At 33.7% G+C, this 72,089-nt stretch overlaps 3 protein-coding genes, 4 long non-coding RNA genes and 1 pseudogene across 9 annotated transcripts; 4 read left to right on the forward strand and 4 right to left on the reverse strand.

Annotated features, from left to right (window-relative positions):
- Nucleotides 1-10,821: 10,821 nt before the first annotated feature.
- On the forward strand, nucleotides 10,822-12,447 carry LOC122598148. The gene is made up of 2 exons (XR_006323544.1): nucleotides 10,822-10,946; nucleotides 11,988-12,447. It is a non-coding gene; the product is annotated as an uncharacterized LOC122598148 (long non-coding RNA).
- Nucleotides 12,448-12,662: 215 nt separating this feature from the next.
- On the reverse strand, nucleotides 12,663-15,901 carry LOC122598147 (glutamate receptor 2.7-like). Its single transcript, XM_043770747.1, has 4 exons — nucleotides 14,292-15,901; nucleotides 13,881-14,190; nucleotides 13,402-13,808; nucleotides 12,663-13,314 (listed from the first exon to the last, which is right to left on the reverse strand). The coding sequence occupies exons 1-4, from the start codon at nucleotides 15,846-15,848 to the stop codon at nucleotides 12,853-12,855; spliced, it is 2,736 nt and encodes a 911-aa protein (XP_043626682.1). The 5' UTR covers nucleotides 15,849-15,901; the 3' UTR covers nucleotides 12,663-12,852.
- Nucleotides 15,902-21,826: 5,925 nt separating this feature from the next.
- LOC122595965 lies at nucleotides 21,827-25,032 on the forward strand. Of its 2 annotated transcripts, none has more exons than XR_006323275.1 (4): nucleotides 21,827-22,268; nucleotides 23,074-23,229; nucleotides 23,816-24,108; nucleotides 24,749-25,032. It is a non-coding gene; the product is annotated as an uncharacterized LOC122595965 (long non-coding RNA). The 2 variants fall into 2 exon arrangements; XR_006323274.1 differs by having other exon boundaries at nucleotides 21,840-22,268; nucleotides 23,074-23,192.
- A 6,141-nt stretch (nucleotides 25,033-31,173) lies between these two features.
- Nucleotides 31,174-32,549, reverse strand: LOC122597663 (protein FAR1-RELATED SEQUENCE 5-like). The gene is made up of 2 exons (XM_043770236.1): nucleotides 31,287-32,549; nucleotides 31,174-31,218 (listed from the first exon to the last, which is right to left on the reverse strand). The coding sequence occupies exons 1-2, from the start codon at nucleotides 32,547-32,549 to the stop codon at nucleotides 31,174-31,176; spliced, it is 1,308 nt and encodes a 435-aa protein (XP_043626171.1).
- A 377-nt stretch (nucleotides 32,550-32,926) lies between these two features.
- Nucleotides 32,927-36,207, reverse strand: LOC122598279 (annotated as a pseudogene).
- A 5,986-nt stretch (nucleotides 36,208-42,193) lies between these two features.
- On the reverse strand, nucleotides 42,194-45,399 carry LOC122597743 (glutamate receptor 2.7-like). Its single transcript, XM_043770313.1, is given in 5 exon segments — nucleotides 42,194-42,810; nucleotides 42,889-43,295; nucleotides 43,367-43,435; nucleotides 43,438-43,675; nucleotides 43,770-45,399. Coding segments are annotated over 5 exon segments (2,790 nt in total). The 5' UTR covers nucleotides 45,330-45,399; the 3' UTR covers nucleotides 42,194-42,294.
- A 16,804-nt stretch (nucleotides 45,400-62,203) lies between these two features.
- LOC122598006 lies at nucleotides 62,204-64,343 on the forward strand. Of its 2 annotated transcripts, none has more exons than XR_006323509.1 (3): nucleotides 62,204-62,434; nucleotides 62,633-62,822; nucleotides 64,027-64,343. It is a non-coding gene; the product is annotated as an uncharacterized LOC122598006 (long non-coding RNA). The 2 variants fall into 2 exon arrangements; XR_006323510.1 differs by having other exon boundaries at nucleotides 62,204-62,375.
- Nucleotides 64,344-69,824: 5,481 nt separating this feature from the next.
- Nucleotides 69,825-70,814, forward strand: LOC122598661. Its single transcript, XR_006323682.1, has 3 exons — nucleotides 69,825-69,972; nucleotides 70,051-70,124; nucleotides 70,395-70,814. It is a non-coding gene; the product is annotated as an uncharacterized LOC122598661 (long non-coding RNA).
- The last annotated feature ends 1,275 nt before the right edge of the window (nucleotides 70,815-72,089 follow it).

Below are 72,089 nucleotides of genomic sequence, written 5' to 3' on the forward strand. Positions count from 1 at the left end.
CCGAATCGTCCCCCTTTGGCAGAAGAACACGTCCGTACAGCAGGCCAAACATATAACCATGATTATCATGCTTATAGTAATTCACCCCCACGCTACAATTATTACCAAAATGCAAACTCCCATCAGTACTTCACTCCGCAACCTATCAGAGGACCTCGAAATGCTAATGTGCATTACCATACTCCGCAACCTAGCAGAAGACCAGCGCAGAACGCAAGTTATCAACCTTTTACTCCTAGTACCATAAAGCACCCTTCGAACCCTCCGGGGTGGTTTCCAAGTGAGGAAGATATGATAATTCAAACGGAGCCGGGCCCTTTTGTGCAATGGATTGAAGATTACCCGCTACCAGAAGGTGGTTTACCAAAAGGAATAGAGATGTACAATGGTAAGGAGGATCCAGACAATCATCTAAAACATTTCAATGGAATGATTCGGATGCAAAGGTGGAATGTCCCCATTGCATGCCATATGTTCGCACTCACTCTGAAAGACCTAGCACGTGTCTGGCTGGATGCTCAACCAGAAGGAAGTATTACTAGTTTTGAGGACCTAAAAACTAAGTTTCGCTCTCATTTCAGCCAGCAGAGGAAATACAAAAAGATGCACTTGGAAGCTCATAACATTAAAAGAAGAGAAAATGAATACATCCGCCAGTTTATAACTCGGTACACGGACGAAACAACATTGATGAAGGGTCTCAGTGAAAATCAGAAAATATCAGGTTTTGTCCACGGACTACGCTTTCAACCCTTGGTGGAATTCCTCTCTACGGACCTTCCGCAGGAGTACACGGTCCTGATGGATAAAACCTATACTTTTCTTGTGGGAAAAGAAACAGCAGGCGGAGTTACCGGACCAGGTTATGGAAAGGACCTGGACAGAAATAGAAAGAGCCGTAACTTCAGAAATGAAAGATTCAGGACAGCCCCATTCAACAGAGCACAAGGAAGAGCCTCTGGGAGTAACCATAATCAACATCACACCCCAAAGAACACTCAGGATATACTAGCAGCAGAAAAGGCTCCGATCAGAGGCAACTTCCGGAGCAAAGATATGTCAAAATTCTGTGAATTTCATAATCGATACGGTCACGAGACAAATGAATGTAAGGTTTTCAAGCACAAGGTTGAAGAAGCCATGAAAACGGGAAAGTACTCAACATTATTAAAAGGCATCAAGGAGCCTGGACCAAAACAAAACAACGGAAAGAATTTACTGATAGAAGCTCCAGAAGCCAAAGCAGAACCGCTAGAAGAGATAATCGCAATGATCCGTCCGGAATGTCCGGGATCAGAAGCAATGAAAATCAGAAATGGAGCCTGGAAGAAAGCAGTTATAAGTTTTCCTCCGGTGGAAGATGAAGAAGCGTCGGATGCTCCAATCATAATTGAAGCCATTGTTGGGAACCACCCAATAAAAAGGATACATCTGGACACCGGAAGTGGGTGCGAGATAATGTATGAACACTGTTTCTTGAAGTTAAAAGATGCGCTGAGAAAAAAGAGAAAAGACAACATAAGCCCTTTGGTCGGTTTCTCAAATGAAAGAACGTGGTCATTGGGAGAGATTACTTTAAATGCAACTATGGGGAAGGCTCCGCAGACAAGAACTGAAACACTGACCTTTGTGATAGTTCGAGCGGAGTCGCCTTACAACATTATACTTGGTAGACCGACAATGGGAAAGCTAGGTATGGTTCCATCCCCTGTCCATGGGATGGTAAAATTTCCAACTCCGAAAGGAATAGGTTTTGTCAAAACTGAGCCTCGTCCGGAAGTTCAGTGTTCCCAGATAAGATCTCCGGAGGCTGCGGAGTGTTCAAAGAAAAGCGAAACTCTGGAGATAGAAACAGAAAAGTTGTTTGTCAACAACAAATATCCAGACCAATTCATCATGATTGGTAAACAACTACCAACAGAATACAAAAGAAAGTTGAAGGAAGTTTTGGAAAGAAATATGGACATTTTTGCATGGGTCCCCGCAGATATGACAGGAGTCCCAAGACAGTTAAAAATAAATGGTGAAAACTTTGACACCCAGCATCGTTTAAATACAAGACCACACCTGGAGCCTATCAAACAAAAACGTCGGAGCCTAGCTCCGGACCGAAGTAAAGCCGCAAAAGAGCAAGTGGAAGATTTGGTGAAGGCGGGTATCCTCAGAGAGGTTAAGTACCAAAGTTGGGTGGCGAACCCGGTAATGGTGAAGAAGCATGATGGGGGATGGAGGATGTGCGTTGACTTTACAGACATCAACAAAGCATGCCCAAAAGACTGTTATCCTCTCCCCGAAATAGATTGGAAAATTGAATCACTTGTTGGTTTCCAATTAAAATGTTTTTTGGAAAAGGCTAGCACCAAATACAAATGCACCCAGACGATGAAGACAAAACCGCTTTTTATACTTCTGAAGGAATTTTTTGCTACAAGAAGATGCCTTTTGGATTAAAGAATGCTGGTGCAATATATCAAAGATTGGTGGACAAAGCATTTGGTGGACAAATCGGAAGAAACTTGGAGGTCTATGTGGATGATATGGTGATAAAAAGTAGAAATGAAGAGGACACGTTATTGGATATCGAAGAAACCTTCCGAACCCTCCGGTTTATCAATATGAAGCTAAACCCCAAGAAGTGTTCTTTCGGGGTGGAAGAAGGCCAATTTTTGGGGCATGTAATTACAAAGGAAGGATTCAAAGCAGACCCAGAGAAAATCAAAGACATTCAAAACATGAAGGCTCCGCAGGCTCTTAAAGAAGTCCAAAGCCTCAATGGTAAGTTGGCAGCTCTTCATCGTTTCCTATCAAAATCAGCAGACCGGTCTCTTCCTTTCTTTCAAACACTAAAAGGCTGCCTAGAAAAACAACATTTCAAGTAGACAGAGGAGGCTCAAAAAGCATTTATAGAGTTAAAGGAATACCTTTGTCAATTACCAACAATGACAGCCCCTACACCGGGCAAAACCTTGCAGATGTATCTCGCAGCATCAAGTGAGACTATAAGTGCAGTATTGATAACCAGCAGAAAGGGAGTTCAACAGCCAATCTACTATGTCAGTAGAGTTTTGCAAGCACCAGAAACAAGATATCCAGAAATCGAGAAGTTGACTTTAGCTTTGATTCATGCCGCCCGAAGGCTATGCCGGTATTTCCAGGCGCATCCAATTCAAGTATTGACTGATAAACCAATAAAACAAGTTTTAACAAGGCCGGAGGTCTCAGGAAGATTAGCAAAATGGGCAGTGGAGTTAGGAGAGCATGAAATTGAATTCAAACCAAGGAATTCAATCAAAGGATAAATATTGGCAGATTTCCTTGCGGAGGTTCCGACGCTTGAGACTAAGAATAAAAGAAAAGCTGAAAGTTGGATGAAGAAACAGCCGGAGCTTCCGGAGGATGGCACAGTGTGGAAGCTCTTTACTGACGGAGCCTCCAGCGCAGACGGCTCCGGAGCAGGGCTCATTTTAACAAGCCCAGAAGGGCAAGAGTTTACCTACGCTCTGTGTTTTGAATTTAAAGCCTCCAATAATGTCACTGAATAAGAAGCATTATTAGCAGGATTGCGGATTGCAGTACAAATGAAGGTAGAGCACATTCATGCCTGCGTAGATTCTCAGATAGTAGCATTCCAAGTAGACGGAACGTACGAAGCAAAAGAGCCTGCGATGAAAAAATACTTGGAAAAGGTAAGGCAGATAAGGAAAAAATTCAAAACCTTTAGAATACAGAATGTAAGCAGGAGTCGGAACAAGATAGCAGATGCTCTGAGCAAGTTGGCCTCCACTTCTTTCGCCCATTTAACTAAAGAGGTCCTTGTGGAGACGCTAAAAAAGAGCTCTATTGAAGAGGAATTGTTTGTCGCACCCATTAAGGAAGAAAAGCAAAATTGGATGACTCCAATCATTGAATATTTGACAAGTGGGCTTTTACCAGCAGACAAGGAAGAGGCCAGAAAGATCAGAATCAAAGATCCACAGTACACCCTCCGGAAGGAAGGCCTCTACAGGAAATCATACATGGGACCATTGCTAAGATGTGTAGGCCCGAATCAAGCAAAAGCAATCATTCAAGAAATTCATCGGGGATGCTGCGGATCTCACGCCGGCCCAAGGATGGTAGTGGCTAAAATCACTAAAATGGGGTATTATTGGCCATTTATGCACAAGGACTCTGTAAATGAAATTCAGCCCTGCGAATCATGTTAAATCCATGCTACGGTTCCGAAAGCTCCGAAGAATGAATTGATCCCGGTAACATCTGCTTGGCCATTCTTAAAATGGGGTATTGATATTGTCGGACCTTTTCCGCAGGCTCCGGGGAAATTAAAGTTCTTGGTCGTAGCTGTTGACTACTTTACGAAATGGGTGGAGGCTAAACCCTTAGTCACAATCTCAGGAAAACAGATAGAAAAATTTGTATGGGAACAATTTGTAACAAGGTTCGGAATCCCACAAGTTATTGTAAGTGACAATGGAAAGCAATTCAGTCAAGGAATTTTCCCTCAATTTTGCAAAAACTTGGAGATCCAACAAAGCTTCACGTCCGTAGCCCATCCTCAAGCTAATGGACAAGTCGAAGCAATGAACAAACAATTGGTACATGGAATCAAAACAAGACTGGGAAGATGTCAAAATTGATGGTTGGATGAGCTTCATCAAGTTTTATGGGCATCAAGAACAACTCCAAAAACGAGCAATAGAGAGACTCCTTTCAGCCTGGTGTATGGTTCCGAAGCTATGATACCAGCAGAGGCATGTGTACCAACTTTCCGTAGATTTAATGATGAAAAAGAAAATGAAGACCAGCTCCGCCAAAATTTGAATCTATTGGAAGAAAGAAGGGAAGTCGCCTTCATCAAGGAAGCAGCCTACAAGGCACAAGTAAAAAAATACTATGATCAAAGGGTTAACAAAGAAACTTTCTTGCCTGGAAGTTATGTTTTTCGAAACAATGATGCAAGCAAAGCAGAAAAAATTGGAAAGCTTGGACCTCAGTGGGAAGGCCCGTATCAGATCATAGAAGCTTGCGGCAATGGATCCTACAAATTGGCCACACTCCAAGGAGAAAATCTCCCAAGAACATGGAATGGGTCGCAATTAAAAAAGTGCTATGTATAATTTCACGTATACCCTTAGAGAAAGCTACGGCTTTTATTGTAAAGACTTCTGTCAAGATGATTAATCTAATTACATCCTACGGCTACTGACAGCCTAGGCATTTTACTATTCTTTTCCCCTTAATACATCCAATACAAATATTAAATAAAACTTGGAAAATTCATCCAAGTATCATTATCAAATACACAACGCTACGGCCAATCGGAGCCTACGTAGTGTATATAAATTTTGAAAATTATATTAAATAAACCTTGGAAAGTTCATCCAAGTATCATTATCAAATACACAACGCTATGGCCAATCGGAGCCTACGCAGTGTATATAAATTTTGGAAATTATATTAAATAAACCTTGGAAAGTTCATCCAAGTATCATTATCAATAACACAACGCTACAGCGAATTGGAGCCTACGCAGTGTATATAAATCTTGGAAATTGTATCAAGTAAACCTTGGAAAGTTTATCCAAGCATTATTATAAAATATACAACGCTACGACTATGCGTAGCTTTCGCAGTATATGTGAATGGGGAAATTGTGAAAAATAAGCCTCGGAAAGCTCGCCCAAAAGTCAGTGATACGACTATTTGGGAGCCTACGCAATATATATAAAAAAAAAAAGAGAGGGGGGCTTTCCAAGTGCTACCATAAAATATCACACAAACACAATAGTACGCTAATAGAACACAAATGAGATTAGCAAAAACATGTCATAAAAATGCAAATAAAGATTGTTTTCGAAGTAACGACCTGCATATCGCAGCCTACAAAGAGGAAGTTAAATAGTGTGCAAAGCCAACAGAGGCTGGGTACAGACAATAAAAAATAAATTGTTCAATACAAATTAACCAAGTTCATGGATTTGGAACAACGTGACCGGAAGGAGCGGGAGATGAGGCAGCCTGGGTAGTGGCAGAGGCTACGGGAGCAGGGGTAAAGAGAATTTCCGCAACTGAAAGCTCCGCATCGGAAGCAAGCACGTTCAGATATTCGAAGCGCTTATCGGCGAACTTCCTAGCCGCATCCTTTAAGGCTGCGAAACTCCCCCTCTGGTACCCCTCGATCTGTGTAATGTCCAGATTCGGGACCTTAGTCTTGGCTGCCACAAGAGCCTTGTTAAAACCAACTGCCATGGCGCAACCTTGCACAACCCCCATTTCCCTAGCAAACTCTCCGCTCGACCGGAGCGTATCAAATATGCTAGGAATTCCTCTAATAAGCTCCGTCCTATCCGCTTTAAGCCTCTCAATTTCTCCATCCCTGTCCTGAACTCTATGATTAAGATCTCTTTCAACCCTTCGGTGGGCCTCAATTTCGAGACTTAAAGTTTCAACCCTTGCCCTCTCCTCGCACAAGCTTTCATCAGCTTTTCTCTTCTCTTCCAAAAGGGCATCATATCTATTTCTATACGCCATAACCTCCTGCTCCGCCATCTGTACTTGATTCTTCAAAACAACGTTATCAGCTTCCATGTCAACCCATTTTTGAGGTTGAAGATCCGGATCTTTAAGCTCTAAGTCACGAACCCTCCGACGCAGAGCCTTACGATCCTTCCTCATTTCATCATATTCAGCTTCCATCAAATCAATACGCCTCCAGAGATCACGCTGGAGAAGAAAAACACATAGCATTTTAATAAAGAAACACAAATATATATATATATATATATATATATATATAACATTTTGATGTGATAATAGTGATGACGAACAGTCATTTAACCAAGTACAAACCTGTTCCGAAATATGCCTGATGGAAGTCTCATTCGTTGCATCTCGAAGGTCACGCATAGAAAACGAAGCAACTTCCTGAAGGCGAGCGGGAACCATAATTCGCGTAAGATAGTCCTCCCTCTCCGACTCCTTTTCCAGACAACTATTCTTGGCAATAGTAGGAAAGACAACTTTAAAAGCTGCCTGAGGACCGACATACTCTCAAGCACATGGGGATCGAGCAGAAACACTCTTAGAATGATCTGATTCTTCGTCGCCACTTCCGGAGCCCTCTTCCCTAGAATCTTCCACCTCAAGAACGTCAGCAGTGGTTTCTTCTCGTAACCTCTGGACAGCAGCCGGACTCTTACCTGCCCCATGTGTCGGAGGATCTGCAACAAATTCTCCCCCCTCAGCTCTTTCCTCACTGTCATCTAAAGCCATCTCGATAGCCTCCCTTTTCTTCTTCCGAGGTTTTCCCCCCTTTTTACTAGACTTTCTTTTCTTGTCCACTTTTTTTTCCAGAAGCTCCGCCGGTATCCTCCTCTCCAACAGTTTTCTTGCTACGTTTGGAAAAATCCTCCTCGATAGCTTTCCGACGGGAAGTATTCTCCGGAGTGTCCTGCAAAACTGTAACATCTTGCTCGTGGGACACTTGTGCAACCTTGGTAGCAGTCTGCCCCTCCGGAAGATCCGGGATGCAATCGACATCCTCCAAATTGCTCCCCATATCAGCTAGGAAATCCATGACTAAAATACAAGAAAGAAACAATTAGTTATAAACTCGGACGCAAACAAAAAAAATATATATAGAAAACGATAATACAAGAGAATAAAATCAAGTATAGACTCAAAGGGTCGGAGAATCCGTACCCTTCCCTTCCTTGGAAACAAGCCTAGGAACAGTCGGATGATATAACCAGACTCTGCTAAGCTTCGCCAGATATAATACACCCTCCGGCAATGTACGACTCATCGTAGGCCTACAAAGTTTTTCCACTAGCTCTGGATTAAATTCTATTTCAGTCTTCTTGTCAGCAAGAGTGCCACGAGCGTGACCTTTCATATTTAGTACGGCAGCATATGTAGCGGGGATAACGGACTCATCAACATAAAAAAACCTTTTCTTCCATCCTTTAATAGATGCGGTCACCCCATAAATACATTCCGGAAGTTTCGAACCTGGTCTCTTTTGGATTGTAAACCAATCCCCATCATCTACCATAGGCTCCGCTCCATGTGCCCGACATATAGCCTCAAACATTGTTATCCTAAGGGCTCCGAAGGGTGTCATTTGAGAAATATGACATTTAAAATGTTGAAGAATCTCAAGGAAGAAAGTGGTAAACGGTAAACGAACATTCGATATTTCGAACATCGCCATGTATAGAGGTATTTTCCCCACCGGAGCCATTCTAGCATTGTCAGAAGGACGGGGAAGTGTATAATGAAAACCTAAGGGAAACCTATGTTGATCTAGAAATTACACCAACTCATCTCTCGTAACATTACAAAAATTAACACATAGATCTTTTCTATTACCCATAATAAAAACACAATGCGGAAACAAAAAACCCACCTGCGGAAGATCACAATAAGAAGAAGAAGAAATCTATAAACGCTGCGAAGGCTGCGGATCGAGAGTAAAAAGGCAAGAGATTCCAAAAAAGAAAGTGAGTGCGAAAAATGAAAAGAGGCGGCAGTATTTATAGACAGAAAGTGGACGCTACAGTAACTCGTATTGGAATGTCAGAAGCAAACGTAACGTCTGGTCGGAGCACGTGTCTTCCACTAACCAACATAAGAAACATTTATGACAATTTTTCCGGAAATTCTCAAACATTCATTGCCATTATGACTAAACAACAAAAACAATAATGATAAAATACCTTTTCAAATTCGCATTTTTGTCAAGTCTGACACCTCCTTTTCTTTTTAAGAGAGGGGGAAGAGTATATAGGCATACAAGACGATTCGACATCTCGTCATTCGAAAATGATAAAAAAATTTTAAATATGTCAAAATCCTACCCCACCATCATATCAAAGCATGATGCTAAGCTTGGGGGCTTGATGATGTATCATCACTAATGATCCGAACGCTCCGGCTTGCTAACATTAACAGCAAGGTACGAGCCTTGATTACTTGGCAAAGCCATAAATAGGCTCCGGACCCTGCGGCCATCTAGCAGACAACAGTACAATGTAGACACATGCAGTAGCACGTACAGTTCGTGCTTATGTCTCCTAACAAACAATCTTGATACACCTGTCTAACGGTAACGGTCGTATGTCGGAGACTACCGTTAAGTTAGCCGTCAGGCCCAACTTTTAGATTCCTCGGTCCATCTCGTGGACTCTAAATGGAGGGCTTATAAATACCTCCCCATAAGAGTCCTAGAAGGCATGATGTATTCTTTACACACACATTTACACTTGGTGGCGTGAGACATTGTTGATCTCACACTCAGAGGGAACCGCCAACAAGTCCGAAACCATCTATCATTATCCTCCGATCACTAAATACCATTTTCTCATACTAGATTATACCCTCATTAAATTAAGTGTAACTTTACACTTAAACAAAAATTGTTGAGGTTTCTACTGTAGCCAAACTTATCGAGGTCCTGAAGTGTGTAGTTTTATCTGAATTTTTTACATGCATGTTGCAACTTGCATATATAGGATCATGACTTCCTACATAAATGCAAATATGGTATTATATATTGTTTGGTCTTTGTGCAGGTGGCCAATTCAGAACTCACAATGGTCATTAGTGTATTTGAAGAAGTTATATTTGAGTAAGTTATTAAAAGTTAGAATGTTCTACTTGCACTAATATTTGTATTTGAAGTTTCTTAGTAGTATCTCAAAGTGGTTTGATTTTTCCTATAATTTGTTGTGCTTTTCTGTTGGTTCTTTGTGGTTGGAAATTTTAATCCATTTTTTGTATCTTCTGGATTCTTTTACACATGCTAAAGTTGGGTTCAAGAACTTAAAAGCATGGTGAGCAGATATGATAATATGTTGGCTTTTCACCATTAAAATTGATGCAATTATGCTCTACATTTTTAATGTGTTTATATAAAATTGTAGAATGTGCTGTAACAATTTTGTGGTGCTCCCTTTTCAACAAAGAAAATAGTTTGTAACAATGTTGTTAAATTTTTAAAAGTCACATATCTACATTTTAATCCGTTTTATTAATCTTATTTTATGCATTGCATGCCTAATTTTATTATATACAATCTGTGGGTTTTGTTCATATGTTGATGCAACAGAAAAAAGACACACCCATATCTAACAACCACTTTTGTCATAGTTACCGCTGCAACGCACGAGTACTCTTCTAGTAAAATCTTAAAATCTTAAAAAGATTTTTCGTGACGTGCTCATTTAATCTACTTTTTGATATTTATTTATTCAAAAGTGAATTGGATTTTAAATTTAGTAACGATATGTGTAATTTCATGACTTAGGCTTTGTGTGTCATTTGTTTGAATGAGTTTCAAGTAGAGTGAAAACTATTTTGTTAACTTTGACATTTTATATATGGGGAATGATAGTGACATGTGAAAATTTAAGGGGTAAGATTTAGAAAGAAATTAAATGGATTTCACTTGTGATTTATATAACTTTAGGAGTATTTTTAGGCTCATGTTTAGGATAATTAATTATTTTCCTTTATATATATGTCAAGTGGCTAGACGGATCGATCAACCTTAAAAGTACGCACATCGGTCTTAATGTAATTAGAGAAGTCTATCAAATTTTACATGTATCGCATACAATAAACAAAATCTTTCCAGGGTCGATTCTCGTGTGACATCTCTCGTAATTTCCATAGATAAATAATGACCGCAAATCAAGCCCAAATCAAGCCCGGTTATTTCTAGTTTAAGCCCAACACCAAAAGGCTTTGTGTCGGCCTGCCGCTACCCACAAATAAAAACTAGTTTCCCCCCAAAATTAAATAAAAATAAAAACCTAATTATCTTACTGGATATGGATTGAGGTTATCAGATTCCTTGAATCGATCTATTATTATCCGATCCTTCTTTAAGAGTTAGATAGAAGTGTATGCATAATCGCACAACGATTGAGGTCGTTATATCTCAAGTAAGTTCTCCTTTCAATCTCCCTGTTCATATTCACAAATTTGGTTATCAGCTATGTTTTTAACTTTTGACTTATATATATTTGGACTTTGAAGTTGACTTTTTTTTGTCTGTATACGGATATGTATGAATAAGGCATATTGAAAATGTTAAATGATATGTTACATTGTATGGTTGTGTTTTAACTTGGATGCGCACATTTTGGTTTTGATCAAGTGTTTTTGGTTGTATTCTTGCTGTGGTTTTGCTCCCTTCTGCTCATTTTACATTAATATTTCCTGGTTAGATATGCTACAGCCTACAGATTGCACGGTTGCGAAGTATGAACAATATATGACAATAAAAACAGTTGAAATGATGTCCCTTAAAAACACCCAGATAAATTCTTGAATAATTATTCGTGCAAGCATATGTTTGATAAAGTTACTTTTATGCAAAAATTAACCCCTTTTATATATATTACTAAAAGAACTAGGTATATATTACTAAAAGAACTAGGTTACTTGAAAATAAATTTATATTTAGGTAAGTTGAAACTAATGATCATTCACAATATTCATTAAAAGCTTATAATAGGAACTGGAAAATCTATTTATTATATTACTGTAATTGAAATACAATATTAGCCCATTCGAGATGGCAAATCTTCAGATACAAAGGTAAAAACCCGACTTTCAGAATTAATGCATAGACTGACTAAAAAATGATGCAAGAACAAGGTATTATAACCTTTGAGTGCCGGTTACTCTTCCTACATATTAGTACCACTTTCCTACAGAAACTTCCTGGCAACATAAGTTCCACAAACTGGGCTAAATGGGTCAAATAGTGGGTCTGATGTGGCGCAGGACCTGGGTTTGTATTTTAACATTGAAGTTTCCTTATGGTAGATTGACTAGTTTCTAGTAGTTCTATAGAGTCCCTGGTTCTGTTGTAGAAAATCCTTCATCATGAGAGAAAACCGATGCTTCTTGATGGTTTACATTTGCAAATGTATAGGATTGATGAGTGAAAGTGGTTTTCAACTTTGGAATTATTGTAGATAGATGATGAAGAAGATGGTGGTAGGCTATGGTTATCTACTTTATAGGATTTCTTAGATCTTTATAATAATAATCATAGCAATGCCCATCAGAGGCGATTCATGGAATAAGAAGAAGAAGAAGAAGAAGAAGAAGGATCTAGAAAGAAAGGTTGGCCGAGACACAAGCCCAACAAATGACATTGCTTGCAAATGCATCCTTGTTGGTTGATGACTTATTATTATTGAACAAGGACCAACAATCCTCTTGGACTTCAGCAGCAGGTATCTGTTATGATATTCGTTTATAGGGTATCTCATTTCTTGTTTTACCTTTGTTATACTCTTATTATCGTTGTGCTAGATATCGTGTAGTTTGGTTTTCACATCATCTCAGGACCTTAGGAATTCTTTGTTTTCTCCACTGAGGGATTACCTAAACTTGTTTCTTTTTTGATATTTCATCTCAGAACCTTGGGAATTATTTGTGTTCTACACTTACGGAATATCTAACCAGCTTCATATGTGTCTTTTTATATTTCATCCTTTAAGTGCAAATTTATGATTCAATATGATTCAGGCGGCAATTTGGTATTGTCCAGTGTATTTGTAAGATATATTAGAATGATTACGTCTAGTATCTGTGGCGGTAGCTTTGCTTTCTCTTTACATACACAAATTTCCAGAGTGTAGAAATTTGAGATATTAACATACTAGTTTCTTAAAGAATATATAAGTTTACAATCCCTATTGCAAAGGACTACAATATAAAGAGAAAAGCTTGTATTATAAAACTATTACTATGGAGGCGTGTATTTAACATTTGCATTCTATACATAACTGCCATGGCTCATGACAACTAGGTTTGTATGGCAGTTTCTACTAGTTATGTAGTTTCATGAGCCGGAGTCCCAGGATCGGATGTAGAAAATCCTTCATCATGAGAGAAAACCGCTGCTTCTTGATGGTGTACACTAACTAATTCATCTGGTGTTGCCTCTCGACTTGTGTCTTTGGATTTATCATCCTTAAACACATCGAAAGTTTTTACCATTCTAGCAAACCTTTGGCTAAACGAACCTTGTGACTTTAATGTTTCTCTGTTTTGATACAAAAACCTCAAGAAGAAAATGAATACAGCAGAAGTTGATGACAAGCCAGCAATGAGAAATAGGCCCTTAAAACTATCCAGTGTGAGCCTGTCGGATGACACTTTAGGGTCATTCTGCTGGTCACAACTGGCTGATTCTCCAAACCATTGTTTTGATATGTTTGTCATTTGATCCTCTGTCACTTGCAGGACGGCATGAGAAAAATCTGGGACTAGCGGAGACCCTTTTGGGAATGCCTGTATGCAAACCATCATATATATAGTTTTAACTTTCATGCTACTGTCAAACGATAGAACTTTCAAAAGATATGGAAAGAAACTTACAAATCCAAAGCCTGCAGTTTTGTAGGTTGGACCGGTCATGATATACTTGGTACAGTATCTAGCCAAGAAAACCCTGATGTAAGGGATCTCATCCATAATTGCAGAAACTCCTCCGTTTTGACTTCCTCTTTCGAGGGCATCGTCATACTGCTCAAAGGTGCTGTAGTTTTTCAGCTGACTATCATCGAAACCCATCTTTTTCAACATATCTACAACAAATGTGCCATCCTGGTACCCTACTGATTCTCCATTTCTCATGATCTCGTAGATATCAGTATATGCAGGCTGAAGCTGTTGTACAGTTAACATGGATGTCAAGCTTGCCGTGTAGCTGGAGGTCAAAACTAGAACTGCAAACACCCACACTATCACCACAAATCTGGATAAGTTGCTCATTAACTTTTCCCCTGTCCAAAGCCAAAAAAATTTAGCAACCGAATCGGGGTTCAAAGTTTGTATACAAGTAAATAGGTACGTACTATGGGCAAAAACAAGCGTAGAGAAGGAAAACCAGAAGATCATTCCGACTTGTTTACGAGGTGGGCCCCGGAATTCTTGGTTTACACGATGCTCCAAAATCCATACTACAAGCCCTGTATATATGAAAAAAGCTGCAATTGTTATCCAAAGCTCTTTTTCAAGGGGTCTCATGAAGATCCATGCACTCTTCCTCTCATCCTTGATCCGAACAATCATTGCAGTACCAGCCTCTGTGTACGGTAGTGTGAAGTCAACATAATCCGAACGATTTGCCAATATTGTAATGTCTCCGGCCACTGCGTTGTATGCCTGTTCCATTATTGAGGTCAAGCATTAGTAAACAACCTTTCCAAAACCTGTTTCTCAAGAAAGGGTAATTTAGTGAAGTGAAGTTATATATATCGGACTACCCCTTTGGAAAGACTGTGAAGAAGGTCATTATAGGTTCCTGCAGGTCTCATGCCCTCTGGAGTAACATTAACAAATGGTATGAATTCGTGTTTTACAGCGTAAGGCAAAGCACTAATGACTGCGTTGAAAACGTCCATGCAGAAACCTGTCACAACAATTTCATTGGTTCGAGGGTCGGTGTTGGCATCAACAAATTGAACAAACCCTGCCTTTGCTGGAACCCCAACACTTAACTTGCGTTCATTGCTGGTGGGGATCTCCCAGCCTCTAGGGATGGTGTGACTGTCACCGGGCCATGTAATAGCCTTAAGATCCTTGGTTTCATTGTTTAAGTTCTTTAATATGCCGTCTTTAGGAGTCCAAAACCCGATGGTGTTCTCCAGTTTTCCTATTATGTTCACTATCTGGTACTCCGACCATTGTAATTGTCCATTAACAACATGGAACTTGCCACTCAGCCCTTTGAAGCTTGTGTTTCGGATCCATGGAACAAGCCTCGGTCCCAATCTCGAGGTTCCGATGGCTTTTAAATCTGTCAAGGATCCCCTCTCTTGGCGGAAAGTAGTATTAGCTTCACTTGACACCTTCTCCAATGCCATTGCGAGTGCAAAAACAGTATCGTATGCCCATATCCCAAACATGTCTAATTCTCCTACTTCATCGTCTGGATTCAGGCTCAGGAATTCCCGTTTCCATCTTTTCTCGAATTTGACTAGGTTGTTAGACCTAGGGATATAGGACTTCACACCTAGTACTCCTTGCATCAACTCTATGTCTGTGGGATCCAAAGAATGCAAACGACTAGTGAGCACTTCCGTGATGATCCACGCATACTCCTTTTCCATCATTCCAGCTTCATGGGCTTTTTTGAAAAAACGTGAAGCCAAAGCTGGTAAGGAATGTACCACGAAAACCCTGGTCTGCATCGTTTTTAGTTTGTAAAGCGTTTTAAGGATCTGATCATCTGAAGCCGAAGGATATATCACTTCACGTGACATGATTTTGGTACCAATTTTGAACATGGCTTCTGCTAAGTAAGGAACAAGGCCTCTTCCGTATTCACCATGTTCATATATAAACACCACTTCCCTCCAACTAAAGTAGTCGATCAAATCAGCTATTGGTTTGAGTTGAGACGTGGCATCAGGTGCAGTACGGATGAAGTAATTGTTTTCATCCGGGGAAAGTGCAGGGCTTGTTGCTGGTGAGATGATGGGAACTTTTGTTTTCTCACCAATATCAATGATGAAATCTGCTTGTGAGGAATCCATGGGTCCAAGAATCGCCTTTACTTGAACGTTTTTCATGAGATCAATGGCTGCAGACGTGGCTTCAACGTTATCTTGTTTGGAATCACGGAAATGAGGCCGAAGCATGGTGCTATAGTTGTCGTGTTTCTCATAGAAATCGCGTAAGGCCATTGAGATGCAACTGCTGCTCATCTTACCAATGCTGGTTTCCATATTGAGAATCATACCAACTTCTACATTTGTTTTTGCATCCGCTCTCAATATCAAACTTATCATTACTACATAGAGCACCATATGAGTCTCCATTTATATTATGTAATTTGCTAAGGGGTGTATTTCTTTTCTTTTCTATTTTCTATTTTTATATATATATACTTTGAAGCAGGGCAGAATTTAAGACAAATATATCACTAGTGAATATAAAGCGTGTTACATATACATATTAAGCATGGCAGAATTAGCTTCCCTCACATGGTAGCTACCTACCTATGAAATGTTGATTGGGTCTACTTTTTGGATCACTTGTTTGTTTGATTTTGTATCCACATACAGGCATTCAAGCTACTTACGTAAACGGCCAATTTTCAACGTTCTATACACGCCATATATAATTTTGTGTTGTGTTAAGTTTTATTATTAAACAAAATGATAACATATCTTATTAGATTTTTAATGTAATTAGATTAACTTGATAGACTAATATTATCATGTATCATGTAGGTTAAGAGGTACGAGTGAATGTCCATTTGAATTCACTATGCTATATAGGCATTTATTGGGCCTTGTACACTCAAACACACATACACATGTTTCTGAATTATTTGAATTTCCTGAATGAATAGTCTGGTTGAACTACCTAATTAATTAATTTGATCTGTTGGCATAATTACGCGCCTTTCAAATTTATTTGTATGTTTGTTAATATTCCCGACATGTCTAATTATGAAAAGTGAGACATGAGGTAATATGAGTAAGGTATAAAAGAGACACTCTTGGTAAAAAAAATAAAATACTAATGTATTATTTTTCACTTGATATACTATTTTGCATTTGTAGCTTAGTGAGTTATTGTTACGTGATTATTTACTTTCTTTTACAGTATCGTAAATCGATTAGAAATAACGGGTAATGAAAATTATCTATTACTCGTAAAATACTTCCCTTTTATTTGTCCTTTTTGGGTACCAATTCTCTTCTTTAATTGTATTGAATCAAGTAAAAGTCAAAGTCAATGTCAAATAATTTGATTGAGATATAAACCACGAACTTTCCCGGAAAGTAGGAAGAGGGGCTCCTTATTCTTCAATTTGAAATTGACGCATCCATTCCTGTTTGTCCATATCGTTCAGAAAACCTTAAAGTCTTACGCCAAATCTTACCACTTATTCCAGTTCGCTTCCTATTTGACTATTGAGAGCATATAAGATTTAGTTAGTTAAAATTAACATTTATCAAGAGCTTACTTTTCAATTTCCTTTATGTTTATCTTTCATGGATCCGAATAGTGTTTGGTATTTGGTAACAACAAATATCTTTTGATAATAACTCCTATGAAAAAGATATATAAGTTACTATCATAACTTTCATAAGGATAATAATAATTAATTTTTACAGGTCAAAGGTTTCTCATGTTCCTTAAAATTAAACACTTGAAAATTCTTGAATATGGGTGCAAACATATGTTTGACAAAATTATACCTATTATGAAAAATTTAAGCCCTTTTATGCTTCCTCTATTATAAGGTAATTAAGTTATTGGACTTCAGCTCAAGTGATGTGCTATTTACCTTCTTTTGGGGGTAAATGTTGGTTCGAATCTCATAGTAAAACTTTGTGAATTTAGATATAAAAGGTCGTTGGGAATTTGCTATTCAATAAATGAAAAAACAAGATTAAATTGCGGATCTATTACTTGAGGGGATCACTAACGCAAACCAAATTAAAACAACCTATGCTAGGTTTTCCGTCATTCGTGAATAATTCATAATTAAAAAAACTCACCACCATTCACAATGACCATTGAAAGCTTATAAAAGCTTATAAATTAACTTTAAATTTTCTAAGTATATAATTAACCTATCAAAACATATCCTTTTATCATTGAACTTTTTTTTTTTTTAATACTAAATAGCTATTTAATTGGAGAAAATATTTTTTCCGTTAATTTAAAATTGTCTTTTGGTATTCAAATAAATTAATTTTTTATTATACATTTATAATACGATTATCATTTGACAATTACACAACTATTGTTTAGTATCATTTTAGATATAAAAATGATTATTTTCTGTCACAACACAAAGAATTTTGATTTATAGAAGTGAAATTCAAAGGTTTTTTCGTAAAACTATATTGAACCACGAAATGTTTCTAAAGATTGACGTGTTGGTTCTTTATCAATCAATGAATGACAAGAAAAAAGTGTAATTCAATTCCTTTCAAATCGGTTGGCCAATAATAAATATCCGTAGTAAAATTACTGTGAGAAATCCTCACCCATCAATTTGTGGCTCAAACTTTGAAATTGCAATCCTTTAAAAACTAAATAAAGGTTCTTTCATTTTCTTCCCAAAAAACTCATATATTTCAGAATAAAAAAACGGTTGAAAATTTTTTTTATAGAAAGAAGTTGTTGCATGTGATATTCTAAATTATGAAGAAGCTTATGTGTTGTATGATAAGACATGGTTTAAAATTTCCATAATCAAAATTTAAAAAATGTAAGTTGTAATATACTAAAGTTTCACTTAATAATACAAGTGTGAATTAAAGAGAACTCTTTTGTTTTGCGAAGAGCAAAGTATAATCTTAGACAAAGGTGCATTACATATATAAGAATGGAAAATCCAACACTACATATATAAGAATGGAAAATCCAACAAAGTACATGATAACAAGGTTGTCTCTTGAATTAATGCTGCTAAAACTTGATTTCTCATGTACATTGCTCTTTAAATAACTTGTGATCAAGTTACGATGTCATGTATAAATCCGTGGGATAAATATTTCTATCACGAATCCTACTCTTAAACTTGAAACCCGCATCCCCGATTTTAACAATCCACTTTCACAAATATAAGGAGTTTGACTCGAATTCATGTGGAATACCTCAAGGTTAAAAATTCTTACCGATTAGCGTCCATAAAACATTTAAGATAAGCATAGCTTATGAATTTATCATACACGTGTCATATAACTCATCCAAACAGTTTGATTCGGTTCAATTAGCTATAAATGTTGTAACATTTTTTTGGTACGACCATTCTCTTTTGTTATTCGAAAACGAACCGTATTAAATTAAACATCAATTATCTGCCAATAATCATCGGAGTTTATGATAAGCTAACTATTAGTTGGACATAGCATGCGAGTAATATGCATATCGGTTGGACATAGAATGTGAGTAATATGTACGGATATTACCTTTTTTTAACCTAAATGGTGTTTTAGTATTTTTGAATTTGTACATAACCTTGTTTTTGAATTTTAAAGTTGGTTGTGATTTCATTTACTAGCCCTTGACAATAATAAACAAAAAAAAAAAAAAAAAACCGGATACAACTACTCACATTTCATTATTTTCAACGGATACCGAGATTATTTATTGTTTTTTCTATCCAATATTGAGGCTCTAAACTAGTTGATATGATCCATTTGTTCATATTCACTCATATTCATAGCTTGACTTAACCATTAAATGACCGATTTTCTTAATGTTTGACGTAATTAGTTGAATTTTAAATTATATGACCGATTGTCTTTAGAATATATGACTGAATGCAAACTGTTGTAACTACGTACGGTTACAACTATGGATGTAAAATAGTCGAACAAACACAAACAAGATTTGTTTATATTCGTTCATTCAAATTAACCAAATAAACTAACGAATACAGCTATTTAAAAGGACCAAGTGTTGGTTTCACTTTACAGTTCTAGGAACTTTATGTTGGTTAATCTACACCCTATCTACAAAAGTCACCAACTATGCATTGAATTAAAAAAAAATGATGATTGTACAGAAGTAAGTTGAATTTAATTTCTCCCAGTATGTCACAACTACAAGAATGCATTAGTTAATATATAATAAAACAATGGGCGTCAAGGATTGTTGGTTACTTATAGTGTTTATTTACTTATTTTTCTTTTTTAAATGATTTATAATGATAATAAGGAAAAATTATGTTCTTTAAAAAATACTTCGTATGATTGATTTTTAGTTTTACAAATAGATAGAAAAAGAATAACAAATATTTATTTAAGAACTATTTCTTTTATAATAAAATAGTAAGTTATACCTGTTTATTTTTCTCCCAAATAAAGGTTGCTAGTTATTTAAGATCACAACCAGTAGTTTTCTCCTTTGGACTATCTAAACAACTTATTTTGAAAAGAATCCATACAAAAGCAAAAACAAAAACATCACAAAAGATCAATGTATTGTTCTAATGTAACTAGGTTGTTTAACAATTAACTATAACGCTCATGTAATATATTTGGCTTAGAAAGTGTGCAAACACCAAAATCCATGAAAACTCAAGTGCAATGGCTTGTACGTTGTGTCTCAAGTCCAGCTCCATGTTAAATACTTATGAGTTCTGACTTTTACCTTTAAGTTGTAATGTGTACGGAAGTATTGACCATAAAACGAATAGAAAGGTAATTTAAGAAAATGATTAATACTTCTAATAATACATCCTTAAAAAAATCCTAATTATAACAATTAATCATGACGCATGATACAGTTAAAGGATGAAATTAAGATGAAAAATTGGTGAACTGTATTTAACATGAAATTAAGACATTAAAAAGATAAAAAGATTTAGTAATAGGATATATCATTACTTTGATAAATTAATATGATCCATCCACATGTCTGAAATTAGTCAAAATAATGAAGCCCTAATGCATCAACATTACTCGTACGGTAACTAAAATTTGTATACGTATTTAGAAGTATAAAAACTCTTAGATGGTTTTCAACTTTTAATTGTAACTTTAGATTAAAAAGATAATGTTATCATTAAGTTTAAGTTTATTATTGGTTTCTTCAATTTTATATAACTTTATGTTTAATTATTATTCAAAATACATTTTATGTATTCTGAGTTTTGAGCCTAACACTTTCACTTACAAGGTAATGATCTAATAAGATGCTTCAAGGACATAAAGTAAAATGGCTATCTACACTTACCTTATTAATGATATTCGATAGATTATAGCAAATCTGAGAAACACCTTATGTTGAATTTTAGTGATTGTCACATTAGAGATGACACGTGTTGTTCTAATATATAATACATGAAAGATTTACCTAAATGCTTTTTTAATGTGGATCTGGACCTAAATGCTTTTTTAATGTGGATCTGGAGGAGTCATTCAATTAACCTGCCTAGCCTATTAGATGCTTAGGTCGAAACGATCAAAATATGCCCATTAAAATTTCTTAATACCAACAACTTATTTTTGAGAGTTAAACCTAATCAAATTACACAACTTGTTTTTAACGTATATTAGATTTAAATGACTTGTAAAAGAAAAAACTTTATTGATGTCTTTCATAATATCATCATTTTCAAACATGCTAATTGCTAACATATTTTTTGTTCGCCACCATACAAATTTTTATTAGTTGAATTTATATACGTTTAGCATATTTTATTTTTATATACTAAGATTTTGATGAATTCTAATGTCTTCATATTAAAAATATCTCATTTAATTTAGTTATATTTGAAAACATAAAAATATATTTTTGTTGTAACTATTGTATTCCATTAATGGGTTTAATATGTTATGAGTATTTCATATGGTATTATGAATACCCAAAGGTAATAGTATATGTATTTATTTTGAAAACCGTATATTTATCTCTTCTAAGTAAAAGACATTTTTTTATTTTAGGTAATTTTACAATTGAATTACCAGAATTACCGACTTTTTATGTTTTATCCTTAATGAATTTATTTTAAACCTTTGTTTTAATAATTAACACTTTAAGCTCTTATCTTTTAAAAGTTTCTATTATCACAATCACATCAACCTACACCACTTGACACCAATACCACCACCACCACCACTAGACCGCCTTCTCCACCATTATCGTTGCATTGCACGGGTACAATGATCGTTTTATATAAAACAAAGGAGAAGAACTATAAAAGTACAAAGTCAAGGAGTTATATATGATCATATACTTAAAAAAAAAAGAGAAGCTTTAATGAAAATAAAAAGTCATAAAGTGTGTCAGGCAACTAGTGTCGCAGCCGGCAGCCACACACAAAAGTAATGTTTACAAACTATCATCTTCTTCGCTGTCTCACTTCGGATTAAAAGACAATTTCTCAAATCTCCATTAAAACACAAAGGCTTTTTTATTTCTATATTCAGTTATTAAACCTTCAGTCAAATGTATTGTTGATCTGTTCGCACACACAAACAACATAGATCTCAGCAACCACCACTTAACCCTCTATAAAAAAAACCACCACCATTTCAATTGTTTACTTTTATATACTTCAATTCACCAAAAGCAAACCCTCTATAACACACACACAACAGTAACAAACATAGATCTCAAACAAAGCGGCAGATCCGAAGGCGGATTCGTAGTGGTGAGTTGTTGATCATGCCATTTGTTTCTCCTGGAGTTCGAGTCTTAAGGCTTCAGTCGTGTGGTCTAGACTACTTTCATAAATATTTGTACATACAACTCTGTCTTCTTAGGTAATGTAACTCTGATTCCAAAATTACTCTTTGTTATCATTTGTAGTATTCAATATTTAAAGTTGTAAAATCAGATTGTTAATTGACTTATCGTATAAATGTAAATTTTGATAACAGTAAGTCTTTGTTTATGATAGTTTGTGATTAGAATAATATAGTACTACCACTTGTGATAAGTTTGCGATTAGAATAATATAGTACTAAGGTTTTCAAAAAATGATAAAATGCTGGAATTATGGACACTTTGTAATATTTTGCTTTTTCAAAATGTAAAGTCTTGTATACTGTTGAAGTGTGTATATATATATATATATGAATTATTTTATCAATCCGTGTAAACATAAGAGTTCTCTTTATAACCTTGGATGTTCAAATATTACTTTAATTATGTCACAACTTGTTTTTATGGCTATTTAGACTTTTAGAGTGCAAGTGAGTTTTTGAAACATACATTAAACTAGCGTGATACATAAAACAAATGATGCAATTAATGACACTAAAATATATACATCGAATGTGCTTTTTAAATTAAGTATATTTGAACTTTAACAATTACTTAACCTTATATCAAATTTGCCAAGCATGATTTGATTAATAAAAAAGAAGAAAGACCTTAACTTAACTGTGCGGAACTCAACATTTTAATTTTGTTGAGCCATTACCAATACTTGATTGATCTAAAGCAACATTCTTCATCATCATTGAGTCTAAGTTATGCATTGAGTCTAAGTTTGAATCTGATAACTGTATTTGGTTTTAAAAAGTTTGTAGATATAGTTATATATGAAAAAATTTGCACTTACAGGAGCGACATTTTGCGTCAAAGGAAGATTTCATGCTTATCTCGCGAAATACACCAAGAAAACTGTTAAGCTCTTGCTGGAGACAAGGAAGCGTCTTTTCGAAAATTCATGCCGGAAGCAGGTAAGTACCTCCTCAAGCTGTATGACAGCTTTCAGTTGTAAGTCTCTTCCTTTCAGTTGTAAGTCTCTTCCTGTTCATTTGTTTCTTATTATTAAGGTTTATTTTTAAGGTGGAGTTTCCAAGTAAATGAATGGTATGATGGTAATTTGCTGGTGATGTGTTTGTTGTGTATGTGTTAAATTTTATATATAAAATGTATATAAATTGAAATAACAAAGAGGAATTATGTGACTCAAAGGAAAGTATGTGTTGCATTTGATTCATAAATAATGGCTACAAACCGAGACAAAGTATCCCTACGTTTTTGAGTCAAGACTCACATACATTATTATCTCATGACACGCTAGGTGAGACATACACTTCTACTAGTAACACTAATTAACATGCAGGCTTCTTAACTAAACAAAACATTGGACTCTAATAACCTGTGGTGAACAAGTTATATCCGATTTGCTGGACACTAACATGACTTACAAGACCTGGAATTAAAATAATTGGGACACCAATTAAAACGCACTCATAAAATGACTTAAACTATGTCAAAAGTATCCAACATGGTATTAGTAGACCAAGCAAGTTGGGCAATTTTGAGTGCTAATTGTGGAGAGCTTATTGTTGTGCAGTTTCGTTGGGAAGAGCTATTATGACCGCTATTATGACCCTGACTGCTACGACGGAGATGGATTCAAGCAATACCATATTGCACTACCTTAATTTGCTTGATGATGATGATGATGATGATGATGATATGATGATGATGATGATGATATGTGATTTGCGCAAAGAGAGACTTTGGTGCTTATCTCGAGAAGTACTCCAAGAAAACTGTTAAAACCCTTGCTGGAGACAAGAGTTTTTTGGAAATAACATGCTGTGGAGCTAAGTACCTTCTCAACTTGTTCGATAGCTTCAAGTTGTAAGTCTCTTCTTCTTCTTCATTTGTTTCTTATTATTAAGGTTTATTCTTAAGGTTGAGTTTCCAAGTCAATGGATGGTATGATGGTAATCTGCCCCTGATGTGTTTGTTGTGTATGTGTTTAATTTGATATATAAAATGTATATAAACTAAAATAACAAAGAGGAATCTATGTGACTCAAAGGGAAATATGTGTTGCATTTGATTTATAAATAATGGCTACAAACCGAGACAAAGTATCCCCATGTTTCATTCTTCAAACCAAGTGCCCATCATTCTAGCTCCAATACTCCTAATTAAGTGAACTGCTGACACACTCCCACTCTCCCTTTGATTCAGTCAAGACTCGCATACATTATCTCATGACACACTAGCTGAGACATGCATTTCTACAAGTAACACTAATTAACATGTAGGCTAATTAACTAAACTAAACATTGGAGTCTAATAACCTGCTATGAACAAGTTTACACTAACTTACTTACAGGATTTGGAATTTAAATAACTGGGAATCTAATTAAAACGTACTCATAAAACGATTTAAACTATGCCAAGATTATCCAACATGGTATTAATAGACCAAGCATGCTAAGAAATTTTGAGTGCTAATTGTGTGGAGCCATGACTTATTGTTTTGCAGTTTCTTTGGGGAGAGCTATGACGATGCAGAATGCTATAACGAAGAGATCTTGAGGACAATCGTATGTTCCTACAACAAGGGGGGTTATGGTGAACCAACCTTTTTGTACTTGGGCGAGGGCTTGAAGGAACAAAAGGTCAGAAGCGGGAATATTGGATGAAGTATGGTCTTTTAACTTTGTATTATTTAGCATTATTAATTGGAAAACGATAAATAGACCTAAAGATATGCCTAAAAATCAACCTAAAACTCTAAATGTGTATTCCACTAATTCTCTTTCCTAATCTTATCTCTTGAATCTTCCAAATGTCATCATCTTACTATTAGGTTGATTTTTAGACACACCAATTAGGTTGATTCATCATTATCCTAATTAATTAAGTATTTCTATATGTTATTAGTCATGAGACTTGGTAAGTGTTTAAGTTGTAACCGTTGGCTCTCATTCTTATATATATGAGGGGAGTAGTCATTATCTAAGTTATCGAAGAATATCACTATCATCTCGGTCTATATTTCTTACAAGTATCCCTTCTTTTCTATTTCTAAACTTGTCGAACCATATCATTTGGGTGGCTCACTAGATTTGTGGTGTCAAAGTAAGGTTATTTTCATAGTGTGTATGTGTGGGTCTACAAGTTTCTTGCTTTAATTAATGTTTGACAGCAAGTTTAGGTTCCTGTAGGCCTCATGCCATCTGGAGTGACAGAAGGTATAAATTCGCCTTTGACAGCATAATTAGGCAAAGCACTAAAAATGACTGGGTTAAAAACGTCCCCAGTCACAATAGCTTCATTGGTTTGAGGGTCTCACCACCCTGCCTTAGTTTGCTGGTGTTCATTGCTAGCCAGTGGGGATCTCCCAGCCTCTAGGGACGGCATGCCTTAAGATCATTAATTGGTTTAACTTTTTGATATGCCGTCTTTAATTAAGAGCCCAAAACCTGATGGGGTTCTCCAGCTTTCCTGTTATATTATATATGCTCACTATCTTGTAATCCGACCATTGTAATATATTGTCCATTAACATGGAACTTGCCCCGCCCATACCAATCGTGAGATTTTCTTAATCTCTCCTATTCGAAAGTTTTGATTAAAATCTTCATTAGTAATTATAAGCTCAATTTGACATTTATTAATTATCGCCCGTAGCTGTTAAATTTAGTGTCTTTTGTTTGGTAGGAAGCTGGATAGACAAGAAGCAAGAATAGTAGCTTAGGGGCCGGTGTTTGGGTTAGCTTTATCTGTAGGCTTATTGATGTTATTTCTATTCGGCCCATATATTGGATGCATAGCTGTTGCCCATGCATGGCTTCTTTTTGTCTGACCCATTTTACCTATTTTCTTTAACTAGTTTTTCTAATACATAAAATATTTCAACTCAGCTCACTCATAAGAAACTGAATCAATATCGTCTATCTTAGTGATGTTTTGGTTTTCTCAAAGCAACAAACAGCAATCGGTCAATCAAATACTTGGAAGAAGGATCTGTGATGCATATACCATCTGAGTGCTAGAAGTCCCTCCCCATTTTTCTTTAACTCAGTTTAGATTAAGATTAACATGCTAACTTGAGAAAAATAAATATTTGGTTTAATATGATATTCACAAAGACTAGAATACAATATAGAAGCTTGTACTATGTAATTGATGGAGTCCCTGGATAAGTAGTGGAAGGCCCTTCACTGGCAGTGAAATATCCTACTTCTTGATGGTGTACACTTACTGTTGGACTATTGTTTAAGCTGTCCACACTAACCGGTTAAGAGCTAGTGCTGCCGCGCTTGTGTTTTTGGATTTGTCGTCTTTAAAGTCATCAAACGTTTTTGCACTATTAACAATCTTTTGGATTATTGAATGTTGGGAAGCTATTATCTCTCTTTATTGATAGAAGAACATAAAGAAGAAAAACAAGAGAGCAGCGGTTGATGATACCGCAGTAATGAAAGTGTCTAGCCAATGCTTAGGGGCCGGTGCTTGGGTTAGCTTATCTGCAGGCTTATTGATTTTATTTCTTTTGCCCCATATATTTTATGCAAAGCTGTTGACCCAGGCATGGCTTCCTTTTAATTAGTTCATGTATATATCAGATATATATCATTGGCTTGAATCTGCTATTTGTTTCCTTTTCGAATCTGATATGTAGACAATCAATTAAGGTTATATGATCTGAAAGAGGGTTGCTTCAAAACTGCGATCCAATCTCTAAACCAGTAAGTGTAAAATAAGTTTCTTTCTGCCTTAATTTAGGCGTATGCCAATGTATTGACAATGCAACTTTATTGGCACTAACAAAGGTTTAAAGTTTGCCAACCAACCAAAGATGGATTCAAGATTTCAAGTGATACCATATAGTACTTCCTTAACTTGTTTGATGATATATGCTTTGGTACATTGATCAGTTTCTCATTTCCTTCCATTTGTATTTGTTTTTGGTGATTACCTGGCCCGGGGCATTTGTTTATTTTCTCACTTTTTACTTACTGTTTTCATACATAGAAGTTGTTACGTGATTACTTCTCGTATTGTAGTCGTGCATGGATCGTTTAAATACTTTAGATATAGCCTCTTTGGGTGACCAGTCTTTTTACTATTTTATGTATGAATCAAGTCCATGTCAAAGTGTTGAACGGGACATAATTAAGCCATGAACCTTCCTCTAAAGAAAGGAAGAGATATTACTCAATTTTTCAATCTTGAAAATTGACAGGACCCAATCTATTAATTCATATCTGTTCATATATCGTTCAAAAATCAGAAAGTCTTTCATGTATAATAAGATGACTAAGGAATCTAATCTCACCATATAGTCATTCCAGTTTGGCTGTATATACTTTCAAAAACTATGTTATTACAATAGTTGTCGAGTTTTTTTTTTGGCTTAATATGATTTAGAAGACTGAGCATTAAAATACACTTTATGCGACTTTCGGTTCATCTGACCCTTTGACCCATTTGCTTTCACTAGTATTTCTAGTATATATTTACAACTAGGCCTGGCAAAATGGGCGGGTTGGGCGGGTTTGGGTAACAGGTCAAAACGGGTGCCAGGCCTATTTACAACTCAGCTCATTCATAAATAACTGAATCAAAAATATCTACCTTAGTGATGTAACTCAGCTCATTCATAAATAACTGAATCAAAGATATCTACCTTAGTGATGTTTTGGTTTTTTGATAGCAAGCAATGGCTCGATAAGATACTTAGAAGAAGGAACTGATTTAATGCATATATATATATATACCGACCGTGCAAAAAGTCAAGATATTTAGGCTGGTGCCTTGTACTCCTAAAGAATACTAGTAAGATATATGGTATGGACCAATTTTGTCATTCGGCTTACACAAAAAAATGTGTTCAACTTCTATGAATCGGTTTAATTTATGGCTTTACTTTTTTTAATAAATACCGTATCTATCTTGATCTATGTTTTGGATTCAGTGGTAACATGAAATCATGAATGATTTGAAGGACTCTGTGTTAATCTTAATATTTGGTACGGAACTACTTTATTACATAATCTTTAATTTCAGTTATCATGTAGAATACCATTCCGTTACGTGCTATGTATACTATAAAAATTAGATAAAAAAAAGTAACGTATTAACTTTCGATGATGACAACATTTTAATGGAGTTTACATTTTAACCAGCACTGTTTAGTTTACTAATGATTCTATAACTATAATAATCAGCATGTTAGTATAGTATATAATTGTATAGAGTAATATTATAAGTTTGGCCCGTTAGCTCTAATAGTCCATCATAACCCATAATGTAATTATATATATTCTCCTTAATGTAACATTATAATTGTAGAATACTATTTTCCCTGAATCAAACATTTGATATATTTGTCAAACATGGTCTTTGGCTAGACAGATCGATCAATTTTAAAAGCATACGTACGTATGAGGGTCTTAATATAGGAAATGTTAAAGAGGTGTCTATCAAATTTTACATGTTATTAATACATAAACGAAATGACATATCTAGTTATACCATTGTACCATTATTAAATAACTAGAAAATTCATACCGCGCTTTGCTGTGGTTTTTTATTTTTAATTTTTGTTAGCGATAATTATAAAATTCGTAGCATTTATTAAATAAATACATTTAACGAATAATAATATATATATATATATAGTTGTATAGTTATATTAGAAAATTTAATAACATATCTTCAAAAATTAATTATAAACCTTGTGTATATAATATAAGCATGAAATATACATATAAATATCTTTTATTGTATTATCTAAAAAAATAATTAGATAAAAACATGTAAGAATATTGGCAAAATATTACGATTGCGCGTTGTTGCAATTTGATCATTCAATTTATAGAATTTCATTTGGAAAGAAATATATAATATAAGTTTTTTTATAAAAATAATGATGCATTATATATGTGCTTAATATTTCCACCTCATTCACTTCATCAGTTGTTTACATGTGTATTATATACTCTATATTTTTATCTTTTAGCCCTCACAATTACTTCTTGTTATTCATCTTTAGACATACTATTTTTATATATATGAAACTAGTATATTAATCTGGGCGTTGCCCCAGACAGATAATGCAACGTAAAACATACAAAGAAAAGAAAATGAAACTTTCGTGGTTGAAGTTGAAAAAGATAAAGTTACGTAATAAAAAGTTAACAATATGAAAATCTGTTGACAAAATTTAAATTCCAAAAGTGGCGAAAAATAAGGAAAATGAAACTTTCGTGTCGAAAGTTAAAAAAAGAAAATCATAAAAAGCAACGAAAATAACCCGCGCCAAAAGTTATGTGGCGGAAACTCAAGGTTATATGGTAAAAAGTAAAAAAAAACGAAACTTTGGTGGCTGAACTTAAAAAACCTAAAACTATGTGTTAAAAAGTTAAGAAAATGAAACTTCGTTGAGAAAAGTTAAAAATCCAAAAGTTATGTGGTAAAAAGTAAATAAGGTGAAACTTTCGCGTCGAAACTTAGAATTAAAAAAGTATAAAAAGTAACAATAAAAAGTAAATAAAAAAATTGTCATGCAAAAAGTAAAAGAAATGAAAGTGATGTGGCAAAAAGTAAAAGGGTGAAAACTATAGTAAATTTATGTGATAAAAAGTAAAGAAAAAAGGACCATTTTTGTAAGAGTATTTAACGGTAGGGACTATAGTCGTCAAAAAAGGTGTGACCATTTTAACGTCGAGGACCACTGGTGTAAGATTATGTAACGGCAGAGACTATCTTTGTCAAAAGTTGTGTTAGCACGGAAACCGAGCGACCTAATTTATATATGTATATATATATATATATATAGGGCAATGGGAATATGAGGTTGTCCCCCACCTAACCTTAGGTGTGGAACAGCCCAAAACGACGTCGTTTAGCTTAAATACATAAAAGTCATGCCTCTTTTTCATTTTTTAACAAAAGATCAAAATCACACTTTACCTTTTTCTTTCATCTTCTTGATCTAGACCCTAAATTAAATCAATGTGCGATCTTCCTTTTCAGTCTCCAAAATCAATATTTCTATTTTTCTTATAATCCTAATCAAAAGATTGCTACAGGTATGTTTTTTTATTAATTTATTCTTTTAATTTCTCTTTTGATCTAAAGATATGTTTTTTTTTTAATTCATTTAATGTATTTTTTTCTTCTTGATTTTGGTTCTCACTCAAACTCTTGAAATAACTCAGGTTTGTGAAAGTTATTATCTGTATCTTGATTAGAAGCTTGTATTCATTGTTGTTGAGCAAAAGTAAACTGATATCAATGAATTTGAAACTGGGGTGAATTAACTATCAAGATATATGGAGTGTTTGAAGATAAAACAAGGCGTGTGTTTGATGAAATTGGCTCAATAGAAGGTTGATATATGGAAGATTTGAGATGTCATTGGGTGTTTATGTCTTGAGTATTTCATTAGATATCTACCAAGTGTTTGATTAAATGTCACAATGAACATACACACAAGGGTCATTGATTCTTTGTATAATAGGTGACTTTGATCACTTTGTTTAAATGAAATAAAGATTCTCGCTATTGATACTGAATTTGTGATGAAATGCTTTTATTATTTATGTTGTATAGTATCCTTTTATGTTGTTTATTTCTCTTTATTACATGGACATAAAATCAACCATTTCCAATTGCATTTTCTATTGTATGTTGGTGTTCAGGGCAATATAGTTATGACGTTTGAAATCATAGATGGGTTAACAACTCTATAAATGATGAATATAAAGGCTTGAAAGATAGCATTAACACATATAATTACACTAGCAATACAAAAATATGACAGATTCACATATGGCCTTCTGATCTAGTTAAATGTAGCAGATACACATATAATTTGCAATTACGATTGAATGTGATCATTAAAAACTACTGAAGCGCCATAAAGTGTGATCTTTAAAAACTGCTCCAAGCTCATTAGCATGCCATCCTTCCCTTTTTTTGTAGCAATGCATCATCCGCCTGATACAAATAAAATAGTGTTAGAATACAAATATCATCAACACAAAAGTAACAAATATCACTATTACCTTCTTTGTTGGACATCCAGTAATGTAATGACCCAATGTCTTGCAATAAGAACAAGTTTTCTTTTTAGGTGCTTCCAAAGATGATTTGATTCTACATGCTTTTCTAGGACGTCCTTTAGTAACAGCCGGAAGAGAGGGATCCCGAATAGATATTTGAGGCATCATGTCTACTACTGAAATCTCCACATTAGAATCTTGGGGTCGGTTATCAGTCTCTTTGGATGCTTTTCGCTTTGTTTGTGCTTCCAGAAAATTCAGCAACAAAGTATTTAGTTTCTTTATCTCAGATAGAGAGTCTTTTGCTTGTTCAATTGCTTTCATAGAGTTTGATTTAACACACCATAACGTTAAGGCGCTAACTGCACTTTCCCTATCTATATCTTCCATTCTGATGCTACAACTATCCTCCTTATACCTAGTATCAAGTGTCCACCTAGGCAAAATATAATGATCCGGAAGTGTTTCAATATGCTTCTTCTTTAACACATATAAGATATGTTTACACAACATTCCATAAGTTTCAAACTTGGCACATGAACATGTGACATCTACTTTACTTGAAAGACGAAAAGTAACCGTCCTCCAATACCTTTTCTCAATATCCAGTTGGCCAACCTTATATATGATCTCTTCAACATTTTTAGTCAAAGTTTCATGAGCTAAATTGTTAGTCGCTTGTATCCATTCTTTTTGAAAATCTTCAAATATATTACTAGTATAACGTATACCTGCTTTTGCTTCTATTGGATTTAGAGATGACAGAACTGGCCTAGAGTTTATGGTCCTGAAATCTTCATCTTCTTCGGCCTTTCTTCGACTCTTAACAGCGTTGTCATACTGGACTACAAACTCATTCAACATGGTATTTGAAGTAACATATCCATCAAAAAAAGAATGAATACTCTCGCTTCTCCCACTAGTTGTCATACCAGCAAAAAAACAGTCTTTTAAAAAGACTTCGGCCCAATGATGACGTTGTGTATACATATCCATTATCCAACTTCTACTTTCAAACTTATATTGACAACTCATAACTTTCCACCTAGTTTCAAACTCTTCAACAGTGTCACTCTTCACCCATTCTCTATAAAATTCTTCAATACCGGGATAACGGGCTTTAAGGGATGGAAGATGTTCAAGCTCATGTTTGTTGATGTGCCATGAACAATAACGATGTCGAGTGTTTGGAAATTCTTTTTTGATGGCATTCACAATAGCTTTATCTTGATCCGTAATTATTGCAAACGGATGCTTGTCAAACATGCATTTTGAGAACTGTTGAAATAACCATTCAAAAGTTTCTTATTTTTCATTCTCCAATAATGCACCGCCAAAAATAATAGATTGACCATGATGATTCACTCCAATAAATGGAGCAAACGGCAATTTAAATATGTTAGTCATGTATGTCACATCAAACACGACAACATCTCGAAAGTTTATATATGAATCCCTAGACCTTCCATCAGACCAGAAAAGATTTCTAGGAGACCCGTCCTCACATAAGTCAACAATATGATTCAGGCGGCAATTTGGTATTGCACAGTGTATTTGTAAGATATATTAGAATGATTACGTCTAGTATCTGTGGTGGTAGCTTTGCTTTCTCTTTACATACACAAATTTCTGGAGTGTAAAAATTTGAGATATCAACATACTAGTTTCTTAAAGAATATATAAGTTTACAATCCCTATTGCAAAGGACTAGAATATAAAGAGAAAAGCTTGTATTATATAACTATTACTATGGAGGCGTGTATTTAACATTTGCATTCTATACATAACTGCCATGGCTCATGACAACTAGGTTTGTATGGCAGTTTCTACTAGTTCTGTAGTTTCATGAGCTGGAGTCCAAGGTTCAGTTTTAGAAAATCCTCCATCATGAGAGAAAACCGCTGCTTCTTGATGGTGTACACTAACTACTTCATCTGGTGCTGCCTCTCGACTTGTGTTTTTGGATTTATCATCCTTAAACACATCGAAAGTTTTTACCATTGTAGCAAACCTTTGGCTAAACGAACCTTGTGACTTTAATGTTTCTTTGTTTTGATACCAAAACCTCAAGAAGAAAATGAATACAGCAGAAGTTGATGAGAAGCCAGCAATGAGAAATAGGCCCTTAAAACTATCCAGTGTGAGCCTGTCGGATGACACTTTAGGGTCATTCTGCTGGTCACAACTGGCTGACTCTCTAAACCATTGTTTTGATATGTTTGCCATTTGATCCTCTGTCACTTGCAGGACGGCATGAGAAAAATCTGGGACTAGTGGAGACCCTTTCGGGAATGCCTGTATGCAAACCATCATATATATGGTTTTTAACTTTCATGCTACTGTCAAAAAATAGAACTGAAGATATGGAAAGAAGCTTACAAATCCAAAGCCTGCAGTTTTGTAGGTTGGACCGGTCATGATATACTTGGTACAATATCTAGCCAAGAAAACCCTGATGTAAGGGATCTCATCCATAATTGCAGAAACTCCTCCGTTTTGACTTCCTTTTTCGAGGGCATCGTCATACTGCCCAAAGGTGCTGTAGTTTTTCAGCTGACTATCATGGAAACCCATCTTTTTCAACATATCTACTATAAATGTGCCATCCTGGTGTCCTACTGATTCTCCATTTCTCATGATCTCATATATATCAGTATATGCAGGCTGAAGCTGTTGTACCGTCAACATAGATGTTAAGCTTGCCGTGTAGCTGGAGGTCAAAACTAGAACCACAAACACCCAAATGCTAACCACAAATCTGGAGAAGTTGCTCATTAATTTTTCCCCTGCCAAAAGCCAATATGTAAGCTACGAATTAGGGTTTAAAGTTTGTATGAAAAGTAAATAGGTACTTACTGTGGGCAAAAACAAGCGTAGAGAAGGAAAACCAGAAGATCATTCCGATTTGTTTATGAGGCGGGCCTCGAAATTCTTGGTTTACTCGATGCTCCAAAATCCAAACCACAAGCCCTGTGTATATGAAAAATGCTCCAATTGTTATCCAAAGTTCTTTCTCGAGGGGTTTCATGAAGATCCACGCGCTCTTCCTCTCATCCTTGATCCGAACAATCATTGCAGTACCAGCCTCTGTGAACGGCAATGTGAAGTCAACATAATTCGAACGATTTGCCAGTATTGTAATGTCTCCGGCCACTGCGTCATATGCCTGTTCAATTATTGAGGTCAAGAATTAGTAATTAAACAATGTTTCCAAAACATGTTTCTCAAGAAAGGTTAATTTAGTGAAGTGGAGTTATATATATCGGAGTACCCCTTTGGAAAGATTGTGAAGAAGGTCAGTATAGGTTCCTGCAGGTCTCATACCCTCTGGAGTAACATTAACAAAAGGTATAAATTCGTGTTTGACAGCGTAAGGCAAAGCACTAATGACTGCGTTAAAAACATCCATGCAGAAACCAGTCACAACAACTCTACTGATTCGAGGGTCGGTGTTGGCATCAACAAATTGAACAAACCCTGCCTTTGCTGGAACCCCAACACGTAACTTGCGTTCGTTGCTGGTGGGGATTTCCCAGCCTCTAGGGATGGTATGACTGTCACCAGGCCATGTGATAACCTTAAGATCCTTGGTTTGAATGTTTAACTTCTTTGATATGCCTTTTTGAGGAGTCCAAAACCCGACAGGGTTCTCCAGCTTTCCTATTATGTTCACTATCTGGTACGCAGACCATTGTAATTGTCCATTAACAATATGGAACTCGCCACTCAGCCCTTTGAAGCTTGTGTTTCGGATCCATGGAACAAGCCTCGGTCCCAATCTCGAGGTTTCAATGGCTTTTAAATCTGTCAAGGATCCCGTATTTTGGCGGTAAGTAGTATTAGCTTCACTTGACACTATCTCCAATGCCATTGCGAGGGCAAAAACAGTATCGTATGCCCATATCCCAAACATGTCTAATTCTGCTACTTCATCGTCTGGATTCAGGCTAAGGTATTCCCGTTTCCATCTTTTCTTGAATTTGATCAGGTTGTTAGACCTAGGGATATAGGACTTCACACCTAGTACTCCTTGCATCAACTCTATGTCTGTGGGATCCAAAGAATGCAAACGACTAGTAAGCACTTCCGTGATGATCCACGCATACCCTTCTTCCATCATTCCCGCTTCATGTACTTTTCTGAAAAATCGTGAAGCCAAATCCGGCAAGGCATGTACCACGAAGACCCTGGTCTGCATCGTTTTTAGTTTGTAAAGCGTTTTAAGGATCTGATCATCTGAAGCGGAAGGATATATCACTTCACGCGACATGATTTTGGTACTAATATTGAACATGGCTTCTGCTAAGTAAGGAACAAGGCCTCTTCCGTATTCACCATGTTCATAAATAAACACCACTTCCCTCCAACTAAAGTAGTTGATCAAATCTGCTATCGGTTTGAGTTGAGAAGTAGCATTAGGCGCAGTACGGATGAAGTAATGGTTTTCATCCGGGGAAAGTGCAGGGCTTGTTGCTGGTGAGATGATGGAACTTTTGTTTTCTCACCAATATCAATGATGAAATCTGCTTGTGAGGAATCCATGGGCCCAAGAATCGCCTTTACTTGAACGTTTTTCATGAGATCAATGGCTGCAGACGTGGCTTCAACGTTATCTCGTTTGGAATCACGGAAATGAGGCCGAAGCATGGTGCTATAGTTGTCGTGCTTCTCATAGAAATCGCGTATGGCCATTGAAATGCAACTGCTGCTCATCTTACCAACGCTGGTTTCCATATTGAGAATCACACCAACTTCGACATTTGTTTTTGCATTCGCTCTCCATATCAAACTTATCATAACAACAACATACAGCACCATATCATCAGTCTCCATGCATATATTGTATTTTGCTAAAGGGTGTACGTATTTCTTTTCTTTTCTATTCTTTTTTTGTTTTAATTATATACTTCGAAGCATGGCAGAATTATTTAAGACAAATTAATATATCACTAGTGAATATAAAGCGTGTTACATATATATATACATACGAGTATAAAAAGCAGCGACACATCATTAGCTTCCCTGATCACATGGTAGCTACCTACCTATGAAATGTACGTTGATTGGGTCTACCTTTTGGATCACTTGTTACTTTGTTTGATTTTGTATCGACATACAGGCATTCAAGCTACTTACGTAAACGGCCAATTTTCAACGTTCTATACACGCCATATATAATTTTATGTCACAAGGAACCTTACACTACTACTAGAATTGATATATTGTGTTAAGTTTTATTATTAAACAAAATAATAACATATCTTATTAGATCTTTTAATGTAATTAAATTAACCATAATCTATACTATATTATAAAGCAAATATCTCATATTTATATTTTAAGTTTCAATATTTATTTTCTCAAAATGTCCATATATCAATTCTATATTTATCTAACACATTTTTTCTCTCCTCAAATCTCAACCAATGATTTTTTTTCCTCTCTCCCTATAAATCATTTATTCTTCCAATTTATTCAAAATCTTTTATTACAAAAATTGTATATCGATAAATTATAAAAATTATATGAGTGTTCTTAAAATTTCATGATGTTTCATTAGAGATGTACGTCATCCAATTTACTTTCGACGATTTGACTATCATGTTCTTAAATTTTTAAATCCGAGGGCAGAACCCATACGGCTAACGTATTTGACTATCATGACCTATCAACCCCACCATCTCACCGCCGTAATGCGCGAGTACTTGCTCTCGTAGAATATCATGTAGGTTTGTAGGTACGTACGAGTGAATGTTTATTTGAATTCACTATGCTATATAGGCATTTATAGGGTTGAAACCTTTGTACACACATCACAATTTTCTTCGCTCTCAAACACACATTTGCATATTTCTGAATTATTTGAATTTCTCGAATGAATAGTTTGGTTGAACCACCTAATTATTTCGATCTCAAAGGCCGCGCGCGCCTTTCAGATTTATTTGTTTGTTTCTTAATATCTCCGACATGTCTAATTATGAAAAGTTTGGTTGAACCACCTAATTTTTTTGAACTTCTACATTTGTTTTTGCATTCATTCCCCATATCAAACTTATCATAACAACAACATACAGCACCATATAAGTCTCCATGCATAAATTGTATTTTTTGAAATTTGCTGAAGGAGGCTATATTTTTTATTTTATTTTTAACTTTGAAGCATGGCAGAATATAAGATAGATACACCAGTGAATGTAAGACGTCTTATATATAGCATTAATAGCACATGAGCCCCACCCCACCCGACCCCACAGCTCAGGACTTAATTGGTACGTAGGTACGTATGAAATGTTGATTGGGTCAACCCTTTTCGATCACTTGTTGTTTGTTTGGTTTTGTATCCACAAACAGGCATTCAAGCAACTTGCGTAAACGACCAATTTCCAAGTTTTTATATACGCCAATATGTAATCTAGCTACGAGTATGTCACGAGGAACCTTACTGATCCTTACACTAGTACTAGAATATTCTGTTTTATTAAGTTTTATTATTCAACAAATTAATTAAGATCGAACGTGTCCGATTATGAAAGGTGAAACATGAGATAATTTGTGTAAGTTACACATTAAAAAGACTCTTCTCTTTAATTTGTTCAACATAATATTATTATTTTTCACTTAACGTAATGTTGCATTTGTACTTTTGTAGCCTAGTGATCTCACTCTCACCCATGTCCATCTAATCATAATCATAATGTTACGCGATTTACTTTCTGTTATAGTTGTCATGGATCGGTTATCCATTAAAATACTTTCTTTTGGCCTTCTTTAATCTTTTTAGCATGTGTATGAATCATTGAATCAAGTCAATGTTTAATGAATGGAACATAAGCCAACAACTTTCCTAGAAAAAGAGGAGGGACTACTTATTCTTAAATCTTGAATATTATATTGACGAACGTACCCAACCTATTAATTCCTGTTTGTCCATATCCTTCAAAAACCATAAAGTCTTATGTACATAAGACAAGATGGTTAAGGAATTTAATGTCATTGTAATCGCTGCAAATAGTTGGATATGGACAAAAACACTACTATTTACAGCGATAATCGCTGCAAATAATCTGGTTTAATTACCAAAAGTGTGGTCGAGATAACAGCCGCCTTTTAAATATCGTTATGTTTATCTTTTATGGACTCGTATAGTGTTTGGTTATTTGGTAACAACGAATATATATTTTGGAACCTTAATTATATTTGGTTTGTCGGCTAATTTCAATTGGTCTTGAATCTATTGCGTAAACTGGTTTCTAGTAGTGACCTGTGGTTAATCACTTGAAGTTGTCGAGCGTCCATGTATGATATAGAAAGAAGGCGACATTTGAGAACATAATTGATACAATCATAAATGAATATAAAGTGTAGTGTAGATGGGGTGTATGATGAATGATATGCAAGTATATATGTTATTAGTAGTATGATGTCAAAAAGAAAGGGGTTAGACGGTTAGTCCTTTCGATAGCACTGTAACTAGCAGTTACCATCATGAGGGTAACAATAATGGTAAACTCAGTTTTAACTTTATAACTTGAATAATATTAAAAGGACTTGTTACGATCTAAACTATATAAGAGAAATAGATATTGCTCAGTTGGTGTTTTTTACAAAAAAAAAATGTCAAACCATATATTACCTGTATTTTAATCGATTGTTTATTTTGTGTAATAGAAGTTTGTTCATCTATATATATATATATATACTCCGTATATACACCACAATCAGCATCCATATCTTATTACCAATTCAATAATGTGGTATATAAAAGTATTCATCAATTATCTATACACCATTAATCGGCTCAGGTCTAATGGGTGCATGACACCGTTGCAATTAGCTATGCCATTTTTAGTGTATGATTCATACGAAGTCTTCTACATGAAAAACTTATCAATCTTACTTTATTAAATTTGAGATAGTGTCCGCACGTTGCGGCGGTGAGATGATGGGATGATAAGTCAAGTCATAGAGTATGATAGTCAAATGCCTTAGCTCCGCCCTCGGATTTAAAAATTCGTCGAAAATATATCGAATGACATCTCTAATAAAAGAGCATGAAATTTTAAGAACACCCATACAATTTTAATAATTTATTAATATATGATTTTGAGATAAAAGATTTTGAATGAATTAGAGAAATAAAATGATTTATAAATAAGAGGGGAAAAAATGAGTAGTTGAGATTTGAGTAGAATAAAAAAAATGAGTTTTTGAGATTTAAAGTTATTATAGGTATATTAGGTTGAGATGTTTAAATTAGTGAATAAATAATACGGGTATTTTGGGTTGTTTAAATCATCTTTTCTTAAAAAAAAATACAAAATGCTTTATAAGAGATATTAGATATTAGATTATTAAATGAGAGTCATCCATTATTTGTCTAATGCAGCTTCTTTTCAAAATGTCCTGCCACGTTGAGGCTCATTGTGTCGGTGACTTGGCACACCATCAACCAACCAACAAGCCATAGAAGGAATTCTGGGAGGGCTTCATTTAAATTTAGAAAGCTTAAGGGCGCATTTGGTTAACAGAATGTTGTTGAAAAAATGAAATCTGTAGAAGGAATTGAAAACTGAAGGAATGGAATTCGACGGAATATTTTTGATTTTTTGAGAATTCAAGTAACGGAAGGAATGAAATTCCTTCCTCCATCCCCATGGAATGGAGATTCCATCAAATGATGGAATGTTTACATTCCTACGGAATGGGATTCCTTATTCTTTGAACAACCAAACGCACTAAAGAATGGAATTTAATTCCAATTCCATCAGATTTCATCAAATTCTGTGAAACAAACGCGATCTAAAACTTCAATAGAATAATAGATACTTTGTGGAATGGATCAAATCAAAGTTGAACTTGTTAAGGATATACTGTATCATATATGGCCACATGGACCTTGTTTGTGGAGAATTGGAGACTCTCATGTCCACATGACCGGAATTAACATAAGGTTGATTGGTTGAACAAGAATATCATTATGTAATATCCAACAATATTGTTTACAATGTCATGGAGACATACTTTTCAAATAAATAATAACTGATAGTACTATACGCTGTTATTTTACCGTCGTATAAATTTTAGATATATTTAGTTTTCCTTTTTTTCTTCTAAATGAAATGTTTTTTAAAATCTTAAAAATATCGTTGTGACGTGCTCAGTTAATATACTTTTTGATATAATGTTTATTCAAAAATGAATTGGATTTAGAATTTAGTAACGGTATGTGTACGTTCATGATTTATAGAGTAGCTTTAATTTGTGTGTCATTAGTTTGAATGAGTTTCAAGCAGAGTAAAAATTATTTTGTCAACTTTGACATTTTATATATATGCCAAATATGGTTTTTGGCTAGATGGATCAATCAACCTTACACGTAGGCAAGAGGGTCTTAATGTAAGAAATGTTAGTGAGGCCGATCTATATCAAATTTTACATTATCTCGAGTGACATAGCATTATACCATAGATAAATAATGACCGCAAATCAAGCCCAGTTGTTTCTTGTTTAACCCCAAAACTAACCCACAAAAAGTGGTTTTCCCCCCAAAATTAAATAAAAATTCAAATAATAAAATCTTTGTTGCTGTTCAAAAAATAAAAAATAAAAGCATTCCTTTAAACGATGTATTATTGTTCTTGTAAATAGGAGTCAATTCCCATATAATGCTTCTTTTTTTATCTTCTTCTCAAAATATGTATCTTTTTTAAACACTAGAAAAATCTATACCACTTTTTAAACTTTTTTCCCATTTTATGCTTCCTGATCAAATTTTCTTTAAAAAAAGTTTTACCTTTATCAATTTCATTTACGTCTTTAACTATTTTTTTATACATAACATTTAATACTATTTCTTTTTAGCAATATTAATAACATCTTTATTTTTCTACTTACTACACTTTACATGAATATATGTATAACTTAAAGAAAATAGTAATGAAGGCTACATGCTATGCTGACATTCACCATTTATTAAATCTAACTACAATAGTCTTTCATAATATGCATTCTTCCATCTCCGTTATCATCACTTATCTTTTTCTTTAGTTCATGTAAAAATGAAAAACCATTCTCAATAAGAATTAAATCCACAAACTCATACAACTTCAACCTTTAGACGCCAATACGAGTCTGATTTTGTTCCTCTTCTTCATAGTGATTATTGGACAGATCCTGGGTGAAAGATTCAAGCAGATTACTCAAAGCTTGTTACAAGTCATGGTAGAAGACAACAAAGTCGAATAGAAAATGAGATGGACCAAAGTCACCCTAATGAACCACGTAAGTATGAGATATGTCATCTAAGTGGTCATAATAAGAGAAATTGTCCAAAATCTCAGCCTATATAATAGATTTGTAACCTTTTTTTAAGTGTATTCTTAATTATCTATTATTAATATCTATGTTTTATTTTATGATCGATGTGAGTATAGTTGTAGTTTTAATTAAAATTTTCCTTTAACTTATACATAAATGTATTCATGTAATGTGGTAATGTATAGTAAGTAAAAATTTAAGAAGTAATCAATATCACTAAAAAGAAATATTAAAGTATTATATATAAAAAGTTAGTTAAAGAAGTACTGTAAATGAAATTGATAAAATTAAGACTTTTTCAAAGAAAGTTTGATCATATAGGAGAAAAAGCATAAGGGAACATGATTTAAAAATACTCTGTAAATAAAAGTTTATGTATCATCGCACAATGATTGAGGTTGTTATATCTAAAGTAAGTTCTGCTTTCGATCGCCCTGCTCATATTCACAATCAATAGTTGTCCCCTCTTCTTTAATTATTATTATAGCATATATATATAAAAAAAATCTACTGTACCGGTCTTTTCCATCGCCCCCCTTGTTTTCTGAAAGAATGATAGGTTTACAAATCCCTACGGGCAAGTACTAGAATACTAACAGAAAAGCTTGTATTATAAAATTATTGACAAAGAATACTATCTAAGTATGGAGGTGTGTATGCAATTTTTGCATGCTATACATAACTGTCATCACACCTAGGTCTGTACGGTAGTTTCTACTGGTTCTATAGTTTCATGAACCGGAGTCCCAGGTTCAGTTGTAGAAAATCCTTCATCATGAGAGAAAACCACTGCTTGATGGTGTACACTAACTTCTGGACTATAGGTAATAATATCATCGACTGACTCATCTGGTGCTGCCTCTCGACTTGTGTTTCTGGATTTATCATCCTTAAACACATCAAAGGTTTTTGCCATTGTAGCAAGCCTTTGGCTAATCGGCCCTTGTGACTTTAATGTTTCTCGGTTTTGATATAAAAACCTCACGAAGAAAATCAATACAGCAGAAGTTGATGACAAGCCAGCAATGAGAAACAGGCCCTTGAAGCTATCTAGTGTGAGCCTGTCGGAGGACACTTTAGGGTCATTCTGCGGGTCACAACCGTCTGATTCTCCAAACCATTTTCTGGATATGTTTGTCATTTGCTCCTCTGTTACTTGCAGGATTGCACGCGAAACATCTGGGACTAGCGGAGACCCTTTTGGAAATGCCTGTATGCAAATATAACTTATAACTTCCATGGTACTGTCAAAAGATGTAACTGATCAATGATATGAAAAGAAACTTACAAAACCAAAGCCTGCAGTTTTGTAGGTTGGACCAGTCATGGTATACTTGGCACAGTATTTGGCCAAGAAAACCTTGATGTAAGGGATCTCAGCCATAATTGCAGAAACTCCTCCGTTTCGGCTTCCATTTTGGAGGGCCTCATCATACTCCTCAAAGCTACTGTAGTTTTTCAGCTGACTATCATCGAAACCCATCTTTCTCAACTTTTCTACAACAAATGTACCATTATGGTATCCTACGAATTCTCCATTTCTCATGATCTCATAGATATCAGTATATGCAGGCTGAAGCTGTTGTACAGTTAACATGGATGTCAAGCTTGCCGTGTAGCTGGAGGTCAAAACTAAAACCACAAACACCCACACTATCACCACAAATCTGGATAAGTTGCTCATTAACTTTTCCCCTGCCAAAAGCCAAATTTGTTAGCAATCCAATTAGGGTTCAAAGTTTTTACAAAAATAGATAGGTACTTACTGTGGGCAAAAACAAGCGTGGAGAAGGAAAACCAGAAGATCATTCCGACTTGTTTACGCGGTGGGCCCGAAATTCTTGGTTTACACGATGCTCCAAAATCCATACCACAAGTCCTGTATATATGAAAAATGCTGCAATTGTTATCCAAAGCTCTTTTTCAAGGGGTCTCATGAAGATCCACGCACTCTTCCTCTCATCCTGGATCCGAACAATCATTGAAGTACCAGCCTGTATGTATGGTAATGTGAAGTCAACATAACTCGACCGGTTTGCCAGGATTGTAATGTCCCCAGCCACCGCATCATATGCCTGTTCCGTTATTGATCGAAGACAAGCATTAGTAAACAAAAGAGGGTAACTAAGTGAAGTGAAGTTATCTATATATATATATATATATGTTTACCCCTTTGGAAAGACTGTGAAGAAGGTCATTATAGGTTCCCGCAGGTCTCATGCCCTCTGGAGTAACATTAACAAATGGTATGAATTCGTGTTTTACAGCGTAAGGCAAAGCACTAATGACTGCGTTAAAAACGTCCATGCAGAAACCAGTCACAACAACTTCATTGGTTCGAGGGTCGGTGTTGGCATCAACAAACTGAACAAACCCTGCCTTTGCTGGAACTCCAACTCTTAACGTGTTCTCATTGCTGGTGGGGATTTCCCAGCCTCTAGGGATGGTATGACTGTCACCAGGCCATGTGATAACCTTAAGATCCTTGGTTTGAATGTTTAACTTCTTTGATATGCCATTTTTAGGAGTCCAAAACCCGACAGGGTTCTCCAGCTTTCCTATTATGTTCACTATCTGGTACGCAGACCATTGTAATTGTCCATTAACAATATGGAACTCGCCACTCAGCCCTTTGAAGCTTGCGTTTCGAATCCATGGAACAAGGCTTGACCCCATTCCCGAGGTTCCAATGGCATCAAAATCTGTCGAGGATTCATTTTTTCGTTGGAAAGCAACATTAGCTTCACTTGAAACCTTCTCCAATGCCATTGCTAGTGCAAAAACAGTATCGTATGCCCATATCCCAAACATGTCTAATTCTGCTACTTCATCGTCTGGATTCAGGCTCAGGAATTCCCGTTTCCATCTTTTCTCGAATTTGATTAGCTTGTTAGACCTAGGGATATAGGACTTCACACCCAGTACTCCTTGCATCAGCTCTATGTCTGTGGGATCCAAAGAATGCAAACGACTAGTGAGCACTTCCGTGATGATCCACACATACTCCTTTTCCATCATTCCAGCCTCATGGGCTTTTTTGAAAAAACGTGAAGCCAAATCCGGTAAGGCATGTACCACGAAGACCCTGGTCTGCATCGTCTTTAGTTTGTAAAGCGTTTTAAGGATCTGATCATCTGTAGCCGAAGGATATATCACTTCACGCCACATGATTTTGGTATCAATCTTGAACATGGCATCTGCTAAGTAAGGGACAAGGCCTCTTCCGTATTCACCATGTTCATAAATAAGCACCACTTCCCTCCAACCAAAGTGTTTGATCAAAGCAGCTATCGGTTTGAGTTGAGACGAAGCATCAGGCGCAGTACGGATGAAGTAACCGTTTTCATCTGGGGAAAGTGCAGGGCTTGTTGCTGATGAGAGTATAGGAACTTTTGCTTTCTTGCCAATATTGATGACGAAATCTGCTTGTGAGGAATCCATGGGCCCAAGAATCGCCTTTACTTGAACGTTTTTCATGAGATCAATAGCTGCAGAAGTGGCTTCAACGATATCTCGTTTGGAATCACGGAAATAAGGCTGAATCATGGTGGTGTAGTTGTCGTGTTTCTCATAGAAATCGCGTATGGCCATCGAAATGCAACTGCTGCCCATCTTGCCAATGCTGGTTCCCATATCAAGAATCACACCAACTTCTACATTTGTCTTTGCATTCATTCCCCATATCAAACTTATCATAACAACAGCATACAGCACCATATGAGTCTCCATGCATAAATTGTATTTTTTGATCCAAATTTGCTGAAGAGGGATATATTTTTTTTCTTTGGTTTTTTGAACTTTGAAGCATGGCAGAATATAAGATAGATAATACACCAGTGAATGTAAGACGTCTTATATATAGCATTAATGTTGATTGGGTCAACCCTTTTCGATCACTTGTTATTTGTTTGGTTTTGTATCCACAAACAGGCATTCAAGCAACTTGCGTAAACGACCAATTTCCAAGTTTTTATATACGCCAATATGTAATCTAGCTACGAGTATGTCACGAGGAACCTTACTGATCCTTACACTAGTACTAGAATATTCTGTTTTATTAAGTTTTATTATTCAACAAATTAATTAAGATCGAACGTGTCCGATTATGAAAGGTGAAACATGAGATAATTTGTGTAAGTTACACATTAAAAAAGACTCTTCTCTTTAATTTGTTCAACATAATATTATTATTTTTCACTTAACGTAATGTTGCATTTGTACTTTTGTAGCCTAGTGATCTCACTCTCACCCATGTCCATCTAATCATAATCATAATGTTACGCGATTTACTTTCTGTTATAGTTGTCATGGATCGGTTATCCATTAAAATACTTTCTTTTGGCCTTCTTTAATCTTTTTAGCATGTGTATGAATCATTGAATCAAGTCAATGTTTAATGAATGGAACATAAGCCAACAACTTTCCTAGAAAAAGAGGAGGGACTACTTATTCTTAATGAGTATATTAGATAGAGATATTTAAATTAGTGAATAAATAATACGAGTATTTTGGGTTGTTTAAATCATCTTTTCTATAAAAAAAAAAAAAAACAAAATGCTTTATAAGAAATATTAGATTATTAAATGAAAGTCATCCATTATTTGTCTAATGCAGCTTCTTTTCAAAATTTCCTGCCACGTTGAGGCTCATTGTGTCTGTGACTTGGCACACCATCAACCAACCAACAGGCCATAGAAGAATTCTGGAAGGGCTTCATGTAAATTTAATTCCAATTCCATCAGATTTCATCAAATTCTGTAAAACAAACGCGATATAAAACTTCAATAAAATAACAGATACTTTGTGGAATGGATCAAATCAAAGTTGAACTTGTTAAGGATATATTGTATCATATATGGCCACATGGGCCTTGTTTGTGGAGAATTGGAGACTCTCATGTCCACATGACCGGAATTAACATAAGGTTGATTGGTTGAACAAGAATATCATTATGTAATATCCAACAATATTGTTTACAATGTCATGGAGACATACTTTTCAAATAAATAATAACTGATAGTACTATACACTGTTATTATACCGTCGTATAAATTTTAGATATATTTAGTTTTTCTTTTTTTCTTCTAAAATGAAATGTTTTTTAAAATCTTAAAAAGATCGTTGTGACGTGCTCATTTAATCTACTTTTTGATATAATGTTTAGATTTAGAATTTAGTAACGGTATGTGTACGTTCATGATTTATAGAGTAGCTTTAATTTGTGTGTCATTAGTTTGAATGAGTTTCAAGCAGAGTAAAAATTATTTTGTCAACTTTGACATTTTATATATCTGTCAAATATGGTCTTTGGCTAGATGGATCAATCAACCTTACACGTAGGCACGAGGGTCTTAATGTAAGAAATGTTAGAGAGGCCGGTCTATATCAAATTTTACATTATCTCGAGTGACATAGCATTATACCATAGATAAATAATGATCGCAAATCAAGCCCAGTTGTTTCTTGTTTAAGCCCAAAACTAACCCACAAAAAGTGGTTTTCCCCCCAAAATTAAATAAAAACTCAAATAATAAAATTTTTGTTGTTGTTCAAAAAATAAAAATAAAAGCATTCCTTGAAACGATGTATTATTGTTCTTGTAAATTGGAGTCAATTCCCATATAATGCTTCTTTTTTTATCTTCTTCTCAAAATATGTATCTTTTTTAAACACTAGAAAAATCTATACCACTTTTTAAACTTTTTTCCCATTTTATGCTTCCTGATCAAATTTTCTTTAAAAAAGTTTTACCTTTATCAATTTCATTTACGTCTTTAGCTATTTTTTTATACATAACATTTAATACTATTTCTTTTTAGCAATATTAATAACATCTTTATTTTTCTACTTACTACACTTTACATGAATATATGTATAACTTAAAGAAAATAGTAATGAAGGCTACATGCTATGCTGACATTCACCATTTATTAAATCTAACTACAATAGTCTTTCATAATATGCATTCTTCCATCTCCGTTATCATCACTTATCTTTTTCTTTAGTTCATGTAAAAATGAAAAACCATTCTCAATAAGAATTAAATCCACAAACTCATGCAACTTCAACCTTTAGACGCCAATACGAGTCTGATTTTGTTCCTCTTCTTCATAGTGATTATTGGACAGATCCTGGGTGGAAGATTCAAGCAGATTACTCAAAGCTTGTTACAAGTCATGGTAGAAAACAACAAAGTCGAATAGAAAATGAGATGGACCAAAGTCACCCTAATGAACCACGTAAGTATGAGATATGTCGTCTAAGTGGTCACAATAAGAGAAATTGTCCAAAATCTCAGCCTATATAATAGATTTGTAACCTTTTATTAAGTGTATTCTTAATTATCTATTATTAATATCTATGTTTTATTTTATGATCGATATGAGTATAGTTGTTGTAGTTTTAATTAAAATTTTCCTTTAACTTATACATAAATGTATTCATGTAATGTGGTAATGTATAGTAAGTAAAAAACTAAAGAAGTAATTAATATCACTAAAAAAAAATATTAAAGTATTATATATAAAAAATTAGTTAAAGAAGTACTGTAAATGAAATTGATAAAATTAAAACTTTTTCAAAGAAAGTTTGATCATATAGGAGAAAAAGCATATGGGAACATGATTTAAAAAGAGGTATAGATTTTTCTATTGTTGCAAAAAACAAGCATATTTTGAGAATAAGATTAAAAAAGTGGCATAAAGTGGAAAATGACTCTGTAAATAAAGTTTATGTATCATTGCACAATGATTGAGGTTGTTATATTTAAAGTAAGTTCTCCTTTCGATCGCCCTGTTCATATTCACAATCAATAATTGTCCCCTCTTCTTTAATTATTCTTATGGCATATATATATATATATATATATATAAATCTACTGTAACGGTCTTTTCCATCGCCCCCCTTGTTTTCTGAAACGAAAATCCAAAATTGTCCTTTAGTTGATTCAAAATGTTATTTTATCATTATTAGTAGTAAAAGAACTATTAGGTTTACTTGAAAATAAAAGTTAAACTTAGGTAAGTTGAAACTAACGATCATTGACAATATTCATTAAAAGCTTATGATAGGAACCGGACTGATTATATTACTCTAATTGAAATACAATATTGGCCAATTCGAGATGGCAAATCTCCAAACACAAACGTATAAAAACCCGACTTTCAGATATAAAACATAGATTGACTAAATAAAGATGCAAGTTAGTCAATGATTGACCTGGGTGGGTTAGGACCTGGGTTTGTATAATTTTCTTATGGTAGATTGACTAGTTTCTACGAGTTCTATAAAGTCCCTGGTTCGGTTGTAGAAAATCCTTCATCACATCATGAAAGAAAACCGCTGCTTCTTGATGGTGTACATTTGTAAATGTATAGGATTGATGGGTGAAAGCGGTTTTCAACTTTGGAATTATTGTAGATAGATGATGGAAAAAGATGGTGGTAGGCTATGGTTATCTACTTTATAGGATTTCTTCGATTCTTATAATAATAATAATAATAATAATAATAATAATAATAATAATAATAATAATAATAATAATAGCAATGCCCATCAGAGCGAGGCGATTCATGGAAGAAGAAGGATCTAGAAAGAAAGGATGGCCGAGACACAAGCCCAACAAATGACATTGCTTGCAAGTGCATCCTTGTTGGTTGATGACTTATTGAACGAGGACCAACGGTCCTCTTGGACTTCAGCAGCAGGTATCTGTTACTGTTACTGTTTGACCGTTATATATTATATATTTATTAGTTTAGAATATGTCATATGTTCGAGGTAGTCGAATGAAATTTGTAATTCTATAAATTGATATCAATGAGAAGGGAAAATCCTAAGGGGATCTCATTATCTCATTTCATGTTTTGCCTTTGTTATACTCTTATTATCGTTGTGCTAGATATCATGTAGTTTGGTTTTCACATCATCTCAGGACCTTAGGAATTCTTTGTGTTCTCCACTGAGGGATTACCTAAGCTTGTTTTTTTTTTTTGATATTTCTTCTCAGAACCTTGGGAATTCTTTGTGTTCTCCACTTACAGAATATCCAACCAGCTTCATATGTGTCTGTTTTATATTTCATCTTTTAAGTGCAAATTTATGATTCAATATGATTCAGGCGGCAATTTGGTATTGCCCAGTGTATTTGTAAGATGTATTAGAATGATTACGTCTAGTATCTGTGGCGGTAGCTTTGCTTTCTCTTTACATATATACACAAATTTCCAGAGTGTAGAAATTTGAGATATCAACATACTAGTTTCTTAAAGAATATATAAGTTTACAATCCCTATTGCAAAGGACTACAATATAAAGAGAAAAGCTTGTATTAAAAAACCATTACTATGGAGGCGTGTATTCAACATTTGCATTCTATACATAACTGCCATGGCTCATGACAACTAGGTTTGTATGGCAGTTTCTACTAGTTCTATAGTTTCATGAGCTAGAGTCTCACGTTCGGTTGTAGAAAATCCTTCATCATGAGAGAAAACCGCTGCTTCTTGATGGTGTACACTAACCAATTCATCTGGTGCTGCCTCTCGACTTGTGTTTTTGGATTTATCATCCTTAAACACATCGAAAGTTTTTACCATTGTAGCAAACCTTTGACTAAACGAACCTTGTGACTTTAATGTTTCTCTGTTTTGATACAAAAACCTCAAGAAGAAAATGAATATAGCAGAAGTTGATGACAGGCCAGCAATGAGAAATAGGCCCTTAAAACTATCCAGTGTGAGCCTGTCGGATGACACTTTAGGGTCATTCTGCTGGTCACAACTGGCTTATTTTCCAAACCATTGTTTTGATATGTTTGTCATTTGATCCTCTGTCACTTGCAGGACGGCATGAGAAAAATCTGGGACTAGCGGAGACCCTTTCGGGAATGCCTGTATGCAAACCGTCATATATATAGTTTTAACTTTCACGCTACTGTCAAAAGATAGAACTGAAGATATGGAAAGAAACTTACAAATCCAAAGCCTGCAGTTTTGTAGGTTGGACCGGTCATGCTATACTTGGTATAGTATCTAGCCAAGAAAACCCTAATGTAAGGGATCTCATCCATAATTGCAGAAACTCCTCCGTTTTGACTTCCTCTTTCGAGGGCATCGTCATACTGCTCAAAGGTGTTGTAGTTTCTCAGCTGACTATCATCGAAACCCATCTTTTTCAACATATCTACAACAAATGTGCCATCCTGGTGTTCTAATGATTATCCATTTCTCATGATCTCGTAGATATCAGTATATGCAGGCTGAAGCTGTTGTACAGTTAACATGGATGTCAAGCTTGCCGTAGTACATGCCTTACCGGATTTGGCTTCACGTTTTTTCAGAAAAGTACATGAAGCGGGAATGATGGAAAAGGGGTATGCGTGGATCATCACGAAAGTGCTCACCAGTCCTTTGCATTCTTTGGATCCCACAGACATATTAGACATGTTTGGGATATGGGAATTCCTAATCAATTTCGAGAAAAGATGGAAACGGGAATTCCTGAGCCTGAATCCAGACGATGAAGTAGCAGAAGTTAAAATGCAGACCTGGCCTGTTTGAAGTGTTATCCAGGAATTCAGGCTCTTCTGTGGGATCCAGGAATTCTGCTACTTCATCGTCTGGATTCAGGCTCAGGAATTCCCGTTTCCATCTTTTCTCGAATTTGATTAGGAATTCCCATATCCCAAAGATGTCTAATATGTCTGTGGGATCCAAAGAATACAAAGGACTGGTGAGCACTTCCGTGATGATCCACGCATACCCCTTTTCCATCATTCCCGTTTCATGTACTTTTCTGAAAAAACGTGAAGCCAAACCCGGTAAGGCATGTACTACGGCAAGCTTGACATCCATGTTAACTGTACAACAGCTTTAGCCTGCATATACTGATATCTACGAGATCATGAGAAATGGAGAATCAGTAGAAAACCGGTCAACTTTGGGTCAACTGTGTACAAAAAAGAAAAGTATGTGGGTAAACCTTATCAATAAAAAGTATAATAGGCAACCGTGTACAAATGAGAAAGTACGTTGGTCTTCTCGTGATTAATCCAATTTTAATCAACGTTCGTAAACATGTACTTTTTAATCAACACAACTATATATTATATTGTCAATTATTTCCTTACATTCTATCTTCATAATTATGTCCATATTATAATTACACTCTTACACACAACTCAACATCGTTCTAATATAGATCATTTTTAAACCACACGTTAAAAATGAAAATAGTATAATTCATCACGGACGTGCAACGCACGGGTCTTAAGAGTCGTTACAAAGAAAAAACAAGTTTTGAGGTCGGGCACCAACATTCATTATTATTGGGTTGCAATGATATGCAACATCCACAACGTCAAAATGTTCAAAATTTTTGTATTTTGGGTTTCGTATGAAAGATTCGCATGTATTAAGTATGCGGGATCATTCATAAGATATTTTTTTTTAGCCATACATCACTACTTAATTTTTTTAATTAATCACGAAAAGACCAACGTACTTTTTCATTTGTACACGGTTGCCCATCATACCCTTTTATTGATGAGGTTTACCCACATACTTTTTTTTGTACACGGTTGACCCAAAGTTGACCGGTTTATCTGTGATAATCTGTAATATTGGTCAGCCGTGTTCAAAAAAGAAAAGTATGTGGGTAAACCTCATCAATAAAAAAAGGTAATGGGCAACCGTGTACAAATGATAAAGTACGTTGGTCTTCCCGTGATTAATTCCTAAATTTTATTATTAAACAAAATAATAACATATCTTATTAGATATTTTAATGTAATTAGATTAACCATGATAGAATATCATGTAGGTTTATAGGTAGGTATGAGTGAATGTTTATTTGAATTCACTATGCTATATAGGCATTTATAGGCTTGAAACCCTTGTACACACATCACAATTTTCTTCGCTCTCAAACACACATATACATATTTCTGAATTGTTTAAATTTCTTGAATGAATAGTTTGGTTGAACCACCTAATTAATTCAATCTCAAAGGCTGCGCCTTTCAGATTTATTTGTTTGTTTCTTAATATCCCCGACATGTCTAATTATGAAAAGTGAGACATGAGGTAGTGTGAGTAAGGTATAAAAGAGACACTCTTGGTTAAGGGTGTTCATCAAACCGTAAAAACCGGACCAATCCGGGGTATATGGATTGGTTTGGTCGGAATGAGTTGCTAAAGTCTGGTCTGACAATTCAAGTTCTGAAAAACCGGGTTCATCAGTTCGGTTACGGTTTCAACAAAGAAAAAACCGCCATAAACCAAACTGGACCAAAGGTATATAACTTTTGATGATATCTAGCCATTAATAAAAGGAAAAATATATATACATGTATTTTTACGATAATGTGTTGGTACTACAATGGATATAATATATTTTATGTAAATATTTTTCTTCAACCTTGTATTTTTTTGGAGAAATTAAACTTTCTCATGTAAATTAAATGATGTGGAATCTATATGAAAATATTATATGATAATGTTTTTTGATTGTTGACTCAAACATATATTGTATTTTAATAATGTCATAAATGTTCTAATTTGAAGTGTTCGTTATGACTCTTGTCACAGATATACACAAGATTATATGGAAATAGACGAAACAGAAATAAGCATTTAAAACCGACCAAACCGGACCGGCTCACATGGTCTGGTCTGGTTCGGTTTAACAACATACTTGGTCTGACTTAGTTTAATGTATGTTAAAACCGGAAATGCCAGTTTGGTTTGAGATTTAGTCAAAACCGAACCAACCGGTCCGTGAACACCCCTACTTCTGGTAATATAAAAAAAATACTACTGTATTATTTTTCACTTGATATACTATTTTGCATTTGTAGCTTAGTGAGTTCAACTCATGTTCGGTTAAGTGTTACGTGATTATTTACTTTCTTTTACAGTATTGTAGATCAATTAGAAATAACGGGTAATGAAAGTTATAAAATACTTTCCTCTTTTTTTTAGTCCTTTTTGGTACCAATTCTCTTCTTTTATTATATTGTATCAAGTCAAAGTCAAAGTCAAAGTCAATGTCAAATAGTTTGAGTGAGATATAAGCCACGAACTTTCCTAGAAAGTAGGAAGAGAGGCTACTATTCTCAAAATATAAAAATTGACGCATCTGTCATTCTGTCCAATTAATTTTTGTTTGTCCATATCGTTCAGAAAACCTTAAAGTCTTACACCTAATCTTACCACTTATTCCAGTTCGCTTCCTAATTTCCTATTTGACTATTGAGAGCATATAAGATTTAGTGGGTTAAAATTAACATTTGTCAAGAGCTTACTTTTCAATTTCCTTTATGTTTATCTTTCATGGATCCGAATAGTGTTTGGTATTTGGACATTTGGTAACAACGAATATCTTTTGATAATAACTCGTATGAAAAAAATATATAAGTTACCATCATAACTTTCATAAGGGTACCAATAATTAATTTTTACAGGCCAAAAGTTTATCATGTCCCTTAAAATTAAACACCCGAATAAATTCTTGAATACGTGGTGCAAACATATGTTTGACAAAGCTATACCCATTATGAAAAATTTAAGCCCTTTTATGCTTCCTCTATTATAAGATAATTAAGTTATTGGACTTCCGCTCAAGTGATGTGCTATATATCCTCTCTTGGGGGTAAATGTTGGTTTGAATCTTGTAGTAAAACATGGTGAATTTAGATATGAAGGGTTATTGGGAATTTGCTATTTAAAAAAGGAAAAAACAAGATTAAATTGCGGATCTATTACTCGAGGTGATCACTAACGCAGACCAAGTTAAAACAACCTATGATAGGCTTTCCGTCATTTGTGACTAATTCATAATTTAAAAAAGGGTTTAGTGCGCCAGAATGCAACAAACTATGCCGAAAAGGTTATAGTGTGCACGAACTAACGTTTTTTTTATTGTATACATAAACTTAACAAAAAATTTTATATCATACAACTTTTTGTGACCGGCCAATAAAAACCTTACACGTGGCTTGTTCAAAAATATATTTTTTTACACGTGGCAGCTCATACGGGCTGCCATGTATATACATTGCATGATTTGAACATTTTTACTAAGTTTATGCATACAATAAAAAAACCTTAGTTCGTGCACACTATAACCTTTTAGGCATAGTTTGTTGCATTCGGACGCACTAATCCCTTAAAAAACCTCACCACCATTCACAATGACCATTGAAAGCTTATAAATTAACTTTAAATTTTCTAAGTATATAATTAACCTATCAAAACATATTCTTTTATCATTGAAGTTTTTTTAATGCTAAATAGCTTGGACAATCGTATGTTCCTACAACAAATGGGGTTCTGGTAACCAAACCTTGTTGTACGTGGGCGTGGGCTTATAGGAACAAAAGGTTTGAAGCGGGAACATGATGAAGTATGGTCTTTTAACTTTGTATTATTTAGGACTATTAATTAAGTACTTCGATATGTTATCTTGGTGATTACTCACTTATGGATAAGTGTTTAAGTTGTAACCGTTGGCTTTCATTCTCATATATATGAGGGGAGTAGTCATTATAGTTATCAAAGAATATTAGTATTATCCCATTCTCTATTTTTTTTACCAGTATCCGTTCTCTCTTCTATTTCTAAATTGGTCAAATTTGTAGGAATCTTTATGTATATATATCATTTTATATGTTAAAATAATATAACATAAAGAGAATATATATGTTAAAAGTGTGTTTAAATAATGTGGATTTGTCCCACGTTAACAGAAGTATAAACATTAAGATATATTTCCATAGTGTTGGGTTGATTCATCTTTTTTGTCTTATTTAGATGATACATGTCTAATTGGAAACAACAAATTTTCGTGTGAAGAAGGTCAGTATAGTTCCTGTAGGTCTCATGTGACCTCAAGTAAAGAAAGAGGGATGCGACCTGAATTAGTTATCATCTACTTATCAGTTAGAATATTTTTCTTTTGGCCTTTTGCGTGACAAGTATTTTAACATATGAATGAACCAAGTCAATGTGAAAATTGTTGAATGGGACATAATTAAGCCATGAACTTCCCTAAAAAAAAAAGATAGACTATTCATTCTTCAATCTTGAAAATTGACATAATTAATTCATATCCGTCCATATCGTTCAAAACCAAAAACTATGTAATTACAATACTAATCGAGTTTGTGTCAGTGTAATACGATTTAGGAGACTAAAGATTAAAATACACTTTATGCAACTTTGAGTCTGTCTAACCCATTTTTTCTATAACTAGTTTTTCTAACATAAAATATCCCAACTTAACTCATTAAAACGAAACAAAATCAATATTGTCAATCTTCGTGATGTTTTGGTTTTTTCATGGCCAGTAGCGTATCCAGAAAAATATAACACGCCATGCAAAGTTTAATTATACTTCAGAAATCATTTTTTTGTTCGGACTCATGCACATTACTCATGCCTTACATTGGATTATTGATTTTGTTTTTGATTAGAAATGAATAGAAAAGAAAGGAAAAAATTAAAACTTCGAAAGACATTCTTAAGCTCTATTTAAAAGGAAAAGAATGGAAAAATAAATGGAAAAGTAGTGATTTTTAATCTCAAAATTTCCGTTCTCATTATAGAGGGATGGAGAAAGAAAAACTAATATAATTATTAATTTACCATTATAACTTAGTACGGAATAAATAATAAAGATAGAAGTATAACATTATATGAGTTTAATCCTTTCTTATATATATTTTTTCTTTTCCTTTCTTTGAATTAAAATAACATTTTTCTTTGAATTATAGAATAAACATTATAGGTTTTTAAAAAACTACTAATCTATACATGAACCTAAGTATATTCATAACTACATATTAAGAAATAGAAACATAATTGTAAAACTATACAATTATTTTTTTTTTGTTTTCATTTCCAATGAAGTCGAGAATGTAATAATTTATTCACCATTCCTTTCTTTCTCTTGGATTTCTTTGAGATCAACAATGTTTTTCACGTTACTATTTTTTTTCCTTATCTTTCCTTTCGAGCCCTTTCTTTTCTTTTCTTTTAGACTTGAAATGCATCATTTTTTTTTTGGATATGCACTATAAATAATTTTAAAAATTATTTATATAAAAAACAAAATTAACATTAATATTTTTTTTCCATAGGGTTTGTAATTGCATACCTTCCTCTCCACATGGATACGTCACTGCTTATGACAACAAACACGAATCGGCTAATAAGATACTTAGACGAAGGAACTGATTTGATGCATATACCATCTTGAGTGCAAAAGATAAATTATATGGAAAATTCTACTTATAACTCAAGTATATTAATAATGGATTTTTTTTTTCAGTCGGTGAAACCAGAAAAAAGTTCATGTTAATATAAGTAGTGGGCAACGTTCGTCTTAATGCGACAAGATAAGGTGAAAAAGGCAACACTATCTACACAGCCAGAAGTTCAAACGAGTGTCAACATTATTGACATCTTCAAGCTATAAGTTAGGTTTTGTAACCTTGTTTGTTTGTTTTTTTTTTTTTTGAAAAAAGGGTTGGAAAAAGCGGATCTACATAGGTCCAAGGCGTGTACATGGAACTATGTTTGATTCTAAATAACTTACATGGACACGCCTTAAACCGAATTGAAAAGGTTATATACGTTTGGTGGAATATTTGATCTTGAACATAAGAAGAAGATGAAATGGTGAATGGGGCCTAAATACATGCTTTTACAAATATAAAATCTAAAAGGATGCGTAACGGGTTTCAAGGTAAATGAATGGTATGATGGTAATCTGCCCCTGATGTATTTGTTGTATATGTGTTTAATTTGTAATTTGATATATAAAATATATATAAACAAAAATCATAGAAAGAAAGTATGTGACTCAAGGAATTATATGAAATTTGTAATATTTGAATGTACTTAAACATAATATTAGTTCAATAATATAATTCTAATATAAATTATTCAAAATAAAACCAAATCTAACACAAAAACCATAATCTACGTAATTATTTAAAGTTGAACACATTAAAAATATTATAAAATGTAAATTATTATTATTTTCCTTTAAATCATCTTTGTTCTTATAATACCAAATAATAGGAAAATCCAAAAACAATATTATAGTATTATATATATATTTATACTAATCTGTCATATTCACCTACTACTACATTATTATCTTCCTTTTTTTTTTACCTTCCTTCCACACACAACAATCGTACATATTCACCTACTACTACATAATTTCTCTAACTCTTTCTTTTTCTTTTTTACCTTCCTTCCACCTCCAATTCTTTCTTCTTCTTTTTACTTTACTAAAAACTTCATCTTCATCTTTGTTGCTTAACCCAAAAAAATTCAAGATGCTAATCTACAAATATATAATCACTGGTAATATTTTATTATTTGTAATAATTTAGTGAAAATGGTTTATCCATAAAAACAAACTAATATTTGAATGTACATTAGGTGATGTTCTTCTTTCTGACGTTTTTCCACCAACTTAATACATTGGTGGTGTGATATGGGAAGTAGAATCAAAGGTATGAAAAGTTTTTGCCTATAACTCTATAAGTACGTGAATTATTATTATTATTATTATTATTATTATTATTATTATTATTATTATTATTATTATTATTATTATTATTATTATTATTTGTGACATCCGTCACCAAAACTGGTAATTTATTATAGTCTCTAACTTACATTCCAATTTTCTTGACTAGTCAATATGCCTATATAGTATAACAAGCATAGAAATGTGGTGATCATTTCCAATATGGGATTTCTATTACTTGAATTTCAAAAGTTTAGGATTGAGATATTTGATCTTCCTAAACATAGATAACTATAACTATCCCCGTAATTTCTAGACTTGTAGTTGTTAGTCATATTTATTTCTAGACATTGATAAATTAGTATACGCTATTTAGTGGTGAACGAAATCAATAATTATGAAAATAATATATAATTAGTATAACTAGTAAGATGATAATAGTAATAGTAAAATATCATATGTTTAGTAAAAAAATTTTAGTCATATATATATTACAACAATTTATGGTGAGCAAGGAATTTTAATTCCATTAGAATTCTTATGTTGCATTAAGTCTAATCATAAACTAACTAAAACACTTATCTCCATATATATATATATATATAATAACTATACCCTAAATAATAATAAAAAAAAAAACCAAAACTTTTTTTTGATTCTTTTCTTCTCTTTGGTCGATCAACACCAAAGCACCACAACATTAAATATTTTTTTTTTTATTAATCATCTCATTGTCAAAGCAAACTTTGGTAAGTTTAATTATAATTCTATTGAATCTTGATTTAAATTACAATTAATAATAAAATTCTTAAGATTATATTCTATTCTTTTTTTAAGGTATCTAAGAAGAAGATCATCAATCTTGGGGTAAAATCACTTGTATTCTCTTTTCATATATATTAGTCTTTTTATTTATTAAATATATATATATATAAGCATATATTTTTTTTTAATTAATTTTTATTTATAAGTAACCTATTTGATGAATATATATTATGGCAAATTTATAATAATGAATGAAAGGGTTTTCTTTTAAGGTTAAATCAAAAGCTTGAAGTATAAATTATATTAATGTTAAAAGTTTATGTATTTATTGTATTATAATAATTAATGTAATTAGAGAAATTCAATTATGAAGGCATGAAAATCATAATAACAGATGTAAATAGGTGTTGGAAAGATTTGAAGGATTATATATGAATATTAGTTGTAGTAGTCTTTAAAACAGTAAGTTTGAGTTATTTCAGAATCTGGACAGATTCTGTTTGTTAACTTTGAAATGTCGTATCTTGGTCATGGAAGATGGTTAAGTCACGTTTTTGGTGTCTAAAATTAATTTCAGGAAGTCTACTTTCTGGTGGAAGTGGTTTCGTGTCAAAATATGAAGTTTAAGGTTGTCAAACGAATTTTATAACAAAACTGCGCAAAGCTGAGTTTTCAGAACAGATTTAGGACGACTTCAAATAGTCATATCTTGGTCGATTTTATGAACTGGAAGATTATTTTTTTCCATAAACATTTTTAAGATGTTAAGAGTGTACAGTAAAAATTTGGATTTTTTTTGAAGCTTCGAAGACCCTTAACTTTTATAAAACTTTTCTGTGCGCAAACAGTGAATTTATTAACTAGTCTGTAATTAACGAATTTTTAAAAATAGTTCAAGAACAAAATAAATTCTGTAAAAATTCATTTAAGTATCTAACACATAAAAGTTACTGTGGTAAAATTTAAGGACTTGGTTAGTTCGGGTGATCTAGAATAAAAATTGATAAAGTTACCAAAAATTTCAGCGAATAAGAGCTTGTAGAACTAAATCATAAATCATTAAAACAAATACTCTATATTAAGTTATGTGACTTGTAACTTAATAATAGATGACAAATCAGTTGGGAATATTTTGAAAGTAGCCATATATGTATATATCATCAAATACGGGTTACAATGGATGGTTCTTGACCATGTCCATAATTGTAACTTGTTCATATATATGTTGTGTAGATTCTAGCGACCTTGTTGGACTTTGCATAACTACTTGCTTGTTGAGGTGAGTTTCGTGGCCCCTTTTTATTTTATTTATTTGGGGGAAAATGATGCTCAAAACACTTTTCATTTCTTTACTAGCTGTGCCAAAACTTGTTTGTTTTCATGGACAAATACGTGTAATTATGAAATTGTGTATGCTAGCTTACTTGTATTGATTTCTTTGATGCAATAGATGTCTTTTGATATCTATTGAAGACTATTGGAAAACTATCGACCAACTTTATACTCCAGCTGGTAGTTGTTGGTATTTAAAGCATGATTGAGTTGTGGGCAGGAGTGATGGGGATTGTGTTGTTGGATAACTATGATGGCATTGATCAGTATTTGGATTGCATACAAGCTGCTACATGTTTATATTTACACTATTGTCCAAACCTCATATATATCATGCACAGCAAATTCATTTGTATTACTTTAAACCTACGAACTCACCAACATTATGTTGACATTTTCGAGCATTCATTTTCAGGTAATAACAATGCTTAAGGAGATTGAGCATAAGGACTTTAGGAAGACTAATAAAGAGATCCTTCATGGACTCCTAGTTGCATTTAATCATTGAACTCTATTTGCTATTTGTTACATCTTTTGATATTTGAGGCGTGTTGCCTAGATTTATCCCGCTTGTGGAAATTACATTTATTTTGATTTCATTTAGTATGACTCTATTATAAAGTCCATGTGCTATTGCTATATCTTTTCGTCATATCCTACGATTCCGCCTAAGGTGGGGTGTGACATTATTATTATTATTATTATTATTTGCAGTTTGTGGAAGTAGCCGAAAAACCTAAAATTTATGTAAGTGCCAACCCCTCGAAGGACATGGAGCATAAAGAGCTTGAAAAGGTACGTCGGGGATCAACATCATCTAACCAACAAGAAGAAGAAAAGGTCGAGGACATTGTTAAGGCCACCATAAAATTTATGTAAGTGCAACATACGGTTTCACCTAGTTATTGAATATGCATTTGCTAGTGTCCACCATAAATTCGTATAGACGGATCACATCGCTTTCTCACACCATGCACTTTAAAACCACTTTATGTATAGTTGGGTTATGTATACTGTATAGTTAAGTTGTATATTTATTTCAAGAGTAGTGTATCTTCTTCATCTCTATTTTAAAACCACCTAACTCTTTCTTCTTCTTTTTTACTTTACTAAAAACTTAAACTCATCTTTGTTGCTTAAGCCAAAAAAAACTCAAAATGCTCCTCTACAAAGATATAATCAGTGGTAATTTTTTTTATTATTTGTAATTTTTTAGTAAAAAATGTTTATCTATAAAAAGAAACTAATATTTGAATGTACTTTAGTTTAGGTGATGAACTTCTTTCCGATGCTTTTCCACATACTGAAATTGTTGGTGGTTTGATATGGGAAGTAGCATCAAAGGTATGAAAAGTTTTTTTACCTATAACTCTATAAGTATGTAAATAGTATTATTATTATTATTATTATTATTTGGTGGGGTAGAAGAAGGCTTATTTGCAATTTAATAATTGTTTTTTAAGACATTGTATTTGTTTGAAATTCCATTATGCCCCTTCTAGTTTACATACCTTGCATATTTAGATAATTAAATATATTTATAATATTGATAATAATGTTACACTAAATATTAATGATATACTATTATTTTTGTAATGTAATGTTTTTAAACTCTATATATATTATTTTTGTTTATGTTTATATAATACTTTTTGTTTAAAAGTAATATTTTTATTTTATTTTTAGGTAAATATAAAATAAAATAAATAGAAGTTGTGGAAGAGGTGTTATTGAGAGTGATTGTGAAATAGGTGGATGAAGAGTGAAAAAAACTGATGTGGCAGTGTGGATGAAATTCTAACTTAGGGAGAGGCCTCAATGGCTTTTTATTTAAAAAAAGCCAATTGTGAATCAAACCCGCAACATCCGGTTTCAAAGTAAACTTCTTAACCACTTGGACTACCACACGTTTTGATTAAAATCTAGAATTTTTATGTCCATTTTGCCTTTTTGGTCTCATTTAACATTTTTAATTAGAAAGCCACCATTGATAAATAAGTTTGTCTTACAATTATATGGTTTCAAAATTCCAAATCAAATCTTATATGCCACTCTTCGTCTGTACGCAAGTTTTAAAATTGGGCAGAGTTTCAAATTTGGTTCTTCAGTCTTCACCAATTCCATCAACATTAGGTCTCATATTTAATTATTGGATACAAATCTATTATTTTTCAATTTTTGGAAATAAACAGGTATTTCAAAATTAGATCTTTTTTTTTTTTTCCATCTTAATCTTTATCCTTAATTCATTAAAAAAAAAGGAATTTATTGGTAGGGTTTTGGTTTTAATTTAACTATTATTCATTTATAAATTCTTGATATATACTCAATAACTATCAATTTAAATTTATAAGAAAAAGTTGCTTTTGTGACAGCTTTTCTTTTTGTAGATGCTGATGATATAAATCCCGATGTATAAGACGTTGTTAATGCATGTAAGGTGCTCGATAAAATGTTTAAAAGAAATCAAGATACATAGTATGAGGCATAGACTAGAAAATTCCAACTTTCATTGTTGGTGGAGACTGGAACTGATATTACATCACCGTTCAACTCGAAGTATGTGTGTAGTGTTCTTTGGTATGGTATCTATCATTTACTCATTGTGTTCCATGCAATTTATTAATCAGTATATTTTTTTTCTTTTAATAGCAATGAACTACCCATAGCAATTAACTTAAAGCTCACATCATTAAAAAGATGAATTAGCTGCTGCTTTAACCAGGTTACTGGTCAAATATGTTCCAACCAAGGACATCTCTTTTTGTAAAATTTCGTTCGATCATGTTGTAGCCAAAAGTATAAGGTACCTATAAATTTAGTATCCAATAAATTCTCCATGTGTTTTACTTTCTGTTTACTTATGCTAAGAATTAATTAATGAGTCAAGTATGTGAACTCTTGGTTTAGTTATTGGAGGTTGGATAGTCCTCATACTGAGTTGACAATGAAATGCTATTAATGTTTATTAGGCATATGTTTATCACTTTTCTATGTGATAACTCAACGTATAGTTTACATCTTTATTGTAGCAATATGGTCTCTATCGTCATGTTAGACACGTTAATTAGATCTTTATTGAATTGATAGGGTGTTCAACTTATTCGATGTCCTCGATCACTGATCTTAATTAACATCCTAAAGCCACATCTGTAAGTTTTTCTTCTTTTATAGTAGCTACTAGTTAACAAAAAGGGGTTTAAAAGTGTCTTTTAGTATGTGTTTGTAACTTGGATCGTAAAATGTAGAATTCGATTCATTTGATGAATTGATGCATTCAGGTTATATATATGGTGTGCAGGTGTGTATCCAATAGATGAGTATTTTCAGGTTGAAAAAGTATGTTCCTCAAAAAACAAAATGGATGGTAGAGTCAAAGATATTATGTTTTTTAGATTTTTTATTGTCCATGGATGATTTTGATATAATCAATTAATCATTGATGTTGTTAACTACATGTGAAGATATAGATTTTGATATTAGGTTCTTGCTGTCATCTACATCTGATTTTAAAATACGTTACTTATACATATGGTACTTTCATATGGTCCAGCATATTTGATGGTGATCAAAATCTTCTCCTGGTGTACAAGCAACTATCTTATACTTCTTATTCAATGGCCTTGACCATGTTAACCTTACTAATGCATGAATGTAACAATATTAACTTCAGTATTTTCTTTTGTCTTTGGATGGCTTAATCAAAACTATTTGCGCGTGTTTTTCAGACACATGGTAGTAATTAATTATTGGTCTTTTTAGTTATTATAAATCATCATCTTAGTTATTGTAGAATTTGCTTGGAGTTGGACCACACAACTAGGGGTGATCGTGGGCCTAAACCTGCCCAGGAGGCGTGCAACCCACAATTTACAAGAAACATGACTCCGAGGACCGAACGAAACATGAGCAGCACGAGGTTGGGGTATAATTTTTTGTTTAGTTTCATATCTTTACTGTATTCCAACTGTGTACTTTTTTTATTTACTGTCCTCAATACGAGGTTAGGACCCTTCCAGAAGCAGAGGGTATCGAATAACAATGTAAACACATACATTCTTAAATGTATTTTATGACTCCACGTAAGATATACTCTGTTTATATTGGGTTATATCGTAATGTTATTAAGTATTAACTCTCCCATCTCCGTGAAATTGTATATCATGGACATTCTGGAATACCTAAGTATTCATATTTCTTTATAAATTGGTGAATTCATTATTGGGCGTGTTATCCATGCCAAAACATTTACAATAGAAGGAATCATCGAATCAGGAAATGACGCCGGGTAAGGTAATTTCTACACCTTTAAGGGATAATTGAATCTCTTAGGTTATCTAACTTTTCTTTTTATATCTGACATTATAGGCAAAGATTGCCAAATATACTCTGTTATTCTTAATCTTGGTAAATACATTTAATGGTCCTTGTTTATAATGAAAAGACAATATTACCCTTCACGTGAGGGGTACATGATGTCCATAACGGTAAAAATAGACGGAACGTTACTGTTGGACCAAAATTGCAACAGGTGTGATATGACAAAGAACGTTTCGCGACTTTGCACATATTTGTATCAAACTTGCAAAAGGTGTGATAACACATGGACCAAAAATGCAATTCGTTCTTTTTCTAATATATAAAACTCTTCAACTCGGCTCATTTATAAGAAACTGAATTAATATAGTCTATCTTAATGGTGTTTTTGTTTTCTCATAGCAACAAATGGCAATTGGTAGACAAAATATTTAAAAGGAACTTTGTCATTTATTTTTAATAAAGAAGATAAAAAAAAAGTGGAATACATATTTTTAAATAAAAATGATCTTCATGACAGATACTTATTTTTATCTTTTTTTATGTCATATCAACAACACTGTCAGTGTGTATTTATTTTCATTTTCTTTTGGAAAATGGTTAATATGTTTAATTTATGTGTCTAAAAATAGGCCTAAAAAGAAGATTAAGTCATGTGACAAGATCAAAGGTAGAAATGATGAAAAAGAATTATTGAAAAATACATGTCATATAATATATGAAGTATGACATATCTTTAGGCATATAAGTTAGACATGTATATTATTATCCTTTTAAGAATGGAAAGGTGGAAACATGAGCCCTTCTGAATTCTCATAGTCTTTTCAAACTGATTTAGTAACATTACGTATTATTATTTTTGTTGTCAGATTTTTAAAAGAAAAACATCACTTGTCAGTTTATGCGGAGTACATGTTATTGTCATCCACGACCCTGCTGGAATCATGCCATGGTATGGCACCACTACGATTACTCCTTAGGGGGGTGGGAGTCGTAACGGGGTGAGGCGCGGTGAACCCCGGCCCCGCGCGGGCACACCGCCGCCGGTGGGTCGGGGTGGGGAAAGGTGTGTCCGGATCGGGGTTTGAACGCTGAGAGAGAAATTCGTGGGGGGCCGCTTGTGGTCAAACAACGAACCAGCCGCTGCCACGTGGACGTGGGCCCAGCCAACGGCTACTTGTTCTTACCGTTTGTTTTTTTTTGTTTGTTTTTTTATTTTAAATCTCACCCATCTTTCTTTTCACCCATTATATATATCCAACACCATTTTTAAACAACATTACACAACACAAACTTCAAATCCAAAAACCTCCACTTTTATAAAAAAAAAACACTTCTTCTTTATAAAAAATAAACACCCATTACCAATGGATCCAAAGAAAACCAAAACAAATCCTTTCAACAAATCAAAATATCGCCTAAATGATCCACAAATGCATGCCAATTTTCATCCAAATCAATTCATTCCTCCTCCAAATCAATTTTATTCTCAATCATCTCAACCTCCTCCAAATCAATATTCTCAACCTCTTCCAAATCAATCTTATTCTAGTCCATCACCATATCAATTTTCTCAACCTTCAACTCCATCCGCTTATTATCCACAACCGGCGTCTCCACAAATGTTTGGCTACGGTTCAAGCCCACCTTCGCAAACCAACACTCGTTTCTTAAACATGGCTAGAATGAACGATTTTATTCCAATCGAGGAAGATGTTCATCAAGATGACGAAGAAGTTGAAATTGTAGCGGAAACCCAACAAGACGATGTTCAAAAAAATGATGACGTGCAAGAAGTCCAAAATTGCGGGAAAAAGACGAAGACAAAGCGTGAAAATTGGACGCCGGCACAAGAGGTTGCTTTGGCACAAGCTTGGGTTCAAATTTCCGAATGCAAAAAATATGGAAATGAACAAAAAGCGGATGGTTTTTGGCGTCGTGTACTTGAGCATTACACCACACTTGTCGGCCCGACCACACGGACCATTCATGGGTTAACGCCAAAGTGGAAACAAATGAACGCCACCATGGGTCTCTTCAACGGGCTATACAATCAAGCGGTACTCTTACTTATATAGTATTTGCTTAGTTTTTAGTAATTATATAGTTTTTTCATTAGTTTTTAATAACTATATAGTTTTTGCTTAATTATTAATAATTATATAGTTTTGTTCGTAGTTGCTAATAATTATATAGTTTTGTTTCGTAGTTGCTAATAATTATATAGTTTTGTTCGTAGTTGCTAATAATTATATAGTTTTGTTCGTAGTTGTTAATAATTATATAGTTTTGTTCGTAGTTGCTAATAATTATATAGTTTTGCTCGTAGTTGCTAATAATTATATAGTTTTTTCATTAGTTTTAGTAATTATATAGTTTTGTTCGTAGTTGCTAATAATTATATATTTTGGTTCGTAGTTGCTAATAATTATATAGTTTTGTCATTAGTTTTAGTAATTATATAGTTTTGTTCGTAGTTGCTAATAATTATATAGTTTTGTAATATGGTATTCTTTTTTTGTAGAAACAAGCCAAGGGAAACGGGTGCAACGACTTGGATATTATGAGAGTCGCTATGGCGGATTTCAAGACCCGCACCAAGAAGGAATTTCCCCACCACGCCGCATGGGATGTTGTGAAGATACACGACAAATGGGCCGAGCAAGAATGTTTCCAAATATACCATGACATGGGACCTTCACGTAGCGACTCTTCAAAAAGGAAATCTGGAGAATATGAGACGGCCAGCACCGGGCACTTCATTCCCGACATGAATGAAGACCCAAACCCTCCATTGGAAGCGGCAGCAAAAAAGGGGAAAAAGAAGGCATCCGCATCCGCATCCGCATCCGCCTCTTCAACTGTGGCGGATGACATTAGCGAGTACGCCAAAAGGAAGACAAGATACTTGGATGAAAAACACCAGGCGGATGAGAGGCGAGCAAGACAGCGGGACATCTTGTTTTTCACCAACTCGCATGCTCATATAACCGATCACGTGATGTTGGAAATCGTTCTTAGCGAGAAACGCGAAATTGCCGCAAGACATGGATGGCAATGCCCTTTTTAGTTTCGTTCGTGTAATGTTTTCATTCGAAGTATTATTATGTATTTTCGTTGTTTTTAGTTTCGTTGTTTTTTTTTTTCCAAGTATTATTATGTACTTTTTTAATTATTAATGAATGTTTTTTTTATGTTTTAAATTTATAGAGTAAAAATAAATGGAAATAAAAATGATGATTTGGAAATTGGGGTTGGGGTGAGTAGCGCCATAGTTTTGGGGTGAATTGGGGAAGTTTGAGGTGGAGGGTTTTTATTAGAAAATTGTGATGTAGAAATTTGGGGAATTTTGGGGTCGGGGAAACCACTCCCACCCCCCTTAATCTTTTACATAACTTCGACACCAACTTATACTTATTTAAGTTTTTATCTTCTCTTAAGACACACTTTTAGATACCTCACTCGTATAGTTTAATACCGTTAATTTGTCAATTTGTGTTTTCTACTTTTTACTCTCATTTATCTACGCTATCCGCCTATAAATACATTATGATCATCATCTATCTAAGAATATATCTAGAACTAAACAAACAAAAATACGATTCTTTGAGTCAATATTGTGAATCCGCACACTTCATATAAATAAGTCTAATATATGAATTGGCTATTAATTAATTGTATGAACGTTCTTAACAAAGGCCCATTTTTTTTTTTTTTCGACGTCGTATCAGTCTTCTAAATTGACATACTTCGGCTAACAACACTTCTTCATTTTCTTCATCTATTTACTTGTCTCGGGGGTAGATTGAAGACCAGAGTTCCTTTGGATCATCATTTTACGACACATTACCATGAAATTAAATGATTATCTAATACTATCTTCTAAAGCATTTTGACTTTTTAAAAAAAAAAAGATGATTTAAACTACCTAAATTACCCCTCTTCTCTTTTTACTAATTTAAACATCTCTATCTAATATACCTATAATACCCTTAAATCTTAACCACTCATTTTCTTTTCTCTCCTCAAATCTCAACCACTAATTTTTTTTTACCTCCATAAATCATTCTATTTGTCTAATTCATTCAAAATCATTTATCTCAAAAATCATTTATCCATAAGTTATAAAAATTGTATGAGTGTTTCTAAAATTTCATGCTTTTTCATTAGAGATGTCATTCGATATACTTTCGACGAATTTTTAAATCCGATGGTGGAGCTCGTACGGCTAAAGGATTTGGCTATCATACTCTATGACTTGACCTATAACCCTACTATCTTACCGCCGTAACGCGAGAACACCCTTGATTAAAATGATTGACCATAAGGTTGTGCATGAGATGTCATTGTATGGTGTTATTTGATTACAAAATAAATCAAACAAGTGACTACATTGCATTTCCTTTTATTACGTGTGGGTCAGAAACGACCCTTAAAATCAGATGCTAATAAAATAAGCAAACCATTTTTTTTAAATAACTACTTCTTCTTTTTAGCAAGACAAGTATTTATAGTTTTATACTTATCTACACGTATTTAAAGTAAATCCATCATGTAACCATAAGCCTTCATTGTTTTTGTTACATGTTACTGTATCAAATAAAGACACTTTGGTCTTGGTAAGCCACATTGTTTTGTCCCAAATATATTCTCACTGTATCTATATATATATATAAAACTTAAAACACCAACCATAAGGACAAACGTAACGACAATCAAATAGATACCTAATTGCCTATTGTATTATAAAGGATGAATACTAAAATGTAAAGAAACACACTGAACAATCCGTGTAATTTACTACTCTATTTTACAATTTCTTTGTTTTAATGGGAAATCGACATTGTATACTTTCATTTTTAATCGTTGTAATATTAATCTTCTGCATGAAAACTTGTCAATGCTACTTTATTAGATTATTAGATGAGATAGACTTATTTGGTTTTGTTTGTAAAAAGTAAGAGAAAAGGTGTACATAATGGAAATGTTAACGTTTTCAAAGATTATAGGTCCATGACTAGTTTGATAAAAAGCAATGGATACCAAAATCTAGCAAATCTCCATTGGCCTTTACTACTACTAACCATATACCAATCTTTGGTAATGTGCACAGTAAATTTATTTCAAGAGTGGTATATTTTACTCAACTCCAACCAACTTTTGAATATGCATTTATTAGTGTCCACCATAAATTTATATAGACTGGCATCTTTAAAACCACTATATGTATAGTTGTATTATGTTTAGTTAAGTTGTATATTTATTTTAAGAGTGGTGTACCTTTTTCATCTCTTTTTTAAAACCACATAACTCTTTCTTGTACTTTTTTTTTACTTTACTAAAAACTTCATCTCATCTTTGTTGCGTAAGCCAAAAAAATTCAATGTGCTCCTCTACAAAGATATAATCAGTGGTAATTTTTTTATTATTTGTAATTTTTTAGTAAAAAATTTTATCTATAAAAAGAAACTAATATTTGAATGTACTTTAGGTGATGAACTTCTTTCTGATACTTTTCCACATACTGAAATCGTTGGTGGTTTGATATGGAAAGTAGAATCAAAGGTATGAAAAGTTTTTACCTATAACTCTATAAGTACGTGTATTATTATTATTATTATTATTATTATTATTATTATTATTATTATTATTATTAATTTTATAGTTTTTAGTTATAGATTTTATAAAACAGATGAACATATAGATATGGTGCAAACCCAGATCTAAAAGTTATAAGTGTTTATTATTATTATTATTATTATTATTATTATTATTATTATTATTATTATTATTATTATTATTATTATCTTGTGGAACTAATAGAAGAACCAAAAGTTAATGTTAGTGCCAACCCCTCGATCGACATGAAGCATAAAGCGGTTGCAAAGGTACGCCGTGGATCGTCATCTACCCAACAAGCAAAAGGAACTATCGAGGACATTGTTAAGACCTTTAAGTTGCACGTTAGACATATATTGTTTGTTTTTTTGAAAAAAAAAAGTATGAATAATTTCAAATTCTCACCAAATCAAAATATTTCACAGGTTTTGGGATAGTTTACACTCCATTCTCAATAAAAATATAAGTGATAGGAAAAGAAAAGATTAAAAAACTCTTCTATTTTGCATTCTTGAGTTTCTTTTCAAAAGAAAAGAAAGAGGAAGAAAAGAGAACTTTTGCTTTTTTTATGTGAAAACTTTCCTCCCATTTTTAGGAGGATTTGGATGAAAAGTTTTTAAATTATGTGTATAATTATCAATTTATACTTATTAACTAATGACAACTATATAAAGAAAAGAACATAATTGTAAATTTATAGCTTTTTTCCCTTTCTTTTCTTTAATTTCTAACTCAAGAATACTATTAACTTTGTATTTCCTTTTCTTTTAATTAGTTTTCCGTGTAACTTGAGAATGCCTTTTTAATATATAATTTTTTTCCTTTTCTTTTCTTTCCTTATCTAATCTTTTCCTTTCCTATCATTTAAAAAAAAACTCGAGAATATAGTGTTAGTATAATATTGGAAAGTGAAAGTTGATTGGTTATTATTATTATTATTATTATTATTATTGGGTATTGGAGGTTGATTGGTTATTATTATTATTATTATTATTATTATTATATATTTTATTATTATGTTTATTATTAACAAAAATAAAGAAGCAGAAAGAGAGTGATATTTGAAAAGTTATGACAATGAAAATGATGGGGTGGTATCAAACTCACTAGTTATGTTGTCTTTGAAATTTCAGTAGATCACCATATTAAAAGGTGGCTTTAGTAAACTTTCATGAATAAACATATTTTTTGGAAGGATCAAAATAATTGTTATATGATTAACTATCTCATTGGCTATTTTAATGATCTTTGCTTCCAAGTATAAGGAATGATTTGTAGTTTTGCAAGACAGATCGAAGCTAGCTAGTTGAGTTATATTCATCAGTACACTAGTTCACATTATGACTTAAAAAGAAACTTGGCATTTTTGTTTAGAAATATTTGATGTAAGACATAATTTTAATTGTTAATGTACATAACATAACTTTTTTCATTTTCTCATCTATATGCACCGCCATAGTATTGATAATTCCCTGTTGCATTGATAAAAAATACTTCTTTTTACTTACAAAACATAATAAACATACATTTTTATTTGAACTTATAAATTAAAATTATACATTTGTTAGTTGTTTTTGTATTTTTTAAAAAAAAAACTTTATGTTAAAAGTCTACTTTTATATTAAAAGCAATAATTAAACTTTAAAAATGCTTAAAAAGCTTTAGGTCTATATCTTCAGATGTTTAGATATCATTAAAAAAAAAAATTAATCTTGTGTACTAGACGATATGGGATATTTTTTTACCTCTACTTCAATCATTCAACTTTTTTGCTTTACATGATAGGTCACTGATAAAAAAACTAAAACTTGCCTTAAACTTTCTTAAAAATGGCATATTATTATTGATTATAATATAACCTATATTATATATATATATTTATATTTATGCATTGTATATAATATATCAAAT

Source organism: Erigeron canadensis, chromosome 4, assembly GCF_010389155.1.
Source record: "Erigeron canadensis isolate Cc75 chromosome 4, C_canadensis_v1, whole genome shotgun sequence".
NCBI classification, from domain to species: Eukaryota; Viridiplantae; Streptophyta; class Magnoliopsida; order Asterales; family Asteraceae; genus Erigeron; species Erigeron canadensis.

Excerpts from the sequence above, each read along its gene's own strand:
- LOC122598147 (XM_043770747.1), bottom strand. The coding sequence starts at position 15,848 with ATGGAGACTCATATGGTGCTCTATGTAGTAATGATAAGTTTGATATTG. Across the intron at positions 14,191-14,291 it reads TTCACAGTCTTTCCAAAGGG|GCATACAACGCAGTGGCCGG; the intron begins GTAGTCCGATAT and ends ATAATGGAACAG. Across the intron at positions 13,315-13,401 it reads AAACTGCAGGCTTTGGATTT|GCATTCCCAAAAGGGTCTCC; the intron begins GTAAGTTTCTTT and ends GTTTGCATACAG.
- LOC122597663 (XM_043770236.1), bottom strand. The coding sequence starts at position 32,549 with ATGTTTGACAAGCATCCGTTTGCAATAATTACGGATCAAGATAAAGCT. Across the intron at positions 31,219-31,286 it reads CTGGATGTCCAACAAAGAAG|GCGGATGATGCATTGCTACA; the intron begins GTAATAGTGATA and ends TATTTGTATCAG.